Source organism: Schistocerca nitens, chromosome 3 (assembly GCF_023898315.1).
Source record: "Schistocerca nitens isolate TAMUIC-IGC-003100 chromosome 3, iqSchNite1.1, whole genome shotgun sequence".
NCBI classification, from domain to species: domain Eukaryota; kingdom Metazoa; phylum Arthropoda; class Insecta; order Orthoptera; family Acrididae; genus Schistocerca; species Schistocerca nitens.
The window spans coordinates 422638467-422710555 of record NC_064616.1 but is presented as its reverse complement, the minus strand read 5'-3'; the positions used below and the strand labels follow the sequence as shown (position 1 = coordinate 422710555).

General features: G+C 40.0%; 1 long non-coding RNA gene across 1 annotated transcript; it reads right to left on the bottom strand.

Moving 5' to 3' along the window:
* Nucleotides 1-18113: 18113 nt before the first annotated feature.
* LOC126248365 (uncharacterized) lies at nt 18114-68015 on the bottom strand. The gene is made up of 4 exons (XR_007545467.1): nt 67886-68015; nt 57360-57443; nt 21696-21836; nt 18114-18317 (listed from the first exon to the last, which is right to left on the bottom strand). It is a non-coding gene; the product is annotated as an uncharacterized LOC126248365 (long non-coding RNA).
* Between the last annotated feature and the right edge of the window lie 4074 nt (nt 68016-72089).

Here is a 72089-nt window from a genome sequence, read left to right as displayed (position 1 = left end):
CGAAAAAGAGGAAACTGGTCAGACATGGCTGAAAAAGATGAGTGACTTGTCACATGTTAATTTACTGAATGAAATCAGCATCACGTTCCCGAAAGATTTCGTAAACTGTTTTCTGATCAGTCCTGCATCGTACGACAAATATTAATGTCAATACGTAACAAAATAGAAAGTACGTTAGCGAGGGATGAGTCACTGTCGACGAGCAAGTCATTCGGATACTTTAAGTTTACCTCTCTTTAAGTTTAGTTCTCTAATATCAGCAAACATAATTAGTATAATTGTTTGGGTATTGTGAAGTGATAATATCTGTCTGGCAAGAATATGTTCCGGTAATTAACGTAAAACTTTTTTTAGATTTCTGATAATTTTGTGAAACTGACATGGATTTCGCAGACCTCTTGCTAGTCATTGCAGATATATGATGTATTTTTCGAAGCAGAAGCGTTTTTCCAAATTGCTATGAAATTCACCAACCTATACCATAACAGCGGAAAAATGCTCCTATCGGAACACAAAAAAGGCGAATATGCTCCTGTTTAAAAGACTGACTGAGAAGTAGGGTACCAGATGTCTCATTCTACCTTCCTCAGCAAGTTTAAAAACTTTTCCAAAAATTTTGGAATGCGAACATATTCGCGCTCTTTTTAACATGCATCTCATCTCTCCCTCCCGAAAGCTCCCCTAACTGTAACTCGCTCACACCCACTAGTCCATCGCTGTAAGTCGCTCACACCGACCCACCCGCACTTGCCCATTCTCACTCACTCATTCAGCCCAACTCATTATTTCTTTGTATATCTGTAAATGTTACTGTCTTCTGTCTCAGAGACAGTGTCTTCGGTCTGTCCTGGTACCATTGTCTCCTCTCACTGTCTTCCACTTGCTCTCTATTACTGCTACTGTCTCATTCATTCCTTCCCACTGCTGCTGTCTCTTCTCACTGTCACAATCTCTCTCTTCCTCCTTGTCATATAGCCTGTCATTAACACTGGCTCTCACCCACTTCCACTTTCTCCTTTTCTTTATTCCTTTCCACTGGCACTGTCTCTTTCACTGTTTTCCTAGTGCTGTTCTGTCACTGTCAACTATGGTTCACAGCTACTGTGCAGTCCTCTTTCTCTCACACTGTTATTCTTTGTTCTTTTTATACTACAACCACTGCTGTCTGCTATTTTCCAGTATTTATTACTTTTCCCTCTGTCTGCCACTGCCTCTTCTCCCAGCACAAAAAAGTACGAATCTATCCGCATGCTGAAATGTTTGGAAAAATTTCTGAAGGTCCTGAGGAAGGTAGAATGAGGCAGCTGGTACCACTCTTTCCAGTCAGAATCTTTTAAATAGGAACATATCTTTTTATGCTCTGATAGGAGCATTCTTCCGCTGGTTCCCTTCTGTTCCCTGCTACTGCAGGACATGTCACACATATGAAAAGAACTTTAAGGGTCAGTAAAATTTTGATAGTTTACTCATGTGAAACTGAAATCACGCAAAACTAGTTTTACCCCTTCTTACCGGAATTTACGCGCACAAAATTTTTGCATGTGCTTCATTATTGCAACAAGGGGTTCGCAGAGGCCTTCTGTTGATAACGGGAATACTTCACTGGCTATTTTCCCACGCTACGTCACTCTGTAAACTATGTTTTCGCCTCACATCGGATTTTACGTGCGTATTTTACGTGTACAAGGTTGTTCGAGAACGGGATCTTAGCAATATATCGCAAAAATTTTAGCCATTTACTGTGAATAGCCATCTTGGAATCCATGGCTCGGATTTGGTACCCAAAACACAAGTTTTTCAGATTTTCTCAGCAACCGCTCATGAACTAAATGGTGCCTCCATACACCCCTCAAGGCGTACCGTAGACCACGTCTAATTCAAAAAGAACCAACCAGTTTGCCAGCCGCGGTGGCCGAGCGGTTCTAGGCGATACAGTTCGGAACCGCGCGACTGCTACGGTCGCAGGTTCGAATCCTGCCTCGGGCATGGATGTGTGTGATGTCCTTAGGTTAGTTAAGTTTAAGTAGTTCTAAGTTATAGGGGGCTCACGACCTCAGATGTTAAATCCCATAGTGCTCAGAGCCATTTGAACCAACCAGTTTGCTCCATTTGTCTAAGCTGGAGTAAGTGTGTAATATTTAAACCTTGGCCATGTACTGTAGGCTAATTACAGTAAGATGATCCTTCTGTTGGTCCGTAGCGCAAGAACTATCCCAGAACACTTGACCCTACCTTTCTATCACTAACAGAAGCCGAGGTATGAGTCTCCGAAAAATCTCATTCTTATGAGCGGCGTTTTGGAACATATTACGTAGGGCAGGCACTCACATGCGTACCGATTTTCGAATTAATAAAGCAAGGAGTGTCATAGAGAATCCTCTGGTGACCATTCTGACGAAAAGCCTACAAATGATTACCCTGGAATATGCCAATTAATGTTGTTCTGTGTTAGAAGACTACTTGAAAAATTTTATCTATGGTATGATATGCACGAAGGTGAAATGAAAAAGTAAGCACCGAACACTAATGATGCGTGTCTGGTTAATGAAGCTGTCAGTATCTGAACGGAGAATATTGTGACACGGTCCATACTCGACCTCACATGTTCGGTATGTTGACAAGACTGAATATTTGGAGGGCCATCAATACTGCTTGTCAATATTTCTAGTATTGATAATACTTCAATACGCGCCTTCAGACTGAGGGCTTGTGCGTTTGACAATATTAATGAACGTGTAAAGCGATCCTTTATGCGCTACTAGACGCCTGTGTGGAAGGGCATTTGGTTACAATACGCTCTCCAGTACGTTAACGTCGGCTTTCTCAAACCAGAGCCATTCTTTTACGTTCGGACAACTATTCAACAGACCTCACGAGGCTTAGGGCGGCCCGTTACTGTCATACTATTAAACAAAATTCTCAACTAGACCCGGAAATCTAATCTTGGACAACCGCGCGGCAGTTAAGAACATTGCTCGCTAAGCTAAGGAGGCAGATTGTGCAATTTATACGCTTATACGTACAGGATAAGGCGTCTAACTTTTTCACAAGACCATAAAACAGATCAACGCACCTTCGAAACTGCATTAACCACCGAGATAAAAGTTTTTTTTTCCAAAACTATATTTTTGCGCCGCAATAGAGGATTTGTACGAGACAGATCAAGCGATGTAACTCTTGTGTACGTGCCACTCGAAATTATGGAGCAAAAATAAATTGAATATGGAGATTTTTGTGCTGCTGTTAGGGCCGGAAGTTATTCCACTCTCTATAGAAGCTTCTCCCGGACGGTTGAGCCGCAAGTCATGCTTGAGCGTTATTTTGAGGGGAAGAAGTTGGGCCTCTCAGAATATTATTTTAGAATCGAGTCCACCATATCTTTAAGGCACCAAAAAGAGTGGACCTCTGATAGGGGGAAAAGGTTTACTTTCAGTTCTTATCAACCAGGTAACCCCGTGTGAACGGATTTTTGTGCCCCACATTTCAAGCGCACGCAGTGGAGGGAATAGTCAGGTTTCCGTACAATGAAATGACTGTTCGTGTACACACTGCTCTATCTGAGAAATATCGTTCAACGTTGGCAGACACGGCGTTTATCTGTAGGATAAACTCCAGCAGGCGGAGTAAGTCAGCTTTTGAGCGAGATGAAAATAACCTTGTCTCCGGGGTAATACTTGGATGGCAATCTTCGAACTACCCAGAGACTTAAATTAACGGAACAACTTCGATATCTGTTATTGTTCAGGAATTTTATCAAATATCTGAGTATTTACCGATAGATATATTCAACAATTGGTTACGCGTTTTTGACACTGTGTGTTCTAGTACCTCAACTACGACACCCGAGCAGTACGCTAGTATACATATCCAAGCAGCGCACGGCACTAATAAGAAATAGCGGTGGCGGACTTTTACACGAAGCAACTTGATCGTAAATTTGTGGACAAGGGTTTAATCACGTTTATGCCAATGAGTTATCAATACTTTCATTCTGCATTCAAGACCCAACTGCAGCTCTTAACAACTGCATAAAATTAGTAACAATCCCGCGAAGGGTCCTGTAAACAATATATGATTTCTAAGTAAATGTACCTTTAGGATTAAATTTATAGAGACTGAGGATCATATACTAACTACTTTGAGATAAGAAATTAACTGTCGAAAATGAATATTTATTTTAGTTGATATAAATAATTTTAACCTCGTATACATGAATTACTTAAACTTCACGGCAGCATTTTAAGCTCATAGCAACTGAACAAAGTGATCACCACCAGACTCAATAAACGCATTACAACGTAATCGGCTGATAGAACTGAACTCTGCGTTCTAAATCTTTTGGCCCCACAGCTTGCACAACGTTTACGGTGCGTAACTATTGCTCCACCAGTGCCTTCCCCACACTGTATTCTTCATATTATGGATTTGACGGGACGGTTGAGTAGCGCTTACTGATTAATCCTCTGCTAGACACACTCACCTGAAATGCTACTCTGCGTACAATGCTTTCTTGAGAACCTTGGCTTCTCTGACTTGAACGATTCAGCTGCTCGTATTTTCCATGACGATAAATTTCTTCGATTAGGATAACATCTGTTGCTAAACTTTTGTCTAAACATTCGTTCTGCTTTCCGGGCACTGCGTCCTGGTGCATCAGAAACATTAAATGTAACGACTAATGACCTATCTCCGATAACCAGTCACGAACGGTAAACAATAGTAAACTCCACAGTGCATTCGACTGTGTTTGTTTTCCAAGGTAACACTGAAAACGTCGATGCGGCAGGCAGTGTTCTATATATGAGATACAAGTAGTTCACAAACACGTGCACCACATGCATTGCTCGTTCACGGCTCCGTACCAGCTACAATATTCATTATTCATTTAGTTCCTTATATTGAAAGACTATGTTTAGAATTCTTTACTGCCTGTGTTAATTCTGACGTAATGCAAGATAGCTAGATTAGGAGTGAAGTAATTCAAGTACCTTCTTCAGGCACCTTGCTAGTTAGAAATTAGGGCTCCGCGAAACTTTTTTATGCCGACACGGACGTGAAACTGAACATTTTGGCAGCAGAACAATCAACAAACGTGCATTGTGTGGGGGTGAGGGCTACCTACGTAAAAACGTGCAGGAACTCACAAAAACTTGTTTTCGACTTTAATTTCAAAAGATCGCCAATTCGTGAGCTATATCAACACAAGGTCTCCTCATCCGTACTAAAGAGACGGCTTCATATTTCAAGTGGAGACAGCGCGATGGCCCCGTTCCAATGCGCTACACTTCCTGGCCATAGGGAAGCGAGGTGGAACTTGGCTCGAAGAGCTCGCGGTTAGTCTGCGCCACTTTCCATCTATACAAATTCTGCACTGCCTCAGACATGCAGTAAAATGCAAAAAACAGTGATATATATATATATATATATATACACACACACACACACACACACACACACACACACACACACACACACAGTGCTTAATAGCGTAGTACCCCGTTGCTGTGATCGTATGAATGTGTCTGAACGTATTATTCCAGATGGAAGGAACGGAAATTAGGGTTTAACCACTCGTTGACGATGAGGTGATTTGAGATGGAGCTGTAGTTATATTGGGGAAAAGATGAGAAAGAAAATCGGCCTTGTACCTTTCGAAGGAACCACATTGCCATTTGCCTTCTCGATTTTGGGGAACCATAAAAAAACATGATCTAGATGGCCATATTTCTTTAACGAGAAGTCTCATATTACTTGAAAACGAGGTATTTGTGCACGGCCGTCTAGTAAAGTGAAATTTTGTAAACCGATCTCTCATATTTAGAAGACCTATAAAAGTGTAACGGCTGAGGATTACACGGCGGCCGGTCGGTTACGTTGGGCCTTCCAAGGCCTGTTCGGGTGGAGTTTAGTTTTTTTATAAAAGTGTAACAGTAATTGAACAGTTTCTGGACTAGAACTGCGGTGCCATATATATTTGTAGGGTTCCCATTTATAGTCATAAATATCCTATTTCTGTTAGTTGTAAATGTACCCTCAACAGCAGGATTGCTATGGTAGTGACCCGCAACTGCACAATGCCCAGTCAGCAATATATTAAGCATATATGTCCGGTTGCCCCACAGTTTTGATAACAATCCTCATACTTCACTACACAGTCCGAAAGAAGTTGCTGAAGAGTAATTTGGTCTCACTGTGACAGGACTTGCACAATAGCTTGCTGCCCTCAACTTTCTCTCTGTGGACAGGTGCAGAACGAACCAGTGAGTAACAAACTTACAGATCACCTCTAAATTTCTTCGCACTGTTCCTACGGTCAAAATTGCAGGAAGGTTTTAAATACTAGCATTCCATCAGTATCCAGTTGGTTGAAAGACGATAATGTGAAGGCTGAAAGTGTGTGACTGGACTGAAGACATCACAATGTGCATCACTCCCAACAAGGACCAAGTACTATAGGTACAAACTGTGCTGGATGTGATTGTCAGAAATGAAGCAGCTGTATACAGCGAGATTTCATGATCACAAAATTGATGTGATATGCACGAAGACCAGCTGGCAGGTAATGGTTGGTGCAAAGACTGGTAGGTTGATAAGTGACTCCCCCCCATCATACTCACGTATAATGTAAAGCACATTAATAAGGCGGGGGGGGGGGTACCCTCCAATTCAATTAAATCATCCACTATCAGTCATCAATGTCAAATACCTATAGACAACCTTCACAGTGATTTGAGGTGCACCTGCCTCATAACGTCTAGTTCACAGCAGATTGGAATGCACTGGATGAATCCTTCGGAAATCACAAGGAAGGTTGCTTACAAGCACCTCTTCCAGTCAAGTCTTGAATATTGTTAGTCAGAAGCACAGAGTTGTGTTATAGGAAGAGAGAGAAGAGATTCAAGGAAGAGTTATGGGTTGTTGTGGATTTAACTGGCACGAGACCATAGCAGAAATGCTCAACACACTCCAGTTGCAAGTGCTACAAGAAATACATTGTGCACTGAAAAAGTAAAATCAGGTCAAAAGGAATAGTCCATTGACCGATGTGACTTGGTCGAACCACAGTACTGCTGATAACTGGGCCCTGAAGAAGCCTAGCTACTGCCTTAACCACTGCCCATCTGCTTGAGTGTGAACAGTTTTAAGCAGTCCTGCACACTAACAGGCTTGATTATGGAAGTTTCTTTGTACAGACTTTATATTCTATATTACTTCCTAGGTTACCCATATAAACTTCTCCGATAAGAGTTTGAGAACAAGCTTATTGATGTTGTAATTGAATATAATCAGACTTCTGTAATGTTTATCAGTATTATCTTGTAATTATGTGCAAAGAGTGTCAACTGCTGTTAAAGAGAAATTTTCTAATTCATTATTTGGGACTTATTTACAATGATTCAACAACAGAACTTTTCTGTAGGTGTTACCAGATATTTAGGACTGCAGTTCATTCTTCCTAAAAAATGATTTATGGTTATTATGATAATGAGAAAACCTCTTAACCACACACTGTCCACATGGTTTTGGCTTTGGTAAATGCTTGGCATCCAGGATCACACACAGGATTCTTTTGTCAAGAATTCTTTGAGTCAGTCACATATCTGAAAAGATAAATCATGTGGATCTCCTTTTGCTGTAGCTAATAGTGTGGTACGCTGCACAGTTCCATTAAAAATCTCCAAAATTTTCACACGTACTTACCACGATCTATGATTTACAGGATTCAGCACATTTATTTCATGTGAAAGGTGTTACATTAATTCTTGGTGGTCTAGGACCTTCAACAGATATCTGTGAAGCATGAATGTCAATTTCTTTACCCTTGTTACAAGAGAATGGCTTGAGCTTCTTTAAAAAGATAATGTGAAGTTGTTAGTGTTTGCGCGCATAACAAAATTAAAAAAGGGGAAGCAGGTCATTTGGCAAAGTACTCAATGTAAACAGAACACAAATTATACCAGATTCTGGGGTCCTTTTTCCTTATAGAAGTTACTTCTCAAATGCAGCACTTTGTTTTCTATATGGCTTATTTGAGAATTCACGTAGTTGTTAAGATATGGTTGCTTTCATGGTAAATAATTTGTTTTTTACCTTAGACCAAAGTGTGAAGATGGCTGGAGCTTCATTCTGAATGTTTGAAGACAAAAAATGGGTCATGACAGTGAAGGTATCACATCATTCCAAATTCTGCTGTGTAATGCTTCTCCGACGGCAGAATCATGGTAGACAGTTACAGTTTATCATCATGCTAACACAGATAGAATTAGACAAGAGTGGAGAAAATAACAAATCTGAATTAGAAGGAAGTTAAAAAAGGAGATTTGGGTTTAGTTTCCCATCAATGACAAGACCATTAGAGATGGAGCTCAAGCTCAAATAAGGGAAGGATTTTGGCTGTGTCCTTTCCAACAGAACCTTCCCTGTATTTGCTTTAAACATTTAGTGAAACCAGGAATAAAGCTAAATCTGGATGGCTGGACAAGGATTTAAATAGTCATTCTCCCAAAATTGAGTCCAGTGCCTTAACACTACACCACCACACTTAGTAACTGGATAAGAAAAGTAAGAGGAACCAACAGCACCCTTCAGAACAAATCATCTATGCATTTGCCTGATTTGCAGAAAACATACACAACCAATACATCAGAACAGCGTTATAGTTGTGAATGTGTTACGTAGGAGCTAAGTGAATTTGAACATTGGTAAACTGTTGGTGCTCATATGGTGGCTGCTTCTGTAACCAAGGTAGGCAAAGTGTTTGCCGCTTGAAGAGGTACCATATCGAAGATTTGTACCACATACAGTGAAAGCAGAGAAATGTCTTTGGCTAAGTCACAACATGGACAGAATTGTACAATGAGCGAGTGAAACAATCAGTCACTGAAAAAAAATAAGAGGCTGCCACCAACAAATCTCACTGCAGAGCTGAATGTCGCACTTGTGTACCCTGACAGCACCAAAACAATGCAATGGGATTTTCATAAACACAGAAATGCAGGGCAAACTGGAATTCCAACACGACTCATCAGTGGATGGAAATGCTTGTAACAGGAAAAGGTGGTGCCAAAGCCACAAAAGCTGGCCTGTGGAGCAACTGAAGAAAGTCAAATGGTTGGATGAATCTTGCTTCAGTGTTTCTAACTTTTGGCTGAGTTTAGGTCCTGCGAGGGGTTCAGTGATTATTTTGGCAGACACTTCGTGGTATTCCTTGGGCCCCATGGTTACTCTAAAGGGTTGCGTTACTGCCAAGGATTATTTGACCATTTTGCTCAATCTGGTCTATACTGTGGTACAATGTTTGTTCTCCAATGGTGATCTATATCTACATCTACACTCTGCAAACCAGCATGAGGTGCATGGCAGAGGGTATGCTCCATTGTACCAGTTATTAGGGTTTATAGCAAATCCATTCACATATGGAGCACGGGAAGAATGATTATCTGAATGGCTCTGTGTCTGCAGTGATTATTCTAATTTTATCCTTACAATCCCTATGTGAGCAATATATATAGGGGGTCGTAGAATATTCCTAGAGTAATCATTTAGAGCTGGTTCTTGAAACATTTTTAATAGACTTTCTCGGGATAGTTTATGCCTATCTTCAAGAGTCCTCTAGTTCAGTTTCTGCAGCATCTCTGTGACACATTTCCATGGATTAAACAAACCTGTGTCCATTTGTGCTGCCCTTCTCTGTATTTGTTCAATATCTCCTGTTAGTCCTATCTGGTAGAGTCCCACAGCCTTGAGCCATACTCTAGACCCGATCGCACGGGTGATTTGTAAGCAATCCTCTTTGCAGGCTGACTGCAGTACCTCAGTATTCCACCAATAAAACAAAGTCTACCACCTGCTTTACCAATGACTGAACCTATGTGATCATTCCATTTCATGCACCTACAAAGTGATACAACCAGGTATTTGTGTGAGTGATGCTGTGTTCCAGGGCAACCAGGCCCCTGTATATACAGCTTGCATCATTCAGCACTGGTTTTGTGAGCACAAGGATGAACTGTGTCATCTGCACTCGCCACCCCAGTCACCATCACATATACATACATTTTATCTACTACCATACTGTTCTTTGGCATTTACTTTCTTTTCTGGATCTGAACACATAACTACAACCCCCAACTGAGATGCTAAGCCAGTAATCACAGATCAGTATACTGGAGAATATTTTGTCAAATTTTTCTTAAAAGCCCAGGAGAAGTAAGTAAGGTGACATTTTGTTCCACCTTGACAACACACACAGGATATCGAAAAAGTAATCTCCATCACAATGCAGTTAAAATACTGGAGAAGGTAAGGCAAATTTACTAGAAAAACCTAAAAACTACAGCTTTGTATTGAAATTTCCTGGTAGATCAAAACTGTGTGCCAGACCGACACTCGAACTCGGGACCTTTGCCTTTCGCGGGCAAGTGCCCTACCAACTGAGCTACGCAAAGCAGTAAAACTGTGAGGACGGGTCGTGGTCGTGCTTGGGTAGCTCAGTTGGTAGAGCACTTGCCCGAGAAAGGCAAAGGTCCTGAGTTCGAGTCTCAGTCCGGCACACAGTAATCTTCCAGGAAGTTTCATATCAGTGCACACTCCGCTGCAGAGTGAAAATCTCATTCTGGGGCTTTGTATTACTTCTCTACGTAATTACCATTCATACTGGAGCAATTATCATATCTTCTGATGAATTAACGAACTGCCTCAGCATAAAATTCTGCAGTCTAAGGTTGTAGCCAGCGAGTGACAGCATCTGGAAGTTCTTCATTAGAATCAAAATGTTGACAGCCAAGCCACTTTTTCTTGTGTATGAAGAAGTGGAAATCACTTCACGGCAAATTGGGGCAGTAGGGAGATATTCAGAAATGTTTCACTTGAACTGACACAAAATTCTTGTGTTTGCCAGTCTGTAACTAGTAAACTGCTGGAGTCTGGTACAAGCAATAACGCCTTAACTGTTGTGGCTTGTAACAGTAACTAAGATGAGCAAAAGTTCTGCAAATCGCGCCAGTTCAGTACTGGATAACAATCAGTGTGCAGCCATAATATTGAGAACCACCTCTTTCCTATAACAATTTGTCGGGTTCAGAAACACTGTCAATGAAGGCATGGTACAAGTACATTGAAAACAATGTGAGGCAATACACCAACTAGCCAATAGGGCATCATTCAGATAGTTGGCAGAGGTGTTCTCATATGGTGGATGTTTACGTAGAGTGAAATGCTGCCAATTCCTGTCAGCTGCTAATGACACATGAGCCTAACATACAATCATGTGCATTGATTTGTTCACCTAAATCACCCCATATGCACCTCTACCTTCAACAAGACAAAGTATAAAACCCATCACTTGTGAATCGTGTAAGAATGTGGTTTGAGCAACATTCCACAGACACGAGAGTTCAGGGCCGCTGCATTCACTGTCTGTACCCACCCATTGTTGACTTAGGCCCACAGAGTATATAGTAGTAGCGTTTGATGATTCAAACTATAAAGGGTTGGAATACAAAAACTCATTTAAGAACAGAATATACATTATGAAGCATTTTTTTTATACTCCACTAGATTTAAATCTTACCAGAATGCCTTAAAGCATACATCTACCACATTTCTGGCAGTGATCTTTCATTTGCACTGTAACCAGTTGCAAAAGACTCAACTCTGAATGAACCCTGTAAGTTATTACTCCTCATGGACCTTTACACACGTTTCATTCCACAGGGAGTCCATAAAAGTGAGAAACAATGGCAAAGATGAAGACATATTGGAGCTTTTATGCCTAACAAGTAATTACAGGCATTCTGCAATGAGTGTTCCCAATTCTTTGTAGTCTGAGCATAGGTTCACCATGATGTAGATTTAGGGAAGGGGGGGGGGGGGGGGGGGGAAGAGAGTGTAAATGAGCAGCTTAAACTAGATATGTATGAGCTATATAACTTCAAGGCAAGCTGGGGCAGTAGGGTGATATTCAGAAATGTTTCACTTGAAGTGACACTAAATTCTTCTGTTTGCCAGTCTGTAACTAGTTTTGGAGGAAACAGCTGTGAATGGAGTCTGGTATAAGCAATAACGTGTTAACTGTTGTGGCTTGTAACAGTAACTAACATGAGCAACAGTTCTGCAAATCGTGCCAATTCAATACTGGATAACAATCAGTGTGCAGCCATAATATCGAGAACCACCTCATTCCTGTAACAAGTCGTCGGGTCAGTCATTGCTGCTACAGTCTGCCCACTCTTCAACAGCAGTCCTTCAGTGTATGAGGAAGGTTCCTGAAATGATGCATTGCAAGTTCCAACTGGTCCCAAGCATGCATAATTGGGTTCATACCAGCAGATACCACAGGCCATTCCATTCAGTTGATTACTGTCTCCTGGCTGCTAGAAAGTGTCCACAGGATAGGCATGGCATGCTTGTGTGTTCGTCACCCTCAAAGGTGAACTTATTGCAAAAAAGTGGGCTGTAAGGCTGGATAATATGTTAAGACTAAGATCCTGTCCTGATGCTGCACAGCCCTCAACTTACTCTCAATAGTGAAGAGGTGTGTCCAATAGCTGTATCTGATACAAACCCAAAACAGGACTATCCTATCTGCCTGTTTAACTGATAAGGCTACGTGCCCAAGACACACACTGGTATTTTACCACCTCTACACTCCTCTATGACAATCATTAGTTATCTCAAAAATTCTTCACTGGTTGTGTAAAAAAAAAAAAAAAAAAAAAAAAACCCAAGATGATACTGATCCATGTTCCATTCCACATGTTCCTTGGCCAACTATCTTCCTGGGGGGTTCCTACTGTTGGTTGCAATGGATTCCTAGATGCCGAATTGATTTTGTGGAGACGTCTGTCTGGCATGACATGTTTCCACTTGCCTGTAAAAAGAGGTAGTACTCTCCCATTAGCCTTGAGGTACCTATGAGCCACAATTTGTATGTAGTGGTCATCAGCTAGAGTTGACTGCAGGTGACCACTACAAGGCAGATATTCTGTGTTCTGTCTCACAACTGCATTCGAATGTTTGAATAATGCTACTATGGTGCACGTAAATTTGGCAAACTACTTCCCATGTGCAAAACCTGTCTAGCCACTCAGTAACAACACACCATTCAGTAAAAACGCAGGCCTGGTCTAAGCTCGAAGTGATCCTTTGAAGCATGTCGACTGAACAGTGTACGCAAGCTTCACTGTCCTGTTCACAAATGTGGAAAGAAAGCTCTGCTGAACTGTCCTGTGGATGTAGATTTACTTTAAGCTCCATTACACATGTAGGTCTATGTAGTATTACCTGTGGTCAGAAGAGTAATGAGGAAGGCATTTATAATTAAAACAAAAAGACAAATATGCAAGTTGTGAGGGCGGTGCAAAACATTTTTAGGCAGTTTATGTGGGTGCAAGTAATATGGTTTAAGACTCATTTTCGAAGTAATGCTATTGGAACTTCAAAAAGTAAGTCTCTACATGAAGCACAATATCTTGTCTGTTTTATCTTTCCCTGGAGCTGGTTGAGTGTTTCTGTAAGAATTTTGCCCCAAATAAAGAAATCCATTATACAATTTTGCTTGGAGTTTTTTCTATTCCTTCAAAGATTTCAATTTTAAAAGGATTCCAGACTGCAATAAAACTTTAAAAATCAGTCAGATTTATCTTTTAAAAGACTACCTAATCAGATGAAATACACAGCCTTAAGAATCCATTATTTTAGTTGCAACAGGGACCAAAACCACCACAACTGTCACAGTAACAACATTTTACCATGCTACTTGCAAATGGATTGTACAATCTGAGCACAACTAGAATATTACCAAGATTTCACATAACATCATCTGGTTCATTGGCATAATTTTGCTTGTCATTTGAAACTCTCCTTTTGTATGGGTACTCCACTTTCTGATTTTTGTCCCTGGTCCTATCTTGTTTTGGCATTTCTGCTTATGAATAAGGTGCTTAAGTTGTGTTTGAACATAGGCCTCTATCTTCATACCTTTTTATCCAGTTATTCTTTCAATGTTGCAATTGTTAAAAAAGAAAAGGAAGTCTGTCAGCCTTGTCTTATATTTTAATTTAATATACTGGTTTTAATAAAACTTTAGTTACATTTTAATTGCCATATATACATTGATGAGCCAAAGCATAGATTAAGTGCCACCTGATGTTGCAGGCATGTGATATGGTAAGAGTACAGAAAAATGGGGAATCATCATAGCAATTATATAGGCCACAGGCGCAGGCCGATTGAGGCAGTATTATGCTGTCAGGGACACTTACCTGGGTTTCCATGTGACCCGTGGTAGTAATCGAAGGCATCATGGCAGCTGTGGACTATGTGAACATTATTGCAGACCACCTGCATCTCTTCACACTTCATGCCTTCCCCAACAGTGATACATCTTTCAGAAAGATAACTGTCCATGTCCCATGACAAGCTACAGAAGTTTAAGGAGTTCCGTAGTGAACTCACATTTATGCCTTTGCCACCAAATTCACATCTGAACCCGACGAAACACATTTGGCACATTATCAGGCACCAGCTTCACATGAACAAACCATCAGTGTATCATGGGAAGTATGTGACCTGTGTGTAGACTACTCCAGAAATCTACAAAGAACTTGTCAGATCTATGTCATGAAGAACCACTGCTGTATTGCAGTCCAAAGGTGAATCAAAGCACTATTAAGCAGGTGGTCGTAATGTTTTGGCTCATCAATCCATGGTTACATATAACTGGTAAGCTGCCAAATTCATGATAGGATACTGTTTGATATCTTTTCATCTTTGTCTGTTTTTTCTTTGATTTTGCAATAGCTAAAGGAGACACATGTAGGACTCATCTTATATTTTGTCATTATTACTATTATATAGTGGTTTCAGTAAACCTTAGTCACCTACTGCTATTGTTATAACTTACAACTGTGATACTATCTGTTAATTTTTTCTGTGTTAATAGAAAATGTAGATACTACTTTCCTAATTAGCACTGTGTGGAGAATAAAGGAAACACTATTTCTATTTTCCTTCCTCTTATTCATAATTTACACTGTATCACTTCCATAAGTTACCAAGGTCATCATAATACAACATGGTTTAGCTTGTATCTTTGTTACAGACCATGACCACCATAGGGTTCCAGGCTCTGTCACATGCAGTGGCAACAATGGTACATGAACAACTGCCAAACAAGTCAGCCTCCTAGTGAACTACAAAAACTGTCACATAGCTGACTGCAGAGCATGTGTTCGTCAGTTCTCTTTCAGCAGTCACCTCAAGCAGATCATCACCAGCTCTGCTAAGCCATAGTCTTTTCCACTGCCACTCCACTGTAATATGATAACATCACACTGTTCTGTTGTACTTTGCTGAATTCATTGCCTCAACTAGCTGTACTGCTGTGGGGCTCTGATCCTGTCAGTAGTGACTGACTATGAGTGACTACTCGGAATGTCGGTGCTATTGTGACCTACATCGTGTGGAATCTGCTCAGATTATTGTCAAGTGTCACTGACAGCATCCTTTGACAGAAGTTTATCTTTTGGAAATTCAAGTGTTAGTTCCCTTCGCTTTGTTTACCTTCTTGAGGAATTTTTCCTGGCTACAAGGACCCAGTGATTTGTGTTGATATTTTAATGGACAATAGAGACCATAAATGTAAAAAGGTTTGTTTATTATTGTAGGTTACAGCAAATGGCATTGAGGTATTAGCCTTGGGTGAAAGACAGTTACAATATCAGTGACCATAATCATTGTGTGTGCTGAGCAATATTTGGATGCAGCCAGTTCCTATGGGCAAAATAGTTTGTCAAAGATGGAGGCAACATTTTTTAAGCTCACTGAATAACAGTAAAAAACAACTGGGAATAACAGTAAAAGCAACAAGAGAAACAACATAAGCACCATCAGGAACAATTGCAGCAGCAGTTACATCATCATCATCAGCAGCAGCAGCAGCAGCAGCAGCAGCAGACACAAATGAAACTTAAGGAGCAGTTATTGTCTCACTTCGAGTGACCCCACCCTACCTGGCACAGCCTACATTGGCTCCGTTCCCTCCATTCAACAGCTGCCATGAGAAAGGAGTGCTAATGCAGCACTACTGCACTGACATTTAGGGAAAGATACATTACTCATACTGCTTGTTACTGGGACAACTTCCCTGCATAGTAGAACCAGATACATTCCAGATGATATAGGAAATTGCCCCTCAGAAGGAGCCTCCTGCCTTCATCCTGGATGAGCTAGTTAAACTACCCCAAACACTATAACTGCCAAGTGGTATCAGAATGACTGTTTTTCTTTCAGTGTGCTAAACAATCAGGACATGCATTTACAATGGACTACCAAACTCCATGACATTGACTCTGTAAATTCAATTGCACAGCAGAGAGGTGTGTTAAATTTTATACAAACAGCATAAGGAACCTAAGGACCATATGCTTAACATTTTAGCAGCGATGGAAATAATGACATGCTTAAAACCATGCCTGAGTTTACAATTAATTGGCAGGTGGAATTTACATCACCATTTTCTACTGGCAAATTGGTTACACAAATGTACATACGTGTGTGTGGGGAGGGGCAGAGGGGGAGGGGGGGGGGACCATTGGGGGGCAGGAGACACAACAAGTACCTTACATGCTTCCTCCACCTTTTGTGGCATTGCTCTATCCTCCTCTTGTGGTTTCACATTTGGCATGTTATTGTGAAGCAGACTTGTTATTGTGTGTTCATTTTAGTTCCCCTTTATAGTTTTAGCAATATACAAAATTGTATGAATTTATTGCATTTTAAAGATACAAATTCTACTGATTTTTTAAGGTGGCAGATCTTTTACCTCTTGAACATTTGGATTTTGCTGGCCCTTCATTTTTTACCTCTTTGCACAATTTATGTGCACAATGTCACACTGTAGCTTATAATATGGCTTTTACAGTGCTGCTGCCAATGTAATCACTGCTGCAATTGTTTCTGATGGTGGTCATGTCATTTTTCTTGTAGTTTCAGTTATTTTTATTGTTTTTCAATCACCTTACACAATTTTGCCTCCAAGTTGGACAAACTGTTTTGCCCTTAGGAAGTGGCTAGATCTAGATGCTGCTCTGCACGCACAATGTTTATAGTCACTGGAACTGCAGTTGTCTTGCACACAAGACTAATACCTCATCACCATTTCCTGTAACCTACAACAATTAATGAACATTTTTACAGTTATGAATTTATTGTCTGTCAAAATATTAACACAACTTAAATTGCAGGGTCCGCATATTCAGGAAAACTTCACTGAGAAAATAAATGAAGTAGGAAGAACTAACACTCTAAGTTCTGAATGGGTAACTTCTATCAAAGGACACTTGATAATAACCTGAGCAAGTTCCGTATGATGTAGGTCACAGTAGCAAACAAATGTCACCTGTAGTCAATTACTACTGACAGAGTGATGTTATTATCATATTACAGCAGAGAGGCAGTGGAAAGACTGGGTGTTGTGGTATTTTATATATTTTTGTTAAATATATGCTTTTCATGTGCTTGTGGCCTCTGGCTCACTATGTTGTGTTCCTCTGGCTTCGTGTATGTGGTGCTCAGCATTCATTCTTAGGATGGTGCCTGGTTATTCAGTGTACATTCCAATAGTGGGTTGGCTATTATTCCAGAGAAGATTTACTGCATACATCTGGTACACTTGTTTAGTTTGTGGGATTCTTTTCCATGTTTATGTTGCTGGTCCTTACTCAAAAATTGTCGTTTCTAGGGTAACATCCTGCTCTTGTCCCTATAGTTATTTTACTGATGATGGTTGTGTACCTTATGATGTCAATTTTGTGCAGGAAAATAGGGGACTTTTATTTCCCCTAAGGGGGATTTTAAGTACATTATGTGGTGTAAAGTCCATGTTCTTTCCTTGCTAATCAAAATTGTATCAAAGCCGTTCATTCTCGTTTTAGTTAGTTCTAATTATGATTTTTGTATCCTCTTTAGGTCAACATTTTGCCAGCTGAAGATGTGACTATAATGCCATGAAACTAGATGTGATTATTAAAAGCTTTTTGATGCAGCTGTTGTGGTTTTCATCAGTTAAAAACTTTGAATAGCAATGTGCGTATCTACAAGCAAATAGCAAATTATGCTGCAGGAAAGCACTTTATTGTTACATGCACATAACAATGAACAGAATCAGATGTCTGTGTAACATTTTCTCTGCATTCAGCTTTTTATTTACCAATACTAGTGTGCCACAACAGTCATTTAGTTACCTTTGTCTCCTACATTGTGAAAACTGCCTCCAAGAGCTGATGGATTTCTGATGCTGTTATTGCTACACTCTCCTGTGAAAGGAATAAAATCTGTGTCACTAAGACATCGAAAACATGAATAAATGGCATATATTAGATGAACCAAATCAAAATATAAACTCAATTAAGAGGAAAATGCTATCTAGTGGTAACACACTCATTTTAAGAGTTAATGGATATAGTCACAACATTCGTGCAAACATAACCAATAGATATCTAACATCTGTTGGGATTAGATCAACCACCCTAAGAAGAGATTAGTGCCAACAGGATTTCCTGTTGATCTGATAAATCATCATCAGTGAATTAGCATTGCATAGTCACTCTTAACTTTCATCTGTTTACAAACCTACTTTCACTTATAACCTGCTGCAATTTCAGTAATCATCTGCCTTGGTAGCCTTAATATGGTCAATTCCATCTCCTCAACTGCCAACATAGTCTCCTACCAACAAATCTTCTCAATTCTTGCCACAACATTTATGTAATTTTTAAAAATTCCATAATTGGGGTTCCACAGAAAAGCTGCATGGCTAGTACCCACATGTGATGACTCTGTAAACTATCATTCTTTATATATATATATATAAAAGGTTCAAATGGCTCTGAGCACTATGGGACTCAACTGCTGAGGTCATAAGTCACTTAGAACTACTTAAACCTAACTAACCTAAGGACAACACACCCATCCATACCCGAGGCAGGATTCGAACCTGCGACCGTAGCAGTCGCGCGGTTCCAGACTGTAGCGCCAGAACCGCTCGGCCACCAGCGGCCGGCTATCTCCTTTATCCCCATTTTCTGAGAAACAGTTCTTACATCAACATCTATCACTCTCCTGCGAATGCCATCATGTGGCATGTGAAGGAACATAGTGCACTATTATCATTTTACATCGTGTACTATTACATTTGTGGATGATGAGTAGGTATTCTTCTGGATAAACCAGAATATCTCTAATTGTATGATCACTGTCAGTATGCAGGAATATGTAACACTTCTTGCTTTGCTTTTTAATATACATTTCTGGAATCTTAAGGTTAATTTCTAAAGCAATACTCATTTTACACGTAGCATCTCCCACTGGAGACCATTTAGCATTACTGCACTACTCTCACATTGACTGTAAACAACCTCAAAGTGCTAAAAATATTATCTATGTCTTACACATATACCATGTGTAAGATTGGTCAAATCACACTTCTTCAAAATACATCTGATATTACTGTAACTTCAAATTGTGTCTCCACGTTGGGGATAAAATACTGAGTTCTATTTGATTAGGTGTCTTCTTTTAAATAACATATTTGGTCCAATAATTCACAATCATATATTTTGTTTACTGGATGGCTGTGTGGAACTGTATCAAAGGCTCACATCATGACCTTGGATCTCACCATCTGTCTTCAGAGCCATGAGAATGTAAAGAGTCAGTCTTTGCAGAACCCTGTCTATTCTTACAGCAATGGAGTTGTGCACGTTACACAAATCATAATATGTATGCAGAATGTTGTCTGATAGTGATTTTTGACTTTAAATGTGCAGTGTTTAAAGTACTTTCTTATCCCAACGAAAGCTGAAGATGGAGATGGAAAGTTATTGTATGTAAAAGTACATGCCCGAACCCCTGATCTAATCTGGAAGAATTTGCACTTGTATGCAGTGATAAGGCTGAAAGGAGACAACTTTAGTCTCGGGAAAATTTCATCCACTTCGAATATCAATGACAATGGAAGCATTACTGCCAACAGATGACCAGTAGATAAGATTCAGTATGCATCTACCAGCTTAGAGAACCCTTTTTTTGAATCACAGCCTAAGTAGAAGTAATGGTTCAGATAAACTATTCATTAATGACCAATTTTCTTTTTATGTTAATAATTACTTTCCTTGAAGCCATAGTACCTGTAAAAGAAAGGTCCTGAGATATTGGATAACAGGCAGATTTTGTGTAAAAAAAGTTTAACACTTAAAATATCTCTATCTTTTGAAATCATGACGCTCAATGTGGCAAACATCCTAAATAAATAACTAGAGGTCACATAGTTGTGCTAAAATTTGGGACCAGTGTTACCAAGTAGTGTTGTAGATTCTGGTTACATGACTTTTTAAAATAATATTGCTAATACAGAAGCACTGTGCAATGTTAATCCATGTCTTCCTGTGGATTGTCTTTTTAATCAATATCTTTTGTTTTCTGAATGAATTATTCATTAATTTTCAATTTCAATATCACTGTTGTAGTCTGGTAAAGCCTATAATAAATATGGCTGAGTTGATACCTAAGTAGAAATTTCCTAATTTCACAAGGGAGAATTTTCAAGTGTATTCCCAAATTTACTTGAATTGGATCGAAGATCTAAGTACTGCCATATTTAATATTCCATGATTTACTGAGTTGGACAGAAAGTAGAGTAGTTGCCCAAGTTGGCATGTGAAATGATTCCAGTAAGTCAGGTATCTCATTACAGAGCTGCCAACATACATTCTCTTCTAAAAATTCACTGTCTGTTATGTTACATCTATTAATGTCACAAGTTTGTCACTGACAATATGATTACTTTCAAACAGACAACAAATTATGATTTGTCATTTAATCTTAAGTGCTAACGCTAGTAATTGGAGAAGTACACTTTTCCCAGGAACTAAACTTCATTCATGAAAACCAATTCCTTGTTGCAAATAATTTCTTATTCAAAACAGAAAATCAATATGTTGGTTCATGATATTACATGGTTCATTAAATACATTCACAGCAGAAAGCCATACCAGAACAACATTACAATCACTTGCCCGTCACTCATTTCTGATTACCCCAAACACCATTTCGTCTCTCTTCTTTATACTCTAGCCCTTGATATCCAATCTCATTTACAGCTTATCTCTTTTCTATCCATATCTGGGCTGTAAGCCCATTTCCCCACTACCATGACTACTGCGATCATCTGTGCTATCACGTCCTTTTGTCTGAATAACACTTCTTAATCTGAATAAAAGCTGTCTGCACTGCTTCTTATTTATATATAAGATGTCATTCTGTGCTATATACCAGAAACAATGAAGTTGTGGATAAACAGATATCTCCTTCCCTTATATTCTTGGCTTTACACATAGACTGCAATTACTTGTAAAGAGAAAGAAGCTACCAAAGTGTTAAATCCTTGTAGAACCCAATGGAATATTTTGTGTGTGTGTGTGTGTGTGTGTGTGTGTGTGTGTGTGTGTGTGTGTGTGTGTGTGTGTGTGTGAGCGCACGCGCTTTTAAACATGAATCACTGTCAAATGAGTATTTGCCCCTAAAGTTTTACCTATACTATGATAAATGCAACACAAACATTAAATAACACATTATAATCTCAAAAATGGTGATTACAGTACTAAGTAGACATTCGATTAAAAGGTACTACTTACCCGGGCCATCATAAGGAACATAAGGTGATTCGTCTACTTCTCTTACAGTAGACACTTTACAGTGATTTGTGCTGGTGGTAAATGATCCCGCTCGTCGAGGCACCTCAAAGTTTTTATTAGTTGTCTGTTTTCCACATACACCTACAAAGAAGAGATTTAATGGAATTATTTATTGATATTATTATACTTATTGCTCACATTGCAGTAAAGACAAAAAAACTAGCAATGAAAGCAGCAGTGTCATTAGGCAATACAATAAATGATGACAAACCAATCATCCACCATCAAGAGAAGTAATTCCCAACATAGGTTAATTTACCACCCCCTCATTCACAGGTAGGAGGAATAAAATGAAATTTTCTGAGATGTACAAAGAAAGATGGTCCTATCATGAAGCCAAAATATATTTTAAAATCATCTTTATTATCACTATTTTGTTAGACTCTTAGAATTTGTTAAATCAGTAAGCAATGATTAGCTACAATTGTGAAACACATCATTATTGTGTGATGTGATCCAGCAGAAGCCACAGCTTGTGAAATTAATGTGTGCACAGACCACAATTTACCATAACCTGCATTGGCTGCGACTATTGACACAAAGTATTACACTGTCTGGTCAACTAGAAAAACTGTCACATTACTGAGACAGGACAGAATGTGTGCACTATACCTATTTTAAACACAACCAATATTGCGTATTGGATGGCAGAAGTATACCAGACTCCAACAGTAAAGATGTCAGATGAGTCTCCTGCTGACAACAGGCAGATAATTTATAAAATACCTGCAAAACATTCAAGCAGAGAGACGTATTTTGACTGACCCACATTCACACTGACAGATGAAGGCACGATAATGATAAATATGCAACCTGATAATAGGAATCAAAATTACTGTAATGTACAAAATTTAATATTTTTCACTTTCATCTCTTAAATAGAGTATGACGTGCCCAATGAATGTGACTGTTGTCATTGTTGTTATTTTCAGCTGAAGACTAGTCTGGTGCAGCTCCCCACACTAATTATCTCATGGAAATATCTGCATAACGATTCCAACAGACTGAAACCTGCTTTCTATAGTCAAGCCTTTGTCTTCTTTCACAATCTTTAACCCACACACTTCCCTCCATTACTAAATTAACTATTACTTCATGACTCAGGCTGTGTAATGCCAGTGGATCCCTTCTTTTAGTCAAATTGTGCCATAATTCCTCTTCTCCTCAATTTGATTTAGTACTTTAATTATTTGATCCACCCATCTAATCACCATTCTTCTGTATCACCACATTTTACAAGTTTATATTCTCATCTTGTTTGTGCAGTTCAAACTTCATGTTTCTCTTCTGTATAAGGCTACAATCCAGCCGAATACTTTCAGGAAAGACTTTCCAGTGCCTTAAATTTACATTTGACCCCTTTTTTTCAGGTACATTTTTCTTCCTATTATCAGTTCGCATTCCATACCCTCTTTGTTTCGTAATCTAATTCCCTCAGCAACAATTAATTTAATTAGACTAAATTCAATTACCTTTGTTTTATTTTTGTTAATGTTCATCTTATCCAGTCAATTCAATTAATCTTCCAAGTCTTTGACCGCCTCTCAATGTAATCAGGAAACCTCAAAGTTCTTTTATTTCTTCTCCCTAAACTTTAATGCCCTTTACAAATTTATCACTGGTTTCCTTTGCCACTTGCATAATATACAGACTGAATAACACAGTGGAAGACTACAGCTCTATCTCATTCCCTTCTCAAATACTACTACCTTTACATGTCTCAACTCTTGCAGCTGCAGTCTGATTTCTGTACAAGTTGTAGATAAGCTTTTGAGCCCTGTATTTCACCTCTGATACCTTTAGAAGTTCAGAGAGCATATTCTAGTCAACATTACCAAAAAGTTCTCTACATCTACAAATCCTATTAACACTGAATATCCTTTCTTCCATCGACCTTTTAAGATGAGTCTTAAGGTCAAGTACTGCCTTGTATGTTCTTACTTTTCTCACGAAACCAAACTTGTCTATTGTCTATCGGTATTTCCATCATTTTGTAAATAATTTGTGTTAGTATGTTTTCAACTATTATTTATTAAACTGATGATCCAGTAACACTCATAGATCAGCACTTGCTTCTTTGGAACTAGGATTATCACATGTTTCTTGTAGTCTGAGTATTTTGTCTGTCTCCTATCTTGCATACCGGATGGAATAGTTTTGTCATGGCTGGTTCCCCAAGGATAAGCATAATCCTAATGGAATGTCATCTACTACAGATGCCTCAATCTGACAAACATATTTCATTGCTCTGTCAAATTTTCTCGCAGTATCATGTCCTCCTCTCATCATCTACTTCCCTTTTTCTTTCCGTAAAACTGTCTGCAAGTTTCTTTTCTTTACTTAGACTTTCTGCATATTCTTTCAACCTCTCAGCCTTCCCTTCTCTGCTTAGAAATCCCTTTCATTCTGAACTCTGACATTCATTCAGCTGTTTCTCTTTCCTTCCAAAGTTTCTTTAATGTCCACGTACATGATACATGTATGTCTTTCTCATAATTGTGCCTGCATCTGCAGCTTTTCATTTCTCCTTCAGCCAAACCTGCTTAGCCAATTTGAATTTCTTATGACTATCAACATTAAATCATAAAGTAGCAGGTGAAGTAGAGGTAATGCTGACAGTCTTCCACCACAAAGAGAAAAAGAAAACCTGTCATACTGAATTTACGTCAAACAACCTGTCACTAACACCTATGATTTCAGTATGTTTAACTTCTTATAGCAGAGGATCTATTGTGCCCATGTCAAAGGGTGGAGCTTCCCTGTAACGTTTCGCAAAATAAATGGTTCATAAAGAAATTTTTGCTCCAAGTGTAAAGCATTTCGTCAACCATAACCATCCTCTCTTCAGATATGCTCCACTGCAGTTAGAGAAGTGAAATGAAATGATCGTGTGGCATTGGTGGCCCATCCAGGGAAGTTTGGCCGCCACGTTGCAAGTCTTATTTCAGGTGATGCCAGTGATGATGATCATGAACATGATCATGATCATGATGATGAAAGGATGAGGGCAAAACAACACCCAGTCCACGAGCAGAGAAAATCTCCAACCCAGCCGGGAATCAAACTCGGGCCCGCTGCTTGGTAGACAAATACTTTACCATTCAGCTAAGCAGAAGGACTGCGCTTAAAGAGAAACACGTGCATCAGAAAAGCTAAGTGACTATCATATTTCAATTGTTCTGGACATAAGTTCAATATGGAAGGTGACTCTGTTAGCACTGAAACAGCTTAGGTACTACCACTAACAGGTTTTCTAGTTTTAACATGTTTTGAACTTCACACCTTACCATTATAAACCAGTGGGAATTTTCATAAGCTGCACGGGAATTAAATCCTAACTGGCACAGTCACTAAAATATAAAGAGTACCAGCCACGTCACAGGAAGCAAGGAAGATGAGCTTTGTTAAAGAAATAACCAAAGAACAAATTTGCTGCATACACATACAAACAACTGGTTTAAAATAAATGTTTAAGGATTGTTTTCTTATTTAATTAGTCATACTGATAATTAGATTACAAAATTTATAAATGAAATATAGAATTAATTAAAAATAAAGAAACATGTCTAGTATAATGTGAATTTATATAAAACAGCTATTTAATTTGCATCTCTCCAGTACAACTTACTTGGATCACTGCAAGTTTTTTTTGAGTGTGATAACATCATTGGAAAACACAATTTTGGTTACTAACTTTATGATTTACTGACATACATATGGCCAATTGGCCTGTTTTTGCATCATTCACTGCACAACTATTTGCAAACAAAAAGTTGCTTGGTCACTATAATTTCATAACACAAATGATAAATTCAAAATAAAGTCAAACACGACATTTAAAATCAAGAAGCACAATAAGAGAATGCTAGAATATTCACTTTCAAAATTTACAAACTTTTACACACTGTCTCACTAACAAGAACTTCCTACCAATTGTTTGTTTCAGTTGTAATGTGAATTTTGCCAGTAGCAGCTTAATAGATGCATGTTATTCAAAAGGATTCTGAGGAGTGGACCATAGATAAAACAAACACCTGTAAACTTACGTATAATGAAGTAGTACAAAGTGGGGGCAAGGAGCATGGGAGAGAGGGGGAAAGAGAAAGAGAGAGAGAGCGCACGAAGGGGGGGGGGGGGGGGTGTTGCAGGACAGGGAATGAGAAATACAGCCAGATGTACATAAAGGAACAAGGAGCAACATAGGATGAGAAACATACACATACTCCCACACAATTTACGCATCCGGCTACAAAGAAAGTGGCTTCCAAGTATACGTCACACATTAAATTAATAAGCTAGCCAAAAAAGGCAACTCTTCATATGAAGTCAAATCAATATCTCCAATTTTCCACTTGTCTTCTAAAAGGCAAGAATCACATGGGTACACACCTAATACAAGCCAATTTTTAAAACTTATGTTTTCCATTAGTTGTCATATATGGAACATGCTTTCACACAATAAAACTGAAATAAAATGTAAAGTTCATTACAAATTAGTATTTCTAATGCAATATAGCATCCCCCCCCCCCCCCCGCCACCTGCTGCTCTATCTGTCCATCTGCTCCTCTCCCCTTTCTCTGTCCATTTTCCCCTTCCTCCCTCTCTGTCCATCCTCTTCTCCACCCTCCTCCTCCCCACTCATTGTCTGTCCACACCTCCCCCGCCCCCTTTCTCTCTCCATGTTATCACACTCACCTCAATAGAAGGCTGATGGTTCTTCCCCCCACAGTCTTTCTTACCAGACTAACCAACATGGGTAAAAAATTTTGTTTAAATCACGCCAGGGATTTAGGATAAGCTTACTGCCTATGGCTTTGTCCACATACGCACATGTCAAATATATGCTCTAGTGAATTTCGGCCCGCAGTTTAATTTTCACACAGCTCAACATTTAAGATGTATCTCTGGAACTATGTGCTGTACAATGATGCAATTTTGCAGGAACATTAAGAGGTACACAGAGCGTGTTCCATAAGTAATGTGACCAATTTTTTTCTGATGCAACGGTACACCACAGCGTGTTGTAACCGGCTCGGCTAGGTGGATGTGGGTGTTAATTCAAAACGCTCTTTGTCTCATTCAGCTGCAAGCTGCCGGAGAGTCAGGACGTGCATTTCCGTCAACCACATTTTGAGTTTATGTAACATGGCACAATGGATCATTCTGTAGAGCAACGGTACGCTATCAAATTTTGCGTTAAACTCAGGAAGTCCGCCACCGAAACGTTTCCATTACTTCAGCATGCCTTTGGGACTCAATGCTTGTCCAAATCACAAGTTTTCCGATGGCACAAGTCGTTCATGGAGGGCCGAGAGGAGATCACCGATGAAACTTGCAGTGGACAGCCATCAACCACACGAGTCGACAAAAATATGACACATGTGTGCGATTGTTTGAACTCTGGCAGATGAATGAGCCTTCAATTGATAGCACAAACTCTATACATGTCAGAAACAACCGTTTTCCATATTGTGACCGAAGATTTGAACATGAGAAAGGTGTGTGCCAAACTCGTCCCAAAAGTGTTGGCCGACGAACACAAGCACATGCGAGTGCTTCGGTGCCGAGAAATGTTGGAAATGTGTGAAAATGATTCTCAGTTTTTAAACTCAGTTATCACTGGTGATGAGTTGTGGATTTCTGAGTACGATCCTGAGATAAAAAGGCAGAGTTCAGAGTGGCACACCTGATCGTCGCCCCATCCCAAGAAGGCACGCATGAGCAAGTCCAGGATCAAAACCATGCTCATTGTCTTCTTTGACGTCAGAGGCATTGTCCACCTCGTATTCGTACCCACCGGGACTACAGTAACTCAGCTTTCTACTTGGAGTGCTTAAAAGACTGAAAAGGAGGGTCTCGCGCTGCCGAAGCGACATCGAGGACACGTGGAAAGTTTACTACGACATCGCGCCGAGTCACAGCGCCTTCACTGTCAATGACTTCCTGGCCAAGACCAAGACCCCATTGGTTCCCCAGCTTCCCTACAGTCCTGACCTGGCTCCCACTGACTTTATTTATTTATTTATTTATTTTTTTTTTCAAGGAGTCATGAAAGGAAAACATTGGGACACGACTGAAAGCATCCAGGTGCGTGTTACATCAGCTCTAAAGGACATTCCGGAAAAGGCATTCCAGGATGCCTTCCAGACATCGAAACACCGCCTCCAGAAGTGTATGATGCAAGAGGGTGCTATTTTGAAAATTTTTGATTATTTGTACGAATATATTCAATAACTGATTTTTTTATGAATTTAGTCGCATTACTTATGGAATGCACCTTGTATGTGGCTATTATCTGCAAAATATGTTGTAAATAGAGTTAGTAGTAAAGAAGTAATAAATTAAAATGTTGTGCTTCATGTGACAGTTTTGCTGGACGAACAGCAGAAATGTAGTAAGCGATAAAGATTTTCCTTTCGCCATTTTGTGGAGGTTGTCAGTGAGAAAAAGTTTCGTAAAGGTTTGAAATTGTGTGTAAAGTTTGTTGCAAGTCTCTAAGTGCTGTCATTCTCAAATATTGGGTGACTAAAGTATGGGTATCCGTGCGACATGGGCTACACTGTTTTTACAACACCACCACCACCACCACCACCACCACCACCACCACCACCACCTTGATAGGTCAGTGGCTCTTACCCCAACAGGGGCAATTAGCGGACAGTAAGTGATACGCTTACCAAGTTTGGTTGAAACTGATCCTGAGGCTTAAGAGGAAAGGTGGAACATATATACATACATACATTTTTATAATATGCATGGATGTCCACATACCTGATAGCAACAGATTTATGAACAAATACAATATGGTAGACTATTTAGCTTTAAGAACAACGAATTCCTTTATTGGAGAAAGAAGACACAGAAAAATTGAAACAAATGGAAGTTTCTTATGACTGGACAGGAAAAATCACATTTCCTAAATTGGTCCAAAATGTTTCCACCATACTTCTGACTTCCGTAGTTTGTGTTCAGACACCTGATTCTTAATACTTGTTTGATCATAGCAAATTATTATCTGAAGCCACATGTGTAATGAAGGTGAAGGTAAACCTGCTCTCAGTGCTGTTCTCTAGAGCACACTGTGTGTCCTATTGTGAATGAGACTGTGAGGTTTGTTACTCTGTCAACATGCCTCTACAGGTAATTTCAAGTTTATAGACTGCACACGAGACAGCAATTACCCTGTAGACAACAGCGACTTCATACAAACATTAAACTGCTATCCCGATGCGCACAACCTTTAAAGATCTGTCTAATACTGGCCGAATGAGGACGAAAACACCAGCTGCAGACCATGTAACACAAATTATGGCTTCTGAGTGTCCTAAGGAGAATGAAACAAACTGTTACCTGTCTTTTAAATGGTAACTGAAAGAGATGTGTCAATCCAGATATCAAACAACCAGTCCATACAATCAGTTTGGTTTCTAGACATCCATTATAAACAGTAGTACAAACCCCAAGAAGTGTGTTACATGTTGAAGGTGGGCAAGGGAACAAGTGGAATGGAACTTGAATAAATGGTGCTGGTTAAGCAATCCCAGGATTCGTCCCATGCCAGATGATTGTCAAAGAAGAAACGAAGTAGCCAGGTATCAATGCAAGTCTCATCCACATATCTACTCTACATGCCACCATACGGTGCATGACGGAAGGTTACTTCTGGTACTACTACTATTTATCTGTGCCATTTGTGGTGCATGGGAATAACAACAGTCAGTAAACCTTTGTCATTTCTGAGTTTCTCATTGTGGTCACTTCTTTGGTTGGTTGATTTGAGGAAGTGGACCAAACAACAAGGTCATCACTCCCATCAGATTAGGAAAGGATGTGGAAGGAAGCCGGCCGTGCCTTTTACAGGAACCATTCCAGCATTTTCCTGAAGCTATGTAAGGAAATCACAGGAAACCTAAGTCAGGACGGTTGGACATGGATTTGAACTTTCGTCATCCTGAATGTGAGTCTAGTGTGCTAATCATTGTGCCACCTCACTTGGTGGTCACTTCACGAGACGTGTGAGAGGAAGCAGTAGGTTGCCCTACTCCGTTCAGAATCCGCTTGGAATTTCAACAACAAACCTCTCTCTTATCCACAATGCCTCTCTTGCAGTGTGTGCTGCTGGAGTTTGCTGAACATCTCTGTAACGTTATTGTGCCTATTAAACTGCCCATGACAAAACATACTTCTCTCTCTCTCTCTCTCTCTCTCTCTCTCTATCTATCTATCTATCTATCTATCTATCTATCTTCCACCCCCCTCCCTCCCCCCTATCACTACAAACTGATTAGCAATGCTCAGTCATCAACCGAACAAATGTTTTGTGAGGCACATCTATTATGAGTGATTTACATTTTCTTAAGATTCTTCCAACAAATTCTCAGTCTGCCATATGCCTGTTCTATTAGTTTTATGTGATCATTTCACCTTAGGTTGCTCTGGATGTCTGCTCCTAGGTATTTTATGGTTGCTACTGTTTCCAGTGATTTATCACCAACAGTGTGATCAAACAGTAATGGATATCTTTGCCTATATACATTCAATACGTTAAAACTTCTTCAAATTCAGAGATAACTGCCAATCTCTGCACCCACTATTGATCGTTTGCATGTCTTCCTGAATTTCTCTACTGTTCTGGCATTGCTATCTTCCTACTGACAAAGCATTACCTGCGAACAGCATCACAAAGCTTCCGATGTTATTAACTAGATCATTTATATACATATTGTGAACAGTAATGGTTCTGTAACACTCCCTCAGAGTACAATCAAAATTACCTTTTACTTCTGTCAATTCCATCCCATCAAGAAAAATGTGTTGGTTTTGTTTGCTAGGGAAAGCTGAATCCAGTCATAAATTTGGCCTGGGTCTCAATAAGCTCCTATTATGTTCACTAAATGACAACGTGGAACTGTATCAAATGCTTTCCAGAAACTGACGAACACAAAACCAACTGAGTGCCATTATCTAAGGTACACTGAATCTGATATCCAAACACAAAAAATGGTTCAAATGGCTCTGAGCACTATGGGACTTATCATCTCAGGTCATCAGTCCCCTAGAACTTAGAACTACTTAAACCTAACTAGCCTAAGGACATCACACACATCCTTGCCCGAGGCAGGATTCGGACCTGTGACCGTTGCAATCACGCGGTCCCAGACTGAAGCGCCTAGAACCACTCAGCCACTGCGGCCGGCTCCAAACACATCAAGCTGATTTTGCAAGATCTCTGTTAGCGGAATCCACATATATTTTTATGAGATCTTTGTATTCCAAAAACACCATAACATATGAGTAAAAAACATGTTCCATAATTCTACAACAGACTGACATGAGCGATATGGCCTATAATTATCTGAATCTGTTCAAGGGTCATTCTTGAAAATGGGAACCACCAATACTTTTTTCCCATTGGTTGGTATTCTTCATTCTCCCAGCAATCTATGAGACACTGCTCCTGGAAGGTGAGCAAATTCTTTCATGTGAAATCTATAGAATGTCACAGATATCTTATCTGATACAGATGTCTTTCATGTGATTAGTGATTTTAGTTGATTCTGTATTCTGCAATCACTTACCTCAATGTCTGGCATTTTGGCATTCATACAAGGATTTTGTGCAACAATCTTCTCTCTCTCTCATCTTCCTTACTGTCACCAGTAGAGCCACCGAGTGACTGAATAAAAGATTTTCATCTAATTACTAATTGTATCTAATACCAAAACTTCTTAAGATTCATGATGATAGCTAAGTGTTTTGTGCACTGCTTTTGAATTTATCCCATTTGTGCTCCACATCTTCATTCTCAGAATATTTGCTCTTATCTGCTCAGATACTAAGCAATTTGTTTCCTGTCATGCTTGTTAAGCAAGAGGCATGCAGTCCCACAAGTCCAGCAGAGAGGTGGGTCAGTCACGTTTCGGACTCGCTGGTACAAACGAACGGACATTGGATGCCTCTCATCATTATGAAGGATAATTTGAGGACTGTGTAGTAACAGCATACAATTAACATTTCAGTGAAGGGTTACTCTTCCATGATGATAATGCATGTGCACACCACAGCCACCAGCCACCTAGTGACCATCTTGCTCCAGGAACAGGCATCAACAGAATGCAATGGCCTGTTGGGTCTTCCGACATGAACCCAACTGGGCATTCTGCAATCAGTTTAACTTTTAGTGTGTCACTGCAAGCCACCATCCCACAAAACTAGACGAACTCAGGAGGGTCGCCGTTGATCTGCAAAATCTCTACCATTTGTGGACACCATTCTGAGGTGGATCTTACAAGGCTTAGGGTGGGGCAACACAGTACTAAATGTTACCTGCAAGCAGCTTTTGATTTCACAGGCATACATTTCTGAACAGACTGCCTTCATTTTGGTCAACTTTTCATTTATATTTCTCTGTTTTTTACTTTCGGAGGTATTAATCTTTCATTCCAACTCCCCTTGAATCTGCACCCATATACATTTAAAGGTATGTAGGTGGTGTCAAAGCTTATTTTGTAGTACTTCTACTTTCTCACTTTTCACCACACAAAGGACACTATTTTTCAAAAGCACTAAAATGCTGCGGTTAGGCATATCCTAGGAACAATTAGGGACTAAACCCCTGACTTTTGGATTTGTAGTCCCACATGGAACTAAGAAATTACAAAAAAGGTACAATGTCTGTGAGAGAATAAATAACAGAAAGCAATTTACTTGGAGCCTCCTCAGAAATTATGCAGTTCCCTCTACCCCCACCACCTCAGAAAATCTCAGTACATTAGGAAAGTGTTATGTTGTAGACTTCTCCCTTAGCACATTCAACAGATTTTTTTTCACACCAGATATAGATATATAGCCGAGTTCTGTAATTACTGTCCAATCAGTGGCAGATTTGAAATGAAACTCAATTAATTTCACTGAACTGCCAAGTCGCCAAATAGAGAGGCATATAAAATGTTGCAATTGTGACATGAACAGTCCTGGAATAATACGCAAATACAACAAATTTGAATACTACACGAGATGTCTCTCAGCTACAAAATGCTAAGAACACATTTATATGTGATATTCATTAACATAGCGATAGTGGTTAGCTCGGACTAGCATTAATGATACGCGTGTTTAAGAAACTTCAGATAAAAAACTGCTACGTAATAACACTTCCTCGCGGCTGAAGAGATTAGTTAGTTATATACTATCAATGTCAACAACATGTTTTATGACAACACAATTGCATTTATTCACATGGTTAAGCCACGAAACAGATACAACTGAAAATAGATGAAACTCCAAAATGACAGTCGAGGCGCACAGGCATTCACGTGTAACCTCGAAAATGTTTTCTCTCCGCAGTTCTGCGCGCGAATGTCGTGCCGCCAATCACGTTCCAGGAAACGCCGCGGCGCGGCGCTTACTCAGCACGCATTTTATAACAATACAGCTGCGCTCTTTTCACTTCGCGCTGATTTACTCTCTGACAGTTAAATACTGTCCTGTAATAAGACTCTACTAGTTACCCTGACATTTCGCGCTCTACGTCAAGTTCAATTACAGAACCTACTGTAAAAATTGACTGTGTATCAGTAAGCATATATTCTTATGTAAGACTGATGAAACGAGTTTCCATTCATTTTTACCGTTCCACCGACACCTGGAAAATGTTACCGATTTTCTGCGAAAGCATCAAGCGGTCATCTAAATTTTAAACAACGAATTAAAAACAAAAGTACTTACAATTACAACACGAAATGTTAGGCATGGTGCCAATTTAAAGGCGAAGAAATACGGATGCTAACACAGATTTGTTAAAGCGAGAGCAAACAACAATCAGACGCGTAAAGACGCCGTACGAAAGAAAAATCCGCTACGTAACACGACACGCAAACAAAAGAAGGGCGGATACAATTTCAGCGTAGAATTCAAAGTACACCGATGTTCAAATTTGGTCCAAGAATGAGTTTTGAAGATTTCTGAAAGTATCAGTCTCTTCCTATTTGTATGTAATTTTTCGAAATAGTAACCAGCTGCTTAAATAAATAACGAGATTCAACTTAGTAATTTTAACACAACCTACTGTAGGTGACACGCCTAGGAAGTTATATCTTTACATATATCGTCATTGGAAAGGGAAGACAGTAGGTACGGGCCTGCCACCAACCTTTTGGCTACTGCAGATTAGTCAGCAACAATCCCCAATTATCTACTGTTTATGCAAAGTAGAAGTTCCGCCGCTGACCGAGTAATTGTTATGTTGTCATACAACATAAACCGAACGGGAGGCATTTCTTTACTTTTACGTAGTACTTTTCTAAACACTTGCGAAGATGGAAGAAACTAACAAGTGTTCTTAAAATTGCCATTTACGTTCTTTCCGTCATATCCACTGTTAGTTTTGGGAATTGAAATCGTTAGTTCGAGGCGGACTGCTTGGGCAGCTAACAGAACAAATAAAACTTGTCATTTATATTTACTTCTATAAGTCACAAATTTCTGTATGGTGTTTTCTTATCATTAACATGCAAATTTTACCCTCTAAGATGTTTAAGAGTAATGTATGGCGTGGTGTTCTGTACGATTTGCGCTCATTTATCTTTGCATCTCCTCAAAGACAAAGTTAATTCAGCTGTTCTGTAATATTTATCTTGGTGCTTTACTTTAAAAGAAAACGGGCAGTTCCGCACAGTACTGTGGAGGAATTGGTTAGAATATGATAGTGTCCGTACTCGAAATCTTGTTTGTTGTGAAAGCCTGATCTGAAGCGTAGCGAGGACCAGGTTCGGTTGTAAGGTGGTAATTTTGTTGAGAGCTGGAAAAGGCAACGAATAAAAGTTCTGGTAACAGATTAAACTTCAACGCGTCCCAAAGTCTACATTTATTTCATATTCAATGCACTTTTCGTGATGATTTTGTGTGTGTGTGTGTGGGGGGGGGGGGGGGGGGGCGGCGGGGGCTGCGGCGCCGTTCGGTAAAAAAGGACACACTTGCAGTGGCATGTGAACACAGTATCGATTTTACTTCAGGGATTACTGTTAATGTAACATGGTCCAGTCCGGGCTATTGTTCTGTAACTATTGAGATATTCCTTCGTTGTTTTTAACAAGAAAGATCAGTTTTCATGTTTCCTATGGCAGCGAGGGGAATTTGCTTCTGAAACAGTTTGCCAAAGTAATTATGTTAAGTGAAGGCAGAGGGAAAGGGGGGGGGGGGCGGCGAAGGGACAGGCTGTAGAACAGTAAGTGTATCACATATTCTAAAGCTGTAGAGAGGGGCACACTTCATTTACAAAAGAATGGCCACAAAGAGTATGTTTTGCACTATATAATACCCAGCTGCAGAGGGTTCGTTCATGACAATAGCTGTTATTTGGTTGCATTTTGTTGCAGCACATGCTGTGCGAGTGCCTTCCAGCATTAGAACTGTAACATGTAGAAATTCTCATGATTTGCTCCATTCCTCATTTCAACTTACACTATGCACTTATGATATTTATTTCTCTGTTTATTCCCTGGCTATATTTCTCCTCTTCTTACAGGGTACTTTGTGCCACTGCCAGTGTCTCTCTCTTTCCATGTCCTACACATTCCCTCTGTATTTGTGCCTTGACAAGCTCATACAAAGTTCATATGGGGACCTGTTTGTACATCTGTGCTGCTCTAAAAAAAACATACTCATGGAATATAATGCCTACTGTGTTTTTTTTATGTCACACACAATGAATACTAAAATAAGTAAATGTTTACCAACATGAAAATCACGGCTACATATTCATCATACACCACAAAGCACACTTTAAGATACAGCAGAACAACAATATAAACTGGTGTCACATGGCACACACATTATTGTTACTGTGCATTGTCCACCTTGTTACAGGCACACAACTCTAACAATAGGAAAAATTCATAAATTGACTATCTGAAAGAATCTGAATTTTAACAAAATATTTTTGATCCGCCTGTTATACGCATTGCAGCAACAGTAGTCTATGCAGACATTTTATACACAAATATTCAAAACAGGTCCCGATTTACTTACTGTTACTACAGGTGACAGATGTGTGTATAACAACAAAGTAATATTTTACTGACGTGGAAAATTTTCCATTTAATGGACTTAAAGAGTCTGTACAGTATTTAGTATCGATACTTAAAGAGTCTGTACAGTATTTAGTATCGATTCATTTCTATTTTGAAAATCACAGTAATGTAAAAAAAGGTACCTAAAGCACAGATTAATTTTTTATTTTTTAGTAAGACTGATATTTATAGAATCTCCCCCCCCCTCCCCCATACGCACTGCTACCCACCCACGCACATGCACACACTGCTAGGTAAAGAAAATGTGACTTGTTGAGCGCAAGGAAAATGACTCTGTGGGGCGCAATGGCCTAATGATTATCCATCATATATACTTACAAGAAAAAACACATACTGCAAGAAAGTATTGCACAATGAAATAAGAGTTTCTAACTGCACCTATTCCAGTGCTATGCAGGATGTTTGGAATTTCCTGTTATTTCCATTCTATGACAGTTTCAATTCAGGCATGTAATGTGTCCACGTCTGCTGAGGGAAAGAGAAAGTATCAGAGTTGCGTGTCAACGTATGCAATAGGGTAGATAGGATGACGTACTTAATCAGTCACCTGAAGTCGCTTCACCTCTGTCTTGCTGAGAGACTCCTGTAGAGAGAGAGAGGAAGGGCTGCTGGCATGAGTTCTGGCCACTGCACTAGGAACTGAGGTAACACTAGATGGGATGGAGAGAGTGTACCTGAACATGCTTTGTAGATACAAAGTCTGTAACAACATTGGCTGTCGCCACTGTAGTAATGCACACAGCACTGTTTTGTACATACAGTATGCTATGAATACTGTTTACTCATAAGCAATGGACAGGAGGATAACTACATAGAACAAAAATGTTCCATAGGTTACACAGCTCTTTACATATCCTCAGAAAGTTCACTGCTTCCAGTTCTTCAGGGAATCTAGTAAGACACTGATTGCATACATAAAGAAAGCAATTGTTATTCTGTAATGCCCGACAGGTATGCAACACACATAATGTACAGTTAACACAGGTATGGCCTTAACTGACTAAATCTATTGGAAAAACTGCAGTAATCTACACTTACTTATCATAGTCTACAATAGTCTACAGAAGTTTTACAATTCTAGGTGACACTCAATACCAGATATATACGTGAAACTTCCATACGTCATATATGACAGCCAACACTTCCTTCTCAATTTGCGAATAATTACTCTATACTGCATTTAACATTTAAGATGCAAATGCAATAGACTGTTCTGTGCTGTCAGAGTATTTGTGGGAGAGTATGGCATCAATGGCACAATCCAATACACCAGTGGCAAGCATTAGCAACTGCCGGGATGGAAATTTGTTAAACAAGGAGGCTGACTGTGGCACTTTTTAAGTTACACGAAAACTTTCTGGCATGCCTTTGCACACAACTGAGCAGATGGGAAATGTGAGCTCCTACGGGAATAAACTTGACATAAAAGTTTACTTTGCTCAGGACCAACTGTAGTTCTGAGAGGCCCTTAGAGGCTGCTAAGTTAGTGATTGCATCCACACGATCTTGTGTGGGTGTGAACCAATCTTTATTTAATATACACTACTGGCCATCAAAATTGCTACACCAAGAACAAATGCAGATGATAAACGGGTATTCAATGGACAAATATATTGTATTAGAACTGACATGTGATTACATTTTCACATAATTTTTGTGCATAGATCCTGAGAAATCAGTACCCTGAACAACCACCTCTGGCCGTAATAACAGCCTTGATACGCCTGGGCATTGAGTCAAACAGAGCTTGGATAGTGTGTACAGGTACAGGTGCCCATGCAGCTTCGACACGGTACCACAGTTCAAGAGTAGTGACTGGCGTATTGTGACGAGCCAGTTGCTCAGCCACCATTGACCAGACGTTTTCAATTGGTGAGAGATCTGGAGAATGTGCTGGCCAGGGAAGCAGTTGAGCATTTTCTGTATCTAGTAAGGCCTGTACAGGAGCTGCAACATGTGGTCGTGCATTATCCTGCTGAAATGTAGGGTTTCACAGGGATCGAATGAAGGGTAGAGCCACGGGTCATAACACATCTGAAATATAACATCCACTGTTCAAAGTGCCGTCTATGCGAACAAGAGGTGACCGAGACGTGTAACCAATGGCACCCCATACAATCACGCCGGGTGATATGCCAGTATGGCGATGACGAATACACGCTTCCAATGTGCGTTCACCGCGATGTCGCCAAACACGGATGTGACCATCGTGATGCTGTAAACAGAACCTGGATTCATTCGAAAAAGTGACGTTTTGCCATTCGTGCACCCAGGTTCGTCGTTGAGTACACCATCGCAGGCGCTCCTGTCTGTGATGCAGCATCGAGGGTAACCACAGCCATGGTCTCCGAGCTGATAGTCCACACTGCTACAAACGTCATCGAACTGTTCGAGCAGATGGTTGTTGTCTTGCAAACGTCCCCATCTGTTGACTCAGGGATCGAGATGTGGCTGCACGATCTGTTACAGCCGTGCGGATAAGATGCCTGTCATCTTGACTGCTAGTGATACGAGACCGTTGGGATCCAGCACGGCCTTCCGTATTACCCTCCTAAACCCACCGATTCCATATTCTGCTAACAGTCATTGGATCTTGACCAACACGAGCAGCAATGTCACGATACGATAAACCGCAATCGCGATAGGCTACAATCGCACCTTTATCAAAGTTGGAAACGAGATGGTACGCATTTCTCCTCCTTACACGAGGCATCACAACAATGTTTCACCAGGCAATGCCGGTCAACTGCTGTTTGTGTATAAGAAATCGGTTGGAAACTTTCTTCATGTCAGCACGTTGTAGGTGTCGCCACCAGTGCCAACCTTGTGTGAATGCTCTGAAAAGCTAATCATTTGCATATCACAGCATCTTCTTCCTGTCAGTTAAATTTCACGTCTGTAGCACATCATCTTCGTGGTGTAGCAATTTTAATGGCAAGTAGTGTATCTCCCAAGTACTTGACACTCAACTTAAAGAAACTATATTTATCAATGTGACAACACAGACAATGGATTTGGAGCCACTCCAACAACAACTGGAGGTTGTGTATGTGCTGCTCCCGCATGGGAATCATCTAATTAATGTAAAAAGTTGGGGACACATAGGATGGGTTGCTTGAGGTATATTTGAAAAATTCCAGGAGCCCCTCCAGTCCCAAAGACAAACTATTACAGCACTGTTTCATCTGATCACCTACAGACAACTGAAAGTAGGCATCAGCGAGCTCAATCTTCGAAAAATAATGGCCATCAGCCAATTTAACCAATTATTCCTCCAGCCAGGGGATACAAATCAAGATTTGTTTGAGCATTAACTGTACACTTAAAATCACCACAAATGTAAGTGGTCCTTTAGGTTTCTTAACTACAACCTCTGTAGCTGAATTCAGTCTATTGTAAAAAGTGTGGAATATGTTTTATATTCATTTATTCGGAATAAGAATTCCCTCCGAAGGAATAAACATAGATTCTGAAGACAGTACTTCTGTTGTTGCCATAATTCTCAGTTTCAAATGAGCTTCACGCAGTTACCTCAGACTAAAAGTGAGGTTAAAGGGTATCAAATCAGCTTTGTGACAGGACTGAATATTCCCCAAAATATAGAACTCTGCTTGTTATTAATGAGAGAAATGGTCTTATGTTAAAGTAGATTTGAGTACATTCAGGACATTGCTAAATGTCTCACCAGGTCGGATTAACAGAGGAGGAGGGGGGGGGGGGGGGAGGAGAGCGTGAATCGCCCTAGACGAGCAGTGTGTTTTGTCATGGAACAGGGAAGTGATGGTTAAACATACAGTTGATAAAGAGTCATTAGAGACAAAGCACTAGTTCTAAGGTTAGGCCCTGGCAATCTTGGCTTACACAGAGTACGAATTTACCAGAAAATAGTTAGACACTTCCAACACCAAGCCTTGTTTCTGGCCAGGTCTGACTCCACAACTGACTGGTACTTATTAGAAGATATTACTTTCTTCAACACTGCTGCCTCACTGTGGATAACATAAGGCTTGTCCGTTCTTTTTTCATTCCTCACTGTTCTATAATTTTATATACAAATGACCCATTACATTTGTTTTTAAAAGAAATTGGTCTGAAGGCGGTTGTATAACCAGTTTCCAAAACCAAATAAATTGTGATTTGGACAGTAATCAGACGCTGCTGTTGCCTGGACCCTATGATTAAAATATTGACTTTCATACATAGAGGGCATTTCAAAAAGATTCATCTGACTTCACAAAATTATGTATTTTACCTTGGCACCAGTTGTACGTTACCTGTCCATGTGGTTACAAGGGATTTCCATTTAAGTTTATGAAGCACCTCCGTAATATCTGCACGATTATTAAAGCTACTGATAACAAATCCAGCAGCCCACCTTTGAATTAATTCAATATCTTCCATTAATCTGACCTAGTGACAATAAGAAACGCTAGAGCAGTACTCAAGAAAGTGTTGCACGCGTTTTCTATACAATGCCTCCTTTACAGATGAACCACACTTTTCTAAAGTTCTACCAACAAATCAAAGTAGACCATTCGCTTTCCCTACTACTGTCCCTATGTCCTCGTTCCACTTCGTATCACTTTTCAAGGTTACACTTACATATTTAGTTGACATGACTGTTAACAATTAACGAAAACAACCTCAGCTGCACTGTTACACATTCACTGTGCTACTGCAGCTGCAGTTGCTACAATTGGGATTAATCATTAACGTTACTGTCAGCTGTGGTGCGAAATGTAGTCAAGATTATATACGATGTGGATGTGGTTGTCTCAAGCAGCTCAATACTAATACTTTATCTGAACATTATTGGAGTATTTTTCCTCCTCGTTTGCATTACATTATATTGTCTACATTTCAAGCAAGCTACCATTCATCACATCAACTAGAAGTTTTGTCCAAGTCATCTTGTATCATCCTACAGCTACTCAACAATGACACCTTCCTGTAAACCACAATGTCATCGGTGAACAACCACAGACATCTGCTCACCCTCTCCAGCAGATAATTTATGTATGTAGATAACAAAAGCAGTCCCTATCACACTCCCCTGGGGCAGTCCTGATGACACCCTTGTGTCTGACAAACACTCTCCGTTGAGGGCAGTGTACTGGGTTCTACTATTTAAAAAGTCTTTGAGTCACTCACATATCTGGAAACCTATTTCCTATGTTCACACCTTCTTAACAGTCTGCAATGTGACACTGTGTCAAACATTTTCTGGAAATCTAGTAATGGGAATCTGCCTGTTGCCCTTAACCCATGGTTCACAGGATGTTGTGAGAAAGTGCCTGTTGAGTTTCACGTGCATGATTCTTTCTAAACTCACACTCCTTTGTGGACATTAGATTGTCCATATCAAAGAAATTTTTTGTATACGAACTGAGAATACGTTCGAGAATTCTGCAGCAAACCAATGTTAATGATATTTGTCTGCAATTTTGTGGGTCTGTTCTTTTACCCATCTCGTACACTGGAGTCACCTGCACTTTTTTCCATTCACTTTGCACTGGGTGAGAGACTTGCGATATGTGCAAACTACGTAAGAGGCCAGTGCCATAGAGCATTCTCTGTAAAACCAAACTGGGATTCCATCTACACGTGGTGAAATTTGTTTTCAACTCTTTCAGTTGCTTCTCTATGCCAGGGATGCTTATTGCTATGTCATCCATATAGAAGTCTGTGTGGCAGTCAAATGATGGTATGTTTGTACGAACCTCCAGCATGAAAGATTTCTCAAAAATGAAATTTAAAACTTCAGCTTTCCTTTTGCTTCTTCTACTGCCACATCAGACTGGTCAATGAGTGACTGGACAGAGGTCTTCAAGTACTCAGTGATTTCACATAGGGACACAATTTTCTTGGGTTCTCAACAAGATCTTTCGCTAAGGTCGAAATTCTAAACCTAGCTTTCAAAAACTCGTTTGCGGTAGAGGACTGCAGCACCATTCCCCCTTTCCATTATCGAACAAGCGCAAGGATGGTTGACATAGTGTTTAGTGTATCTGGGATTGTAAAACAGTTAAGATCCTTAGACACCAAGAAGGCATCTGGCCCAGACGGTATCTCCGTAAGATTATATGTTGACTATGCTACAAATATAGCACCATTCTTATCCACCATCAATCAGAGATCACTGGAACAGTGGAAAGTTCCACTTGACTGGAAGAAGGCCCAGGTCATAGCAATCTATAAAAAAGGGCAGAAAATCGGATGCACATAATTACCGGCCAATTTCACTGACATCGATTTGTTGTCGAGTCGTGGAGCACATTTTGCGTTCAGACATAATGACCTTTCTAGACTCTGAGAAGCTCACCTGCAGAAACCAGCAGTTTTAGGAAACAGCGGTCATGCGAGACACAGCTGGTCCTCTTTGTGAATGATATACAACAGGCTCTAGATACCGGCTCCCAGGTGGATGCCATATTTCTTGACTTTCGAAAGGCGTTTGAGTCAGTTACACACTGCCGCTTGCTCCAGAAAGTACGCGCTTATGGGCTATCCGATGACATATGTGGTTGGATAGAAAGTATTCTAACAGACAGAGAGCAGTATGTCATCTCGAATGGGGTGACTTCAACAGAAACAAGCATAAATTCGGGTGTGCCCTAGGGTAGCGTAATGAGTCCACTGCTTTTTATGGTTTACATAAAAGATCTGGTTGATGGTGTAGACAGCGGCATTATACTGTTTGCCGATGATGCTGTAGTACTACACGAAAGTAGTACCACACGAAAGTAGTACCACACGAAAGTAGTGAACAAATTAATGAGGATTTGCAGAAAATAAATGCATGGTGTAATGACTGGCAGTTATCTCTCAATATTAGTAAGTGTAGCCTAATGCATATAACAAGGCAAAAATCCCCATTAATATACGAGTACAAAATAAATGCCCAGTCTTAGGAAGCAGTAACATCCGCCAAGTATCTGGGTGTGACTATTGGAAATGATCTCAAATGGAATGATTCGATTACACAAGTAACAGGTAAGGCAAACTCTAGATTGCAGTTTACTGGTAGAATACTGAAGCGATGCAGTCCTTCAACAAAGGAAATAGCTTACAATACGTTAGTTTGTCCAGTTTGTACTGTTCGCCTGTATGGGACCATTACCGGTTGGATCTAATTCAAGAGACTGGAAAGGTCCAAAGAAGAGCGGCAAGATTTGTGACTGGTACATTTAGCCATCACAAGAGCATTACAAATCTCATAGAAAGTTTGAAGTGGGACACACTTGCAGACAGACGACGCTCTAAATGGACGGGGCTGCTCACTAAATTTCAAAATCTGATCTTCACCAACAATGTACAGCATATATTATTACCACCAACTTTCAAACCGCGCAGTGATCACTATTCAAAGATAAGGGAAATTAGAGCTCGTACTGAGGCATTCAGACAGTTGTTTTTCCCTCCTGCGATCCACAAGTGGAACAGAGGAGGGGAAATATGAATTCAATCGAATTGTGCCCTCTGCCACACACCACTTGGTGGCTAGCAGAGTATATATGTAGATGTAAGGTATGGCGGTGGTAATAGTTGCACACGTCAAACATCAATATTTTTACAGGCACAAATTTCTGCTAATAATTGGTTGGAGTTATGTCTAAGGCATGTCCACCTTGCTCCATCTTGTCCCAGAAGTGGTCAACAGAATGGAGATCATTAGAATTACAGGGCCATACGAACATCTTTACACCTGTGGAAGAAACACGTGTAAATGGTCACTAACATATGGATTTTAATTACACGCCTTTTTTCCTGAACTTGGGGGTGAAAAACTGCATCAACAGTCACAATCTTTGAGTATGTGTTACTACTGTCGAGAAACTAGAAGCATTCAGAGGTGGTTGCAGCTTCACACAATACATTCTGAACAAACCAGCTAAATATGACATCAAATGTTTGCTCTGTGCAATGCTAAATCACTCTACACTGGTTTGTTGGAAGTGTACTGTGGCAAACAGCCGGAAGGACCATTTTGTGTTTATAATAAGTCACTTGATACTGTGTGTAGACTAACAGCACCGATAAAATGCACTAATAGAAATGTCACAATGGATAACTGCCCCCCCCCCCCCTCTCTCTCTCTCTCTCTCTCTCTCTCTCTCTCTCTCTCTCTCTACTACAAAAAAAATCACTTGTGTAGAAACCCTAAGAAAGGGTAAAAAAGAAACTCCACCAGAGTTTTTGTCCAATAAGAACAGAGAAACTAATTCAGCAGTTTCTGGATCCCAGAAAGACATTACGTGGTATGTACTGTATGTACCTAAATGCAACAAATCTGAAGGAACAGTAGATGAGGCCACTAAGAAACTTCACATTATACTAGATAATAATAAAATAAAGGGTGGGAGTTGACACTGTTGACCAAATGTGCATTAAGTACTCGGTAACATGAATGACAATAAGATGGACAATAGCTCTGTGGTATGCACTGCTGAACATGGATGGTACCAATGCGCTGTAGTTTCCAGCAAATGAATAGAGAGAGAAATGTCGATGTTGAGTTTTTCCTAATGAGTCTTCTTTTATCTTTTTTTTATCAACTAATAGAACCAAATCTTATTGAAAGTTCTAGAATACCAAGTTTACCAGCTGATATTAGCATATATCCATGTCGTCATGAAGTTGAAGAGGAGCGTATAAAAGAGCAACTAATGAAGAAAATGGTGGATGTGGAAGGGAGAAGAATGGTGCCACAACAATAAGAGGCAGCTCTTGTAATGATTTTGTTTCCAAAAATCATTCTCAACGACATTTCTCTGTGAAAAATGCAATGTGTATTCACCCAAACCTGAAGACAATTTGCCAGCAAATTATTCCTTTTTAAGGATTGAAAATCCTCCAAGTCAAGATCATAAATATATTTTTATTTTGATTTCTAGTTTCAGCTACAATATAAAATAGCACGTAAGAATACGGTAACGAATGACAGCTTATAGGAGATGAAGCTTGCACAGGATAGAGTAGCATGGAGAGCTGCATCAAACCAGTCTCAGGACTGAAGACCACAACAACAACAACAACAACAACAACAACAACAACAAGAATCAAAGTTACAGATCCAAAATACAGACTGCACATAAAATTATAGCAAAGTTCAAACGTATATAAGAAGAAGTAATTACAAGATGCATACCACAAAAACATTCTTGATCAGTGTAATTGCCATACTGGCTCAATAAATCGTTAAAATCATTTTTAAAATGACAACATTCACATAGAACATACAGGTAAATACCCTTACAATGTTCACAACCAGTCAGGTAGAATCAAGGTCATAAAAATATGTTATGATATGGAAGAGGCAGTGAAAATGAGAGACTATATTTACATAAGCCAAAACTGTCCTATATATGGTATTGCCTTACCTAAGACGTTAAGCTGTTAAAATTTATTAACTGATACAGTTTAATTGGTATTTGCATTACCTCATGGCAGAGATCACCACGAGTACATTATTACGTAGTATAATGACAATATCGTGAAAAGGATAGCTTGCTACTCACCACATAGAGAGGATGATCCACACGCAAGCACAATAAAAAGACCTCTTTCTGAAGTAGACAACATAAACATACATTCACATAAGCACAGCTCACACACACCTGACTGCTGTCTCAGGCCGTCGAGGTTTGGCTTCTGTGGCCGATACAGTGGTGGCGCACGCACACATGTGTGCGTGTGCATGCGTGTTTTTATTTTGTGCTTACGTGAACGTGGGTATGTTGTCTACTTCAAAAGAAGGCCTTTTGGCTGAATGCTCACGACTTCAACAGTCTTCTTCTTGTGCCTGTCTGTGACTCAACATCTATTCTATATGGTGAGTAGCAATCTATCCCTTTCATAATACTGTCATTATTCCCTGCTGGATTTTCCATTATTACATGGTACATGATAATAGCGTTGCATTTGATGACCATTACAATGAGCAAGAAATATCACATATGCAAACGTGTGGCCAGTAGTACAACGAAGATGAAACTGACAACCACCGAGTTCGATAAGTAAGCTGCTTGAGGCGATGATCCCTAGATGGTGTCAGCAGTCAACTATACAACTTGCGAAAAATCTCAATATTCAAAAAAAAAAAAAAAAAAAAAAATAAATAAATAAATAAATAAATAAATAAATAAAAGATATACACATCAGTATAGTTCACCCTATAACGGAATGAATATGGCTGTAACTGATAATAACATGACATTGTGATATGAGCCTACTAAAGTTATGTAAACCAAGCAATCCAATTTTATACATTATTCTACCAAATTTGCAATTTACAAAGGTTTAACAGTCTTAGCCACAGTCTCAAGATTTTTAAAAACAACAAAGTACTTGTCTTCATAACAAATTAAAGTATAAGGAACCTCATCAACATACAACATTAAAGACTGTAACTGGGTTTGAAATAACAGTTGATAATTTTTCGTCATAATGACCATCATAATAGATTACTCAATTATTGAAAAGGAAATGATACAAAATTTGTGATAATGCAAATGATATACCAGAAATATATTACGAAAATTATAAAAACTGCATATAACTCTGTAGCTAGATGCCTATGAAGTGCATACATGATAGTTGCAAAACCTCGATCATTAGGGTTTATCTTACTCTTCCCTGTGGAACTGACCACACAAGTTTACACAGCATGTATTTCAAATGTTGTATTTCTTGATCACTGTAATGGTCATCAACAGCTATATTATTCTCATATACCACATAATGCACTCATTATAATCTCTGCTATGAGGTAATACAAATGCTGATTTTATTTATTTATTTTTTTTTCACTGAAGCGAGCAGTTTTGACTTGCGTAAATATATTCTCTCTTGTTCACTGCCTCTTTCTTATCTTAATGAATATTTTTCAGTTTATGGCTTTTGTTGTTCTTGTTATGAAAAGTGCAAAGTTATTTTACCTACACATTCTGTAAGGATGTTGTCATTTCAAAAAAGATTTTAATATCGCACTGAATTGTTATGGCAATTACACTTATCGAGAATGTTTATACAGCATGTATCTTGCAATTACAACTTCTTACATACTTTTAAAGTTTGCTATAATTTTATATGCAGTTTGTATTTTGGACCTGTAATTTTGATTCCTATAAGCTGTTGTACATTGCTGTATTATTATGTGCAATTTTTTATCTTTGCTCTGAAGACGGGTCATGTGTAGCTGAAACTAGTAATCAAAATACAGTATGGCCTTCGTAAAAAGAAGAAGAAGAAGAAGAAGAAAAAAGAAGATTTCACATTAAAAAATAAATTCGGGTTGAGAACCACAGATGTTAATATGAATACATGTACAGTAGGACTGTTATATGCAATATATTACTGTATAAATCACTTTAGATTACTGTAGACTTACAACACTACAAAGTGGCTTTGAAAGTACAAGTACTCACAAATTACACTATTTTTTTGGAAAAAATTCAAGCGTGGTTTGCTGACTTCACAGGAACATAAATACCTTGTAATTTCACGGACAATTTTAACTAATAGTGTCTGTAAACCCAGCAGCGACGTCAGGTGTTAAGCAGATCATTCTAAACTGTCCGAGGCTGTAAACGTCTCCTGACAGGTAGTTCAAATGGTATCTGTATTCTCCTCCTCCTCGCTTACTTCTGATGACCATTCTAGGACCACAGTTGTAGCTTTTGGCACATCAGATTCCGCAGAAGCACATATGGTAACACTGTCATCTGCATTAATTAATTCTGCAAAACTAATCCCAAAGTTTGCAATGTCTTGCAGAATTGTCAATTCATCAGGTGAAGTGGCAATGTCTAACTCGTGGACATCTTCAGTGTTGCTATGTCTTCAGACTCTGTTAAAGCTCTACTGTATGTGATGTGATGACACGAACTTCCAGGCTGCTGTGACGGCTTTTATTGCTTCAAGCAGATTCCAGTTTGGTGTTGTTGTATTGTTTTCAGCACCACGAATTGCAGCTGTTACAAGTCAGTAGCGATAAGCTCTCTTCGCAAGAAAAATGCTGCCTCGGTCCATGGGCTGAAAGTGGCTTGTCACATTTGATGGAAAAAAATGAACCTTTATGTTGGTTAGGTTTCGATCCTGTACTTTATGGGCAGTACATACGTCCAATGTAGGAAAAACACGTCTGTTTTGAGCACCCATTCAACTGTTGAAGCAAAGAAGCCACTTGCGAAATGATGTGCCATCGATCCAAGCTTTCTTATGGTGAGAGCAGATGCAAGGTGAAGTGTCCATATTCATGTTTTAAAAACTATGTGGTTTATCGATAATCCAAGGACGAAACTGCTCGCTGCCATCTGCAATACATACAAGGAAAACAGCTACAGGTTGTTTGCTGTGTGTTCCTGCATGTCACTTATCACCTTTTATACCCAAGGTGCAATTTGGAAAAAGTTTGTAGTAAATTCCAGTTCCGTCTTTATTGAATACATAACACGAGGCATACATTTCTCGGTCGAATTCATGCAATCTGCTGTTCGCACTTTCATCATATATCCAGATGAAATTGAATCTGTCTTTCACAACCAATGCAGCCAACCAGCAGAGCAACTGAAGCCTTTGATGCCTATGTTTCTGGCAATCACACTTGATTTGGAATGAATCATAGAGCCATTTACAGGTATGTTAGATGCATGTATACGACTGAACCATTCTAGCAGTAAAGTCTCGATGTCTTCATACATAGCACTATGAAGTCATTTAGATTTGTTTCCAGAACCTGATGCAGGAGCATAAATGAATTTTTTCTCGATTCTTAATCATCATACATAAAGTAAATTTTGGCATTCCAAACTACTCTGCAGTTGCTGTTTTCTTTGTACATGGTCCACTTCATCTAGAATCTTAAGCTTTACCTGTACATTTAGAGCTGTCTGTTTCCTTAGATAAGCTAAACCATTATGGTTTGAATTTTTTTTTTTTTTTTTTTAGGGCGCTCAGCTACAATGGTCATTAGCGCCCAGACTAAGTTAGGAATGCACCGCGAGGCACAAGGTTAAAACAGCAACTAAAAGGGACAATACTATAAAAGACAGACAGGCAGAGGATTTAAAAAAGCATAATCAAATGTCCTTAGACAGGTTTGTCAAGTTGATAAAACAAAGAACGCGAGCAGCTGCTCCTGGGTCATCCGCTAAAATGGCATCCAGAGTACATGGTAGGCCAAGATCAAGACGCAGTGTATTAAAATCCGGACAGGACGTTAAAATGTGGCGGACCGTCAGCAATTGCCCACATGGGCAGAACGGCGCCGGCGCAGGTGTAAGCAGATGGCGATGGCTGAACCGGCAGTGTCCAATTCGTAACCGGGCCAAAAAGACCTCCTCCCGCCGAGAAGGGCGTGAGGAGAACGTCCAAGCCGCGGGAAGAGGTTTCAAGGCCCGAAGCTTGTTGTCCGTAAGTTCAGCCCAATCGGCATGCCACAGCGATAAAATGCGCTGACAAATGACCCTGCTACAATCTGATTAAGGGACACAACAAGAAGCTGTCTGAGGCTGGAGGACCGCAGCCTTGGTCGCGGCATCTGCAGCTTCGTTCCCAGGGATACCGACATGGCCAGGAACCCACATAAAGCTAACCGGAGAACCGTCGTCCACCAGCTGCTGAAGAGAGCGTTGGATCCGGTGCACGAAAGGGAGAACCGGATACGGATTACCGAGGCTCTGGATGGCGCTCAGGGAATCGGAGCAGATGACATAAGCAGAATGTCAGTGGCGGCAGATGTAAAAGAACAGCCTGGTAGAGGGCAAAGAGCTCAGCTGTGAAGACCGAACAATGGCCATTGAGCCGGTATTTGAAACTTTGTGCCCCGACAATAAAAGAACACCCGACCACGTCATTGGACTTAGAGCCATCTGTATAAATGAAGGTCATATTAATGAACCTCGAACCAAGTTCGACAAAACGAAAGCCTTAACAATTTTGTAAAACGGGAGTGGTATACCGAACCGGGGGTAACCTCCTTTGGGAGCGAGCTGAGGTAAGGTGAACGCGAACCTGAGCCTGGAGCCAAGGTGGCGTGTGGCTCTCGCCCACTCTAAAGGTTGCAGGGAGTGAAAAATCAAGGTGTTGAAGGAGGCGACGAAAGCGGTATATCGCGCCGGTAGGTCAGTGGCAATTCACTGGCTTCAGCATGAAGACTCTCGATGGGACTAGTATAAAACGCTCCGATCGCAAAACGTAAACCCCGATGTTGTATGGAGTTGAGGCGGCGTAAGATGGGACGGCCGTGCAGAGGAGTATACGAAGCTCCCACAATCCAGCTTGGAGCGGACGATCGACTGATACAGGCGAAGTAGGACAGTTCGATCCACTCCCCACGACATACCACTGAGAACATGGAGGACATTTAGAGAACGGGTACAACGGGCAGCCAAATATGATACATGTGGAGACCAGCTAAGTTTCCTGTCAAATGTAAGACCTAAAAATGTTGTTGTCTCCATGAATGGGAGAGCAACGGGACTCAGTCATAAGGACGGTGGCAGAAACTCTTTGTAGCACCAGAAGTTAATACAGACCGTCTTCTCGGCAGAAAAACAGAAGCCACTGGCGACACTCCAGGAGTAAAGACGGTCAAGAGAACGCTGAAGACAGCGCTCCAGGAAACATGTACGCTGCGCGCTGCAATAGATGGTAAAATCGTACACGAAAAGGGAGCCTGATACATCAGCTGGGAGGCAATCCATTATTGGATTGATCGCTATGGCGAAGAGAGCGATGCTCAAAACTGAGCCCTGTGGCACCCCATTCTCCTGACGAAAGGTGTCTGACAGGACAGAACCCACACGTACCCTGAACTGTCGATCCATTAAAAAGGAACGAATAAAAAGAGGGAGGCAACCACGAAGGCCCCATATATGCATGGTGCGGAGAATGCCCGCCCTCCAACAGGTGTCGTAAGCCTTCTCCAAATCAAAGAATACAGCCGCGGTCGGGCACTTCTGCAAGAATTTATTCATAATGAAGATCGACAAGGTAACCAGATGGTCAACAGCAGAGCGGTGCCTACGAAATCCACGCTGTACATTGGTAAGTAGGCGTCGAGATTCGAGCAGCCAAACCAAACAAGAGTTAACCATTCGCTCCATCACCTTACAGACACAGCTGGTAAGCAAGATGGGTTGATAACTGGAAGGCAAGTGCTTGTCCTTCCCCGGCTTAGGAATCGGTACAACAATAGACTCGCGCCAGCATGCGGGAACATGTCCCTCAATCCAGATGCGATTATAAGTACGAAGAAGGAAACCTTTACCCGCAGGAGAAAGGTTCTTCAGCATCTGAATATGAATAGAATCAGGCCCTGGAGCGGAGGACCGTGACCGGGCAAGTGCATTTTCGAGTTCCCGCATGGTGAATTGGGCATTATAACTTTCACGATTCGAGGAGCGGAAGTTAGATGGCCTAGCCTCCTCTGCCTGTTTTCGGGGGAGGAAGGCAGGGTGGTAATGAGCGGAGCTCGAAACCTCTGCGAAAAAGCGGCCAAAGGCATTGGAGACATCCTCAGGGGCCACAAGGACGTCATTCGCGACCGTCAAGCCAGAAACTGGTGAGTGGACCTTAGTACCAGATAGCCGGCACAGGCTACACCAGACAACAGAAGGAGTAAAACTGTTGAAGGTGCTTGTGAAAGCAGCCCAGCTGGCTTTCTTGCTTTCTTTAATAATACGACGACACTGCGCACGTAATCGTTTATAATTGATACAATTCGCCACTGTAGGGTGGCGTTTAAAGGTGCATAAAGCATGTCGACGAGCACGTAAAGCGTCTCTACATGCTGCGGTCCACCATGAGACCAGTACGCGATGTGGAGAAGAAGTAGTGTGAGGGGTGGAATATTCAGCAGCAGTGAGAATGACTTCCGTGAGGTGTGCGACCTGACTATCGCAGCTTGTGAAGGTTTGATCCTGAAAGGCCGCCCTGGAAGAGAAGAGCCCCCAGACTGCTTTGGAAATGTTCCAACTAGTTGAGAACGGAGAGGGGGTATGATGCAGGAGATGGATAACACACGGGAAGTGGTCGCTCGAATATGTATCAGAAAGTGCATACCACTCAAACCGGCGTGCAAGCTGGGTAGTACATATAGAGAGGTCTAAATGGGAATAGGTGTGAGATGTGTCCGAAAGAAAAGTAGGGGTGCCAGTATTGAGGCAGACAAGATTGAGCTGGGTGAAAATGTCTGCTAACAGGAAGCCCCTCAGGCAGGATGCTGGAGAGCCCCAAAGGGGATGGTTGGCATTGAAGTCTCCAGTTAACAAAAATGGGGCAGGTAGCTGAGCAATAATTTGCATCAAGTCTGCCCTGGTAACGGCAGACGACGATGGAGTGTAAACGGTACAAACGGAAAATGTAAAAGTGGGGAGAGTAATTCAGACGGCAACTGCCTGCAGGCTGGTGTGCAATGTGATGGGATCGTAGTAAATATCATCCAGGACCAGCAACATAACCCCTCCATGAGCCGGAATACCTGCCACAGGGCCGTGGCGGAGAAGGAGTACTGTGCTTCCTATGAGCCTTCTTGGAAGGTCGTTTAGTGGAAGTACTGGTCGATGGATGGGAGTTCGAGGTATGTAGGACGTCTGCACGGAACGGTTCCTTCTTGAAGGCCCATGCATCTGACTTCTGGGTCTTCGTCTTGGCAGAAGCTGATGAAGGTGCTTGTGTCTGAGGGGTGACAGGAGGAAGAGGAGACGTCGACCGGGCGATTTTAGCACTGGCCGAACGGATGACCGTAGTGCTGAAGGTCAGATCGCATGTCTGCGTCGCCACCTCCCTGGTAGTCCGAGGAGAGGCTGTACTGTATTTCCCCGCTGGGAGCAGCGTGGGCTTCCTACTAGCAAATAGCTTGCGAGCAACCAAGGTGGACACTTTCTCTTTGACCCGAATTTCCTGTATACAGTGTTCTTCCTTGTAGATGGGACAGTCGCGGGAGGATGCTGCATGGTCACCCGGACAGTTCACACAATGAGGAGATGGAGGTGGACAGTCACCCTCATGGGCATCCCTGCCACAAGTGACACATTTAGCCGCATTGGAACAAGACTGGCGAGTGTGATTAAAACGGTGACACTGGTGACAGCGCGTAGGTGTCGGGACATAGGGGCGAACAGAAATAACCTCGTAGCCCGCTTTGATGCGCGACGGCAGCTGAACACTATCAAAGGTCAAGAAAAGTGTCCGGGTCGGTGCAAGGTCATTGTTGACCTTTTTCATGACCCTATGGACAGCCGTCACGCCCTGCTCAGTGAGGAAAGACTGAATCTCCTCGTCAGTCAATCCGTCGGGTGATCTAGTATATACGAGGGCTATCCACAAAGTACATTACGTTTTGGAATTAAAAATAAATAAAGTATTCGAAATTTTTTTAGTTATATACAGATGAAAGCCACACTTAAATACTACTTTTCTACATAGCTGCCATTTAAATTAAGGCACTTATCGTAGCGATGCACGAGCTTGGAAATTCCTTCATCGTAAAAATTTGGCCGCCTGCGCCTTCAACAACGTGGTTACCTCTTCTTGAAGGTGTGCATCGTCATCTAAATGCTGCATAGCCAACCACTTCTTCATTGCTGGGAATAAGTGGAAGTCGCTCGGTGCCAGGTCGGGGTTGTACGACGGATGAGGAAACAACTCCCACTTAAAAGATTCGAGAACTTCACGAGTGGCATTTGCCATGTGGGCCCGGGCGTTGTCATGAATCAGCAAGATCTTTGAGCCCATCTTTCCCCTGCGCTTGTTTTGTATTGCTCTTCTGAGGTCGTGCAGAGTTTGGCAATACCTTTGAGAGTTTATTGTAGTGCCTCTTTCCAGGAAATCCACAAAAATCACACCTTTTCTGTCCCAAAAGACAGTCGCCACGTGGTTGAAGGCGCAGGCGGCCGAATTTTACGACGAACGAATTTCCAAGCTCGTCCATCGCTACGATAAGTGCCTTAATTTAAATGGCAACTATGTAGAAAAGTAGTATTTAAGTGTGGCTTTCATCTGTATATAATAAAAAAAATTTCCAATACTTTATTTATTTTTAATACCAAAACGTAATGTACTTTGTGGATAGCCCTCGTACCACACCACGAGACGAATTCAAAGTGCGGTGAGCCTCCACCCGGACAGGGAACGTGTACAGGAGTGTGGCCCGAAGCAGTTTTTTTGCGTGAAAGGCGCTCTCAGTTTCTAGTAACAAGGTACCGTTACGCAACATGGTACAAGACTTGACAGATCCGGCTACGGCATCTACGCCCTTTTGGATAACAAAAGGGTTGACAGAGGAAAAATCCTTTCCATCCTCAGATCGAGAAACTACGAGGAACTGTGGGACAGGCGGTAGTACTTTTGTCACTGGTGGCTGGTCGAGTTTCCGTTTTTGGGCAGAAGTCGAGAGAGAAGAAGAAGAAGAGAAATCCATTGCGGAGGAATCCCCCATAATTGCCAGCATCTCCGATGGCGCGCTCCTTCCTTGTGGGAACTCTGTCAGAGGGAGCAGGAGGCGAGGAGCAGGAGGCGAGGAGCAGGAGGCGAGGAGCAGGAGGCGAGGAGCAGGAGGCAAGGAGCAGGAGGCAAGGAGCAGGAGGCAAGGAGGAGGAGGCAAGGGAAAGAGTAAGTAAGACAGTGAGATGGAGAAGAACAAAGAAAGGAACCAACCAAAGGAAGGAAGAAACCAGAAGAAGTGAAAAACCGAAATGACCGCAAATATACGTCGTGGAACCGTCCGTCTCCGGACGCAGGCGCTAACTACCCCCTTGAGGGGGAGGGACTCCTTTTAGTCGCCTCTTACGACAGGCAGGAATACCTCCGGCCTATTCTAACCCCCGGACCCCCAGGGGGGGGGGGTTTGAGGGGGGCAGTGCACAAATGGTTTAATTCATACCTAACTGGAAGAATGCAGAAAGTTGAAATAAGTGGTTCATGTAATGTTAAAACAACAGCTGATTCCTCAAACTGGGGGGGGCTATCAAGTACAGGGTCCCACAGGGTTCGGTCTTAGGTCCTTTACTGTTCTTGATATACATTAATGACTTACCATTCCACATTGATGAAGATGCAAAGTTAGTTCTTTTTGCTGATGATACAAGTATAGTAATAGCATCCAAAAACCAAGAACTAAGTGATGTAATTGTAAATGATGTTTTTCACAAAATTATTAAGTGGTTCTCAGCAAACGGACTCTCTTTAAATTTTGATAAAACACAGTATATACAGTTCCGTACAGTAAATGGCACAACTCCAGTAATAAATATAGACTTTGAACAGAAGTCTGTAGCTAAGGTAGAATTTTCAAAATTTTTAGGTGCGTCCATTGATGAGAGGTTAAACTGGAAGCAACACATTGATGGTCTGCTGAAACGTCTGAGTTCAGCTACGTATGCTATTAGGGTTATTGCAAATTTTGGTGATAAGAATCTCAGTAAATTAGCTTACTATGCCTACTTTCATTCACTGCTTTCGTATGGCATCATATTCTGGGGTAATTCATCGTTGAGTAGAAAAGTATTCATTGCTCAAAAACGTGTAACCAGAATAATTGCTGGAGCCCACCCACGGTCATCCTGCAGACATCTATTTAAGGATCTAGGGATCCTCACAGTATATATATCCACTTATGAAATTTGTTGTTAATAATCCAATCCAGTTCAAAAGTAATCACAGTGTGCATAGCTATAACACCAGGAGAAAGGATGATCTTCACTACTCAGGCTTAAATCTGACTTTGGCACAGAAAGGGGTAAATTATGCTGCCGCAAAAGTCTTTGGTCACCTACCAAACAACATCAAAAGCCTGACTGATAGCCAACTAACATTTAAAAATAAATTAAAAGAATTTCTAGATGACAACTCCTTCTACTCATTGGCTGAATTTTTAGATATAAATTAAGGGGGAAAAAAATTAGTGTCATGCAATATTTTGTGTAACGTAATATCTTGTACAGACATCTTTTATTAACCTGACACGTTCCATATCATTACGAAGTGTCGTATTCATGATCTATGGAACAAGTATTAATCTAATCAAATCCTAAATCCTCTTTGCCATGTTTCACGTGCTACCATTTCTAGACTTTTATTCAGTATTCTAACTCGATCTGGCTATGACTAAAAGAAGATCTGGCATCAAATATATATCTAAATGTTAATGCACACATTATTGAATTTATTTATTTATTTATTATTATTACTTATTATTATTTATTTATTATTATGCTGACTGTTGAGGAGATAATTGTGGCTGCCGACCAACAATATGTTAGAAACGAGTCGACGATGGGTTGTTAGATTTGTAGTTACATTTCTTGCATTCATGATGCTTAAAAATACTGTAACATTAATAGTTTCTGTTATAATGAAATTTAACTACACTAGAGACTAAAAACAGTCTGTAATTCATCTTAACTGAATTTCTTGTTGACTGATAAAACTTCTCATAAGAACTAATGTATTCCTGCCAAGTCAATATTTTTTTCGTGTTAATAGCGAGTTTACACTAACCATGTTATACCGTAAAAATTTATTAGCAATCTTGGCTTGGAAGAGTTTCAATACTTCACATAAAAAACTATGAAAGATCACTTATCTCTGCTGACAATGTTAACAAATATGAAATAGCCACTAATTATCAATGTGAACATAATACACCGTGTGCCTGCTCCTGTAACATTGAAGAGCATGACCACTCTAGGGTTACGAGTCAATTACTCACAAAGTATTGAACTTTGTGAGCTATAAATTTGGATGCCTTCATTTGATCATGTAGGAAATGTGCACACAAAAGTTGAGCAAAATCTGACATGGCAGAGTGGTGACCCCTACGTCATTCAACAGTAATGAATTTCAGAATGAGGACCTTTGTGAAATCCATGACAGAAAAATAATTACTGTGTTAATTACAAGCATAGTTACCCAAAGTTTGTCTTTGATACTAAAATTTAAAGGTGTGTGTTATACTGGCAGCATGAGAAATCCGGAAGAAATCAAATAAAAAATAACTTTAAAGCTCAATGCCTTCAAGCCTTCAATGGCTGTGAAATCTTTCCATGGTTAATATTATGCTGTGGAAATATGACATCTGGTGCTTGGTTCTGCTCTGAAATGTATGGCTTGAAATACCGATGCCATCAGCCTAATTTATTGAGGTGCACACATTATTCATCTTTCAAAGAGAATGCAAGTTATATCACAAGCACTCACAGATTTATATTTTTATAGTTTAAGCTTATCATAAAATAGGTATGTAACTAATAATCTGTACAATTATAAACTATGCATTCACAAACATACATTAATGAGAATGGAAGGATATTAATAAAGCCCGATGTGTGTATTTCCAATATGAGGTGGAATGACTTCTTACAATTAATGCTGATTGTCAAAATGAATTACATGAAAAGGGGGAAACTAATAAACAGCAAAACGCTTCTCAAAAGCTGTTATGTTTATCTCCAAAACTGCAGCAAAAACAAAAATTACATTTGAAAATAAAGTTTTCAAGTTGAGACTTACCGACAAACTTTCACTGCCAATTAAGTGCACGTGTTCAAACACATGAAGGAGTGGCTTTTGATCTTGCAATATTTTCGACAGTCCCTGTAACAAAATGTGTTTCAATTCTTCAGCTATTCACTACAGAAAAATAACATTAAAGTCATCCTGACTTTCATAAAAATTATAACATATTATACAGTGGTAATACAATCAAATCTGTATTTCAATGACCATCTGTTTCCATGCAAAACTGTTTGTGCAAACAGAAAGTGCTACTGTTTCAGTTCTATCACACAATGCTGCACTCATTAAGTCAAATAACATTTGAAACAAATTCCAAATAACAGTCATTTTACTTGTGGAAGACGCATCAATAGGCTTTTCATCTAAATGAAAGATGATTTACATCAACAAAAGTGAGACTAATTGGTTCTTGAACAAAAAAGGGGGTGGGGAGGTCTGAAATGTTTCATTTATTTATTTTTTTAGGGTTCAAATGTTAAGTGATTTAAGACTTAGATATTACTTTCTCTGTTGTGAAATGCTCAAATTGCAAAACAGAAGAAAGAGTCAGCTCAGCAATGGGGCGACAAGCTGTTTCATAAAAGTTCTGCCTGTATGAAAGACATATTAACTTCCTGTATTCACTGTTAGTTGGAAGTGATGGAAACCAAAATAAGCAAAACGACAGATGTTTTATAACAGCTATCAGCGTGTAATTACAGGACAGAGACATCTGAGCAGCACAGGTACGATTACAAAAACTTTGCCAGTGTATCAGTAAAAGTTAACTGCTTTTGCTGTGTAATTAGCTGTGGAATGTAAAATACGCCCTGTAGCAATCAATGATAATGTTACAAATAAAAAGGTAGACTATATCTGCAAGAGAGTTACACATAAGCTGTATTGAGAGAAAAGCAGAACAGAGATGGTATTTGTAACATACAGAGCTATGCAGTCTACAGTCCATTCTTTCATAAATATAAAATGGCCTTATTTTCAAAAATTTAACTTAATTTTAAGTCCAACCAAACACTGCACTTCGTACTTTTTTCCATGTTTTACAACACAAGAAAATTTAGTCAAGCAGAAATTGTCTTGAATATGACTGAACAATTAGTGGCAAAGTAAATCATTCTTTATTATAGCCTATTATTATTTTTCCTGTAGTTAACTCATGTATACATACACTCAGATTAGTAGCAATAACTGACGCATAGCCATAACAATTGTCGACAGAATTAACTAATTATGTGAAACACCTACGAAACCGATAATTTGAAAAAATTCTACAAATTTATCTATCTAAAACTAATATGCATAATACACACAAAAATCCAAGAAATTTTGTTATTTTCATGACATTATATACGTTGACTTTGCCAGATCATAAGCGAACTGTCATCTTTCAACCTAACTTAGGCCAAAGCTTTTGACTCTGTCAACCACTTACTAATTCTACACAAGTTAGAGAGATATGGGATTATGGACAGGGCATTGCAGTGGTTCAAATCTTGTGTGTCAGAAAGAACACAGATAGTTATTCTAAATTCAAATGGAAAAAATTTATTCTTGGACTGGAAAAAGATTTGTACAGGGGTCCCACAAGGCTCAATTCTAGGGCCTTTTTCTTTTTCTGCTGTACCTAAATGATTTACCTTTAAGCACTGATGTTCGCTCTATTTTATTCGCAGATGACACCTCAGTTTTAATTGAAAATGACAATTTAGAACAAATTCACAATACTGTGGAAAATATAATGGGAAATAATTATGGCTTCAGCATAATGGATTAAAATTCAATGCAAAAACAAAAAAAAAAAAAAACACAATTAGTGCAGTCAGTGCTAAAACATCATCAGCATCCCCCATAAAAATAGTGCACGGCGAGGAAATGACTGAAGCAAGTTATGTAAAATTTCTAGGTCTAAATCTGGACAAAAATTTAAATTGGAAGGCACATGTAGACTTCTTAGCAAACAAACTAAACAGCCTAGCTTATGTGATGATTGTCTTATCTGGTTCCACCCTTATGGACACCAGGAAGATAATCTACCACAGCTACTTTGAGACAATAATTAGATACCAAATAATTTTCTGGGGAAACTTTAGGAATAGCCCTAGATTATGTACTCTTCAAAAGAGTATAATAAGAAACGTTTTTAGTCCAAAAAAGAACATCATGTCGCCCATTATTTAAAAAAATTAATAATACTAACCATTCCTTCTCTGTACATCTACGAAATTTTTATCTTCGTGTATAAAAATTAAAACTCACTTGATAATTTTCATTTCAATCACAATTACAGTACTCATCACAGACACAGCTTCAAACTTCTCTCTCATAATTGAGAACTTTACACTCAAACGCCATTGTAAAAGGATTAAAAATTTACAATAAATTAAATAACACAAATCTGTTTGACCCACTAAAAAGATTGTTATTTAATACACCAGTGAAAAAATGTTGTTATTCAATTGAAGAATTCATGCAGGACAGTTTGGCAATTTGAAAAGAGAAGCAGCAATTGTATAATAAATTGTTAATAATTTTGCAAGCTGCAAAATGACCATAAGTGTTATTTACATTCTTGTTAAATTGTTCATGTCTAAAAATTCAGAAATGCCTGCTTAAATATGTTAGTCATTATAACCTTTTTTACTAAAGTAATCTGATGACTCTCCAGTACAAAAATCTTTGATTTGTAACTGTATGTTATGAGACGAATAAACTACATTCTACATACTGCTTACATTACAAATCAGTATGTCTGTGCCATATTTAACACACTTCTCTCTTTACTGATCCATATCTCCAAACTGTGAGGGTTGTTCAATAAATAACGCCCCAATACAGTAGTAGTAGTAGTAGTAGTAGTAGTAGAGGGGTTTTGTGGGCGCACGACAGCAAGGTCTTCAGCGCCCGGCCCCAATACAGTGCAATGTTCTCAACAGTCCTGACACATGGCAGAGTCGTAGTGAAACATCTAAATACTACCCATTATAAACTCATTACAACCAACACACTAGAATTTCAATTCTTGATTATTGTAAAAGAAACAGTGGTGAACATCCATACATGTTTGTGTGCCATGTGTGGTAATGATGTAGCTTACAAGAGTAGTGTTGGGCAAGAGGCAGAGAGAGTTAAACCTTATGTAAGTCCAGAAACAGAGCTCTGTGACTGGCCACATTTGGGACATCCTGTCACTGCCATTGCTCCAGAGATGGAAAATCGCACAGTTGCCATTACTCGTGCAGGTCAGCACAATACAACTTGACATTTGGCTCTACAGCTATCGATGAGCATTTGAAGTGAGTGTGCAATGACAGACTCTTGGAGATTCAAAGGTAAAATCAAGGTGGGTTCCATGAAATGCTCACAACGGATCACATGATTCAAAGAATAGCCATTTCATCTGAACTGTTAGAGCAGATTAAGCCCAATAGAGAAGCCTTTTTGTCACAGATTGCTGAAGATGATGAAACCTGGGTGCACCACTTTTGGGCAGAAACAAAAATGCAGTCACTGATGTGGCACCTCCTGCAGTCACCAAAGAAGAAGAAATTCAAGGCAGCTCCCTCTACTGGCAAAGACTTGACAGTCTTTTGGGATAGTAATGGTATCATTCTCTGGATGTGTTGCCGAAAGTATTAACCATTAATTCAGAGGCTTACGAGGAGAACTGTTTCCAACACGTTCAGTCTGAAAAAAAATCCAAAAGACATATTGATCCTATATGATAATGCATGTCCACACCCAAGTCTCAGAACTAGAGAGCACATCACCAAATTGTGTTGGAACATCACTGCCTCGCTTGCCCTTTAGCTCGTATTGGTGCAGCTTGACTTTGACCTGTTTGGGAGACATGGTTTCTCCTTGTGGAACACACTTCCTAAAGCTGTGTGTGTGTGTGTGTGTGTGTGTGTGTGTGTGTGTGTGTGTGTGTGTGTGTGTGTGTGTGTATAATTCTGCAATGAAATCACATCTACACACAGGTCAAGAGCCTTTATCAACAGGGAAAACACACACTTGCACAACGCTGGCATTGGACCATAGAACATGATGGAGACTACGTAGAAAAATAGTACATATAAAAGAAACGTTACTGATAATGTCACCAAATTCTAACTCTTGGGAATAAATATGTTCTGAGAAAAAGTTGTGGGGCATTAGTTACTGATCGGCCCTTGTACCATATGAGACTAATGAAGGAATACTGCTAGTTAATGTGTGGTTGGATTACAGCTACTTGAAGATTAAGATATTTTTTCAGGCTCTCCTGTGTAGGTCTTGTATCTGCAGAGTGCTGCTGTATATTGTTGTGTTACACAATCTATGAAATACTGATTAAAATGAGAAGTGAATTTAATCTTAAGACACAGCTTACATTTAGTTAGTATGGAAAAGCCTTATATAGAAGGGAAAAAAAACACCTTGTCCGCAGGGATGGAAATCCACTACAACTCTAGGAATTAAAATAAATGAAGGAATACACTGAAACACAATTTGCTGATGTTCAAGCTTAAAATAAGTATGACCAAATATAAAAAAGGTTAAAACTATGGCTTTTAAGAGATAAATACCCGGTCAAGCAAAAATAACTCTTAGGTGATAAATGAACTACTAAATACAGCTTACATTGATTATGATGTTGTCTGGTGGGGTGATTTTGGGAAGTAGACCAAACAGCAAGGTCATCCGTCCCATCAGATTAGGAAAGGATGGAGAAGGAAGTCACCTGTGTCCTTTCAAAGGTACCATCCCAGCATTTGCCTACAGCAAGTTAGGGAAACCACGGAAAACCTAAATCAAGATGGTTGGATGCGGTTTGAACTGACGATCGCCCGAATGCGAGTCCAGTGTGCTAACTACTGCGCCAACTCACTCAGTAATTACGATGTCAATCACAAAATGATTAAGTACCAAGACATCTGTGGAACAATCCCAACACTACCAAAGGAACAGAGACAGGGGGGCAGAAATGATATTCTAAGAAGTGGTGGCTGCACCTTTCTTTTCCTGTACAATTCACGGAGAAATGCAACATCTCCGCTCGTCATCGAGACAGGTGGGTCCTTCTCAACCTGGGCTCTGAATGACCTGTCCCTCCTTTCCAATCTTCTTCTACACAAACTAAGTGTAATACAAGTTGAAATACTAAATAAGGTAGAAATTAAAAAAAAATGTGTGTCCATTTTATAAGAATATAAGCTGGAGAAAAAAAACAGTTTGAAATTCGTAAAACTATTTATTTCAGCCACAAGTGCACTAAGAATCATTGTAAATCTTGGGGAGAGGCAAATTGGTAAACTTATATTTTCTGGGTATTTTCATTCAGTACTGTCATATGGAGCTATGTTCTGGGGTAACCCATCTTTAAGAAAGTAAGTCTTCATAGCTCAAAAACTCACTGTAAGGTTAATATGTGGTACTCACTGTAAGGTTAATATGTGGTACTCACCTACCATTATCCCACATATGTTTAAGGAGTTGGGTGTTTTGACTACTGCTATATAGTAGATTTCCTCACAAAGTATGTTGTAAACAATTCACTTCAGTTCAAAAGGAACAATAATGTGAATTATTCCAATACCAGTAGAAAAATGACATTCATTAATCCACATTAAGGTTTCCTCTACCACTAAAGGGGTGCATAATACTGCATCCAAAATTTTTGATCATTTAACCCAATGATGTCTGACAGATAAAAACAAACTGAAAAAGTTTCTCCTGGACAACTCCTATTCCACAGCAAAATTTCCCTTTTTGTAATCTATAGAAGACAATGAGTAAACATTATTAACCCAACCTGATCTTTTTTTAAATAAAAAATCCTTGTAAATGATCAGCATCTAGCTATGTTTACAAATGAATGTGTAATGTGAATAAAAACTGACTCGTTCCACATAATCAAGCTTAATCGTCCTAATAATCCATGGAACACGAAACCAGCTAATTTCTGTAATTAATTTGAAACGTATGTACAGTTTCTTCTACTATGAAATCTGGCATTTAATGTGATGCCTGCTACTGTCACCTAAACTCCAGCTTACAGCAAATTCATTTTTCAACTACTGAAATCTAAGTCTCCTTTGTATTTAAAAAATGTGACACACTTGGAACAAATAACACTCAGATCTGACTCAATACATTCCTTGCCTACAATATTCAACAAAAATGCATGCCAACTCCTAGTTTTAACATCCATATGTGCGACCATAGTGTATTTCATACTAGCAACCCGCCCCGGCTTTGCACAGGTATCTGGAGCCAGATGACTTGTATGGCACTATTCTGAGCCTCTTATCAGAAAGGAATGAAGGATGAAGGGTTGTGAGTTGTGGGCCAGTCTGCTTCAAAGTTCAGTATGTTGACTGCCACAATGCTGGATGCCAAGGCATCAGGTGAGAAAATTTGCTATGGCCAACAACAGTATTATGTCAGTCAATGTTTTAAAAGTGCAGAGTGCATGATTTAGGCTCATAGGACAGAGCCTGGCAACACTACCCTTGCTCATGAACCAATCTGTTTATTAGTGAAGGCCATACCAGTATCAAAAGTCCTACAGTAGATAATGAGTTTTGCCTTTACATACAGACAGAAAAAAATACATTGGGGCAATTTAATTTATAGTACATATAGGTATACCTCCCATAGTTCCTTATACAAGGCATTATAACAGTTTTTACGACATTTTTGTTTTGTATTATTCCCTCCCACACTGCCCTCTCCCTCCTGTTAGCACCATGAGAAACATATCTTTTAAGTTATTTCTATTCTCGATTGCAAATGATGTACTATGAAACTATTACTGAGTGCATTAAATTCAAAGATAATTCACGTATGAAGTAAATACGGTTCAAAAGTCTTGTCATGCTGGGACACCGTGAGAACTGAATATGTATGATGCAGTTACTGGCACACCAATGGCTAAAAGTGACTGCTAGTAAAAAGTAAAACACAGTCATGCTGCTGCATTCACTTATGTAAACAGCTGATTAAGTATAAATGCCTCTGTTAGTTGAAGAAAGTAGCAATAAGTCTGAAGCATCTCTGCTATGCATAAACAAATCTGTAGACTATGTTAACAGAACTGCTTTACACTGTCATTTTGTACACATTTCTCTTAATAATGCTATGATTTGTACTGACTTGCTAAATTTCTGTGCACTCTGCAAGAGTAGTTACAGCTACACAGTTCAATTCCAAGGGATTGTTTTTTTATGGGGGGGGGGGGCAGGTTATGGATTAACAAGAGTTTGTTCCTGCATTAGGGTGTTGTTCAAAATGTTTCATTGTTGGTGTGTCTTTGGAATGGCATTGGGTGGGGGAGAAATCAGAGTAATATCTACATTTCATACAGCATTTTCATTTTTTTCTGTATGTAGATTTTCAGCTTCTTTCCACATTTTCTACAGGCAGTCAAAACACAAGGGTATTCACGATGGCTAGCCATCAAACCAACTGTGAGGTATCATGGGTATAGTTAGTAACTTTCTAGAATTCCTTGGCATTCTCAAGACTCTTAGTTTTCCCGGTAATTTATTTTCCTGAAGTTTGGCTGAAAATTTTACATTTAGCGAACTACTGTAAAAGGGTGGGAGGAGTGTCAAACTCTGTCCACTTCCTCTTGATACTCTGTATTAACCAAGTGGTATTAAACCAACATACACTTTTCAACATCACAGATGTAGTTTATCTGTGAATACTGGGCCTATTTGTTTCATCTCTTGCACAATAATTAAGTCATGTAGATGTCACAGATTGAGTATAATACACATCAATACATTGCATTCCAAGTGAGATAGCACAACAGGAGTATACAAGAACATAACTTATGATTTGTACTTCTTCACTTATGCTAATACTGATAAAGTAATGTTCTCACTCTTGAATGTTAACATTTACAGCTTTCAGACTGGCAGTCTTTCACTTTCACAATTCTGATTATGTGTTCTCAAAAGAAACTGCTACTTTCTTAGGAGTATGAAGAAATTTTTTACCTCGACTTTCACCTTCTGTTTAGGAAGGTAGGTTTTAGTGAGTGGGCTGTGTTAAGTTCACCTGTTCATCCCATTTTGCACATATCCAGCCTACTTGTCTTCAAACTGATGCTCATACTATTCTGAGTGGTTCAGACATTTGGTAGGAATAGGTCTTAAGCAAACAATTTTCAGCCTAGATACTTCACTGTCAATTTCATAAAGACTGAGTTATACAAAAGTGAAATACACTCTGCTGTGGAACACCACAGAAGCAATGCATCTCTGTAACTTGTGATTTTGATTGTTGCAAATGAAAAATTATTAATTCTTGGAAGGAACTGAATTTTTGATCGAGTTCAATAGTTATCGAATGCCACTTTCAGGTATTTTGGCTCCTTGCAATTCTACTGTTGAAGTCGGACACATTACTGGTGACAATAAATGGCTGTTTTATTTTTCAGTTTGGACTGAGACAGATCATACTATAATACTTCAGGAAGATGTAAATGGTGTAAATAAACAGTATACCTGGTGCCACTGGAGTCAGATTATTGAGCCAATGCCGCCAAGTGAATACTTGAGCAATGCAGGTTGGTGTCAAAATAGGAATAATGCAGTGTCAACCCAGGCAAGGTCTCAATTGAGATGGTTTTCTTTTATCTTCTTCCAACCTTTTGTAGAACAACAACATAATGAAACATTTTGCTGTTTGTTGTTAACATGGCAAAAAAAAAAAATGACCACAAATAGATGAACTTGTAATACATCATTTATTGGATTACCAGTGACAATGCTGTTCACATAAGTCTATTAAGAAGTCTAAATTTCCAAGGGCTACAGCACTGAATTTTATTGTGTTCAAGTTGCATCAGATTTTACAACATAAGATGGAATAAAATGGTGGTCCACAGCACTGTGTATAGCTGACAAACCTCCAAAACCTATCTCTGTTAACTCATGAACTTTACAGACACTTTTATGGCGATGCAGAAAACTGAATACTATTCTGAGCCTCTTATCAGAAAGGAATGAAAGATGGTGGGTTGTGAGTGGTGGGCTAGTCTGCTTCAAAGTTCAGTATGTTGAGTGTGACAGTGCTGGATGCCAAGGCACCAGGTGAGAAACTTTGCTGTGGTCAACTGCAGTCTCATGGCAGTCAATGTGTTAAGAGTGCAGAGTGCATAATTTAGGCCCATAGGACAGAGCCTGGCAACCGACATACTACAAATGGGTGGGGGGGGGGAGAGGGTTGGAGGGGAATAGGAATAATTAATGGTACAGGGTGCCCTGTATCAACTGCCATGTGCTGGCTTATGGTGTCTTTATTTTGCTGCTTCGAGTTACCCTTTGAACATATCTCTCTCATACTGTACTGCCATAGGTTCAATATCAGTTCAGTGAAAATTTCTGGAGAATGCAGAAACTTGTATATTGTAACTAATAATACAAAACATTAGACCGAACTTAAGATCTTGGAAAACTCCACAGTTTGGGTTTGGTTGCCAGACAATATTTATTATGCTAATATATTCATGTAAGTATATCTTTTTACAATACAATTACTTCTGATTTTAAGTTCTTAGCATTTCTCTGATCTTACAACATCTGTTAATGTTTTTATTATGCACTACGTAACTGTCTCCAGATTTTTTTAAAAAATAATGTGGGATGTCATGTCAGTATTTCTTTTATTGTTGGCATTGGAAAATGAGTGGTTCTCAAACGATTTGCGAGTTTTTATCTTCCTGGCCAGTTTACCATTATGGGAACACTAACAGGCACTCCAAACATGTATGTTGTTATGACGGTAAAACTCAAAGCAGCCATCTGCTGGTTATCATACATAGCTGTGTAGACTGTTGTGAAATTTATAGTTAGTATGTAGTAGCATGCCAGGCAATCTCTCGTGCAGAAGCAATCAAGCTATGTTAAAACAAAACCGCTAAATAATACACATATACATACACGCGTGCACGCAGGTACGTGTCATATTATTTGTAACACGATCCACAGCTACAAGAGCCGAGACAAACGGAAAAGAAGCAGTCTTATTTCAGGCCAACTAAATCTAAATGTACTGTGAACTAAGCAATGATTAACAGAGAGCTTGCTACAAATTTTTTAGAAGCCAAAAGACGTTCTCGAAATGTTGTCACTCCGTATAAATGCACCTGATCTTCAAGAGAGAATAGAATTTTGATGCATTCAGGCTGATGGTAACGAAATAAGCAACACAAGGCCATAAACCTGAACACAACGGTCTGTTATTGCACACAGTATTCGACATGGACAGACTACACCCACATAATTTAACACTGGCTTAACTATAGGAGGTTTGCAGTAACCAATATACAAAAACATACTCTCAATTTCCAATACTAAAGCACACATTACAATACTATAAAACCAAGAAGCGTCGTCGTCTAACCACTGCCCACATTAAGTGATTTCTTCCCTCCTGCGGCATGGGTTCGCGAACAGTGGATGTTTAGATTTTGCACAGCAACTAATGCACATGCAAACATTAAAGTATGAAGAAATATAACCGATATTAACCTTCGGAAACTTCTTGAATAGCACTCTTTACTATGTTATTGTCGTTTCTCAACAGTAACTCCGCAGCAAAATTTACCACTGATCTACTGCTCTAACGCCAGAGATTCATTTTCACAACTGAAGATGCACTTACCTCCCACTACTGTCAGGAAATGACGTCATACTGTTGAACCGCGGGAATCCGTTCTGTGTTTTTGTAGCAACAGACCTATTTCGAAAGCTTTCTTCTCGTTTTCGCTCACAAGTAGCTTGTTTCAACGAGCTTCAGTCAAGTGAGATGCATCATTATGTGAAACGTTCCCAAGGTCCGGTATTGGGCTACTGTGATACGCCGGTCCATAGGAATTCCCCTTTCGATTTTGATTACCTTGCCTGTATGCAACTGGAACCTTATTTCTCATAAATCTACATCTATACTATGTAAATCGTTGTAAAATGCAAGTCAAATAATTTTAAAATCCGAAAGAAAGACACCCGTTAAAAGAGCTCCGTTCCAAGCGATCTATCTGCGTACCTCGCCGATAGTGATGTCTCTGTTATGTGCTCGAGACATTTATTTTGAGTTTCTAGACGTTTCCCGCAGTCAGTCTATGTGAATGCGAGAGTAAATAAATCCTATGGAAATTCATTTCCCTCTCCTTACCGAATCTGTGGTGGGATTCCGTTTATGGTACCTTCAATTTTCTATCCATAGTACCTTAGTTAACGACAAGTAAATTGCAAAGCAAAACTAGTTGTTATCTTTGCCCGATTTGTTTGACGCTGTTTGAGTTATACATGGTCCAGTCACATTAATGTGACCACCACCTACGTTCGACGTCAACGTGCAACAACCACTCACAGACGACAAGTGGCAGCAGCAGCAGTGGAAGTTATATAAAGTTAGCGGGGAGGACTCGGGAAACTGTGCAGTCCTTGTCGCAATGCATAAATGGAGCGATTTATCCGTCGTCATTGGCTTTCGGGACAAGGGTGGAAGCATTTTCGAAAGGGCTAAGTTTGTAAACTGTTCGTCTGCCGCCTAGGCTAAAATATACCGTGTATGCCAAAATGGCGCTATCCAAAACGCGTTTGGCAGCTGTGGTGCACTATGAGCCTTAGATGAACGGGGCTGAACGACGGCTGCGGACATGTTTACGGACGAATAGATGTGCAGCAGCTGTGCCTCTATGAACGACGTAGGTACAAAAAAAGAACGTTGCTATGGGCTTCCACAGCAGACACCTGGTTCATGCACTCATGATGGCTACTGTTCAACGGCGACGAAGGCTGGAATTTGGACGCCAGTACCGCGAATAGACGTATCCTCTGAGTGGCGACAGGTGGTGTACAGGGTGGAGCGTCTGAAGGCAAAGGGTCCAGGCCGGAGGAGGGTGCCTCGTGATCTGAGGAATGTTTTCGTGGCATTCCCTGGGTGATCTCGTCTTTCTGGAGGGCACAATGGATCAACACAAGTATGTCTCCATCCTCTGGAACCATGTCCACCCCTACATGCAGTTTGTTTTTCCTCGGCACGATGGCATCCATCTGCAGGAAAATGCAATGTGTCACACAAACAGCTCGCAGTGTACATGCATGAGTCGAAGAGCAGATGAGTTCACCATACTCCCCTGGCCACCAAACTCCTTAGACTTAAACCAAATCTAGAATCTGCGGGACCATCTCCATCGGGCTATTTGCACCACGGATCTCAACCGAGAAACCCAGCGCAGCTGGTCACGGCTCTACATCGTAGCCTATCCAAACTGCAGTTTATCATCCTGCGATATTGCTGCTCGCGTTGGTCAGCATCCCACGATTGTTAAAACGGTTCAAATGGCTCTGAGCACTATGCGACTTAACTTCTGAGGTCATCAGTCGCCTAGAACTTAGAACTAATTAAACCTAACTAACCTAAGGGCATCACACATATCCACGCCCGAGGCAGGATTCGAACCTGCGACCGTAGCTGTCACGCGGTTCCAGACTGAAGCGCCTAGAACCGCACGGCCACACCGGCCGGCCCCACGATTGTTATTCGAATATGGAATCGATGGGTTCAGGAGGGCTATACACTATGCCATGCAGGATCTCTAGGGTACCACGTGACTGGTGCCCGAGGAATCGTACAACAATGTCAGGTACATTGTCAGGAAATGCCCTTGTTTCAGCAAGACAAGTACCAACACGCACAATGTGACGAAGTCTGGAGCACTAAATAACTGTCAGCATGACAACCATTGCCATAACGTTGCCATATTGCATTCATCATCGTCACACGTGTTAAGATTGTGCTCTATCTTCGAGGACTCCATGACGTTATCTTTCAACAAGATAACATGAAACGGTGTGTTACTCGTGCTGACCTGACCTACCTTTGATAGAGAGAGTGTTCGACTCTTGCCTTGGCCAACACTTCCAGATCTCTCATAAAGTGAAAACATCTGGTCATGGGTTACTGAAAGACTGGTACGCCATCACTCACGAGCCACTATGATTGACGAACTCTGGCAGAGGGTTGAAGCAGTATGGAATGATGTACCCGTGTCAGTCAACCAAGCTCAGTTTGAGTCGACATCCAGCCACTTCTGCCGGCCGGAGTGGCCGTGTGGTTCTAGGCGCTACAGTCTGGAGCCGAGCGACCGTTACAGTCGCAGGTTCGAACCCTACCTCGGGCATGGATGTGTGTGATGTCCTTAGGTTAGTTAGGTTTAATTAGTTCTAAGTTCTAGGCGACTGATGACCTCAGAAGTTAAGTCGCATAGTGCTCAGAGCCATTTGAACCAGCCACTTCTGAGCCATTTTTGCTCCCAGAGGCGGCAGCCCTGTGCATTATGTTTCGCACCAAGTATACTCCCAAATCACTTTAGAATTTAATCACGTATTCTTCCTACTATACTGCATATGCACAATAAAAAATTTCGTTATTTGCTATTCTTCTTAGTGTTGCACTTCTAGTAACCAACAGTATATTAACACTGCTGATTAAGGTCTACCCTTTCAAAATGCCCTGTACTGGTATCAGGTTTGTCGTAATACGAATTAAATAAAAGCAGTTGCAGCTGCACTGAGTGAAGAACGATTAGCCATCAATAAACTTCTCGGCGCAGTTCCACTTTGCCTTTCTCTGCCTTGCGAACTTGAGACAAGAAATCGATTTAACTTATAGTGACGAACTGGTATTTTAAGGCCTCTGTCGATCCCTTGGAATTAGATTTCAGCGTCATGTCGCTCACAGGATAATTTGACTGATTTGTTTTAATTGTGGAGTCTGTTTCCGTGTGCAGTTAGTGCTATAGCTACGAGTGTAATCTTTCGTACGAATAACACTGCAGGTAACGATACGGAGTAAATCATTCTACTGAGTGACTGCCCTTGGGCAGGACAAAAGAAACAAACTTAGATTTTAAACTCCCCACCAGCTTGGAGAGCTTTAGAGATAGACTACTATTCAGTCAAATAAAGATGTGATTAGGAAAATCACAAAATGTCTTAAGTAATAATATGCATTTATTCTTTTGTAGAAAACTGTGTTATGAAACACATTTACATAATTGATTTTTGAAAGTTTTAATGCACAGACAGAAATCAGTTTATTAACATCATACATGTTACATAATTTAAGGTGTTTCGAAAGTCCCATGCAAACTCCCAGGATGTGTGTAGGTACTGGGTAGAGCTGACGAAAGGTACAGGTCTCGTCTGTGGATCGGTGTCTTTTTCTTTCTATAGTGGTCGGCATCTCGTTACTCTGTTTCGATAGCAGTTAGCACTTGACACTCTTACTACACAAAATGTAACTATTAAAAGAGTCACGGTGAATTATTGTCGCCCATTCGCACAGTTGCTGAGAGAGTGGTTTACATATTTGGTTGCGTAACACGGAAATTGCTTGTCTTTTGGCTTATCATACGATTTTTTCTCCACACGTCCCAGGAGTTTGTGAGGTGGATTTCGAAGCATTTTGTGTATAACAGTTTACAATTAAATCAGATACAATTTTCAGTGCCCAGAGCCACTAATCATTATCTTCACGACCAAATTTATGGTATAAGGTAATAAATTTCACTATCTAAAAGTCGTTGCAGTAAGCTTTTTGTTTGAGGCAAGACTCTGGTCGCCTATCTTCATTTTATTCTTACAGTTCATTCATGCCTTGTGGTATTCTACTGAGACACACTTTATCAACGTGTAGCAAAAAATCAGAAACGCATACGAGAGGTGC